We start from the raw sequence: 71,932 nt of genomic DNA on the forward strand, positions 1-71,932 counted from the left end.
CAATGGTGGGTTTCTTCATCATCTCATTCACATCAAACTTGAGCCTTTCAGACCCAAGTTGAAGCTCTATTATCCCACCTCTCACATCAATGATGGCTCCTGCAGTTGCTAAGAATGGCCTGCCCAAGATGAGAGGATCTACTGGTTCCTCATCCATTTCCAGCACAACAAAATCTGTTGGAACTTCAAAACCACCTATCTTGACAGGTAGATCTTCCAACATACCTACAGGCAATCTAACTGATCTATCTGCAAGGATAAGAGAAATCCTTGAGGGTTTGAAAACTCTAAAGCCCAACTTCTTAGCTATGGAGAATGGCATCAAGCTGACTGATGCTCCTAAATCACAAAGACATCCAGAGAATAGAAGAGGTCCAATGGCACAAGGGAGTGTGAAGCTCCCTGGATCAGTTAACTTCCTTGGAATGGACTTCTTCTGAATGATAGCACTGCATTCATGACTTAGTACTACCATGCCTTGAAGCTCTTTTGTCTTGTTCAGAATTGCATCCTTCAAGAACTTCCCCATCTTTGGCATCATTAGGAATGCATCAATGAGAGGCATTGCGAGTGGTGTCTCTTTGAGTGCCTTCTCAAATACAGCTCTTGCCTTGTTCACTAGTTGCTTCTTAAATCTCCCTGGAAATGGGAGCTTGGGTTGGTATGGAGGTGGTGGCACATACTTCTTCTCTGGTTCTGGTTCCTTTGCTACCTCTTTACCTTTTTCTGTCCTTGGTTTCTCAGCAACTTGATCATCCTTTAAGGCTGCCTCCCCCTCAGGTTGATCATTGTCCTCAATGATCACTTTGTTGTTCTCAATACCAGGTAATTCCTTGCCACTCCTCAGTGTAATTGCTTTGGCATATTCCTTGGGGTTGGGTTCTGGTTTTCCAGGTAGGTGACCTTGGTTCCTTGAGCTTGATGCCTGGTTTTGCTTCAGTTCCTTGATTTCCTGCTGCATAGTCTGTTGACCCTGAAGTAGTTGTTGCAGAATACCAACCATATCTGTACCCATCTGTGGCTGCTGTTGGACCATTGGTGGCTGAAACTGTTGTTGAACCGGCGCCTGCTGTTGGAACTGTGGTGGACCAAACCCTGGTGGTGCCTTTGGCTGCTGTGAAGTGTAACCAGTGCCCTGAAATGGTTGCTGTTGCTGACCAAAACTCTGATTCTGACCAAATTGATTCTTGGGTTGGAATGACCCTTGAAAGTTGTTCTTGGGAACAAAGTTCTTTGGAGCTTGAGAATTGGGATAGACCTGGTCTTGTGGGTTAGCTACATTGGTGTTCCTGTAAGAGAGGTTTGGATTGGCATTACCATACTGATATCTTTGGAACCTCTGATTCCCAATGTAGTTGAGCTCCTCTTGGGTAAGACCTTCTTCACTTATGTTCTCAAAAATTTGAGAAGGTTCCTCATACTCTCCAACAAAATGCATTGGCTTCTGAGTGGTGAATTTCAGCTTGTCCAATTCACTCCTCAACTCCTTAACTTCTCTGGTGAGCCTCTGTTATGAGCTTGAACCTTCAGACCTATTTGATCTGTCATAGTCTTCACCATAAGTGTCATTGCTCAATGCTAAGTTCTCTACTAGCTCTAAAGCAGCATGTATCTCTTTACCCAGAAAGTTCCCATTGGAAGCAGTATCCAGCTGGTTTCTAATCTTGGGAAGAGCTCCCCTATACAGTGTGCTGAGAAGAGAAGCCTCACTAAACCCATGGTGTGGGCATTGGTTTGTGTAGCTCCTGAATCTCTCATATGCTTCACCAAAACTTTCATTGCTGTGCTGAGTGAAGCTAGAGATTTGGTTCCTCAGTTTTGCAGTTCTTGAGGTGGAGAAGAACTTAGATAAGAAGGCTTGCTTGCATTGCTCCCAGGTTTGAATGGAGCCTCTTGGAAGATTCTTCTCCCATTGATGAGCTTTATCACCAAGACTGAATGGAAATAGTCTTAGCTTGAAGCTGTCTTCTGAAACTCCATTTATCTTGGTCAGATCACACACCTTATCAAACTGGTCCAAGTGTTCCAAGGGATCTTCCATTGCTAACCCATGGAATCTTGAGTTCTGGACCATATTCAGCAATGATGCTTTCACTTCAAAGTTGTTGTTTTGCACAGGTGGTGCCTGAATACCAGCTCCATACTGATGAGCATTGGCCCTGTCATTCTCTCCAACATAGACTTGGGGTTGCTCATATCTTCTTTGCTGTGGTTGGAAAGGGTGGGGTTGGTGGTGCACCTGGTGTCCTTGCTGAACATTGGCCTGATGCCTTTGTTGATGAGCTTGAGCTTGTCCTTGGTGGACATAAGCTTGTTGATGGTGCACCTGTTCCTGATGAACATTACCCTGATGAAGCCCTTGACCAACTCCATTACCAGCTCTATTACCCTGAGCCTGTTGCTCTTGAACTGGTTGTTCTATATCTACGACGTGAGCTCCTTGTTCTGCCATCTCAGTCTGATCAATTTGTCTACCACGTCTGTCTCTTCTCCTCCTTGGTACCAAAAGGTTGATGTTGTCGTTTAGAGGAAAAGGAGGACCACAGCTTCTTGATCTAGACCTGGTGTTCATACACCTGAAATCACAAACAGAACTTGAAAGGAATCAGTAAAAACAAGAAAGTAAGCACTTGATCTCAAGAACAGATCAGAGCTTAATGCTAATCAAGCCACAATTTGGCAACGGCGCCAATTGATAGACAAGACTTTTTAGGGTCTCAGGGCTATCAATCCCCTTGTCAATGTAGCACAAAGAGGTTTATCAATCCAGATGTGGTGTTAGACACTAAGCTATATGATCAAGTTCTTAATTCAAGCAAACAAGAGTGGGTCTTGATTAATCTAGAGACAACTATAAACATAAACAGGATTAAAGACTAATGACAATGACAAATGGTGTGAATAAGATATGATGGAGGTATGAGATTCTAGACATGATAGATGGTTAGGGTGCTTTGGTGTTAAACTAGGAATGCTAATGACAATGATGAGACATGATTCAAGTGATTAAGAACTCTAATCTATGTTAATCCTCTCATGAAGGTATTAACCCCTATACTAATCCATTTTCAAACCAAATTCCCATTTGTGAAATATGAATCAATATGCATTAATAAACAGTTCTCAATGATCATTCAAGCATTTAACAAATCATTCCCATGATGAAAAATTACTTAAACCTCTAACACAACTCTTTCAGGAATTTCATCAAACACTTTTGGTGCATGAAATTCCCAGAATCTAGATCTCAAGTGATTATCAAGGATCTAGCATAGAGAATAGTTGTTTAGAGAAATGAACTAATGAATCTAGCCCTAAACACTCCTAATCTAACACTTTAGCACCCTAACCTACACATCTAGAACCTCATTAAGGTAACTACTCACTAATCATGATCAACACACTAGATCCTTTGCAAGATGTGTTGTTAATCATGATTAGAAGTTGATTTTGATGAATAGAAATGATGAACAAGATGGAAAGAAACTGCAAATCGATTTAAAAACTCTAAAACAAAGTGTATTAAGTGGTTTTTCACAAAGGGGGGAAAAAAAAACTAAAAGTAGATTAAGTCCCTTCACAAATTAGGTCTAAAAACCTTATAAAGGAAGCTTGGGCGAACCGGGTCAACCCGGAACAAACCGGGTACTGACCCGGCCTTGATGGGCAAAGAAGGGTTTGCCACGGTCTGGTGTGTCCTTGGTGTGACCGTGGCATTCCTGACCGTGTCAAAGACTTCATTGTGTTCTTGGTTCATTTTGATGCCACGGTCTGATTAAGCTTCATCTGGGACTCGTGGCAAGTTAACCGTGTCAAACGCCGAAGATATGTAAAGGTTGCCACGGTCAAACCCCCAGACCGTGGCATTCAGACCGTGCCAAAACCCGCATGTATGTGAAGTCCTTCCCAGCCAAGTATATGCTTGCCACGGCCAAGTCTCAGGCCATGGCATTGAGATCGTGTCAAAAGTCGAAACTGTGTAGAAGTTATCTCCAGCCACTTGTTCATTTGCCACGGTCAAGTCCCAGACCGTGGCATTAAGCTCGTGCTAATCGCCGAAGGTTGCAAGATGTTGCCACGGCCAAGCCTCACACCGTGGCATTTATATCGTGTCATTGGCCGAGGGTGCACAAAAGTTGCCACGGCCAAGTGTGGACCGTGGCATTGAAATCGCGGCATGTTTAACTTAGTCATCCTGGGCTGTCTGGACCATCTCGCATTCCGGAGAGTGTAACTTCCTGGAGACCTGTCCGAATTGAGTAATTCCGGTTTCAGAAGACGGAGGACTCATTTATCTCCAACTTTGATGAAGGAAGTTTCAGTGCTTGGGAAGTGTAAGGTTTCCTGGAGGGCACATCTTTGAAGCGCATTTACACGACCAGAGGGAGGCGCCTAGACATGTGTCCATTCCGGAGACCGTATCTTTCTGCTCAAAGCTCCGAATTGACTGATCTTGGATGTTCTGGAAAGAAGACTCAAATGTCTCTGATTCTCATGAAGGCCCCGGAAACTGAATCGGCCTGGAAGTGCACCGTCCTTCGCATCCTTCAAGACTGATCTGCTCGGTCCGGAATACCTGCGAGACAGGGGTTCCTTCCGACTAGCTTATCTCTCTGCTCACGCGTCCGAATTCCACGATTCTACTTGCTATGAGACCATGCTCCAATGCTCTCCAACTTCTATGAAGGACCCGCCGTCTGAATCGGACCGGAAGGCTCCCCGGACAGGCGATTTCTGAGACTCGTTCAAACCCGGAGATTTTGGCCGATACACTTCGTTCGCGGTACATGGAAATGGCCGGTAAAGCTTCCCGCGGTACATGAAAATGGCCGGTGAAACCTTCCTGGCCAGCGAGAATGGCCGAAAATCTCCCAAGACCTAATTTTTCCACTTTTTCACTCTTTGCTCACCATTCCACCTCCTGGATTCATCTTTTCAGCTCCATATTCACCTGATAGACACTCAAAACATGCAAAGACTCATTGGGACCTAATGCATCTCCTAAGTTCTAAAACAAACCCTAAGGACCTAAAATGCATGAAATAAAACATGATTTGGAATGATTTATGCAACCTAAATGATGCAAATTATGAACATATCAGAACCCCACGTCTTTCTTGATTACTTCGGTTAAGGGCGCGGCTATGGTGCTGAAATCACGAACAAAACGCCTGTAGAATCCTGCTAAACCATGGAAACTTCGGACTTCTCCAATATTCTTGGGGGTTGGCCACTCCTTGATAGCTTTTATCTTCTCTTCATCTACTTTAACTCCTCCTGCACTTACTACAAAGCCTAAGAAAACAATTTCGTTAGTGCAGAATGAACATTTAGATAAATTAGCAAAGAGAGATTGAGAGCGAAGAACATCAAGAACCGATCTGATGTGGTCTAGATGCTCTTCCAAACCTTTACTGTAGATAAGGATGTCGTCGAAATAAACAACTACGAACACGCCAATGAATGGTCTCAGGGCATGGTTCATTAGTCTCATGAAGGTGCTGGGAGCATTGGTGAGACCAAACGGCATAACTAGCCACTCGTAGAGTCCTTGCTTTGTCTTGAACGCCGTCTTCCATTCATCCCCTTCCTTCATTCTGATCTGATGATACCCACTCTTCAAGTCTATCTTAGAGAAGATTGTCGATCCACAGAGCTCATCCAGCATATCGTCTAGTCTTGGAATCGGATGCCTATACTTCACAGTGATGTTGTTGATAGCTCGGCAGTCTACACACATCCTCCAGGAACCATCTTTCTTTGGCACCAACAGAACTGGAACCGCACATGGACTCAAGCTTTCTCGGATATGTCCCTTGCTCATCAGCTCTTCCACTTGCTTCTGCAGCTCCTTAGTCTCTACAGGATTGGTTCGGTATGCCGGCCTGTTAGGTAAGGCTGACCCTGGTACCAAGTCAATCTGATGCTCTATCCCGCGAATTGGAGGTAGCCCTGGTGGAATTTCTACTGGAAAAACGTCCTTGTATTCCTGCAAAATCTCAAACATAGCACTAGGAAGCTCCTGTGAAGGGTTAGTACTAACAAGGGATTCCTTGTACACAAACATAAAAGTAGTCATTTCAGGATCAAAGAGTTTAGAAAATTCACTGTGGTTTATGTAGAGGCTGTTGGCGACTTTCTCCTTCTCCTTGAGCTTCATCTGGATCTGATCCTGGTAAATCTCGGTAGGCGTGAGAGGTAGGAGGGTAATTTTGCGACCTTTGAATTCGAATGAGTGCTTGTTGGTATAACCGTCGTGTATCACCCTACGATCTGATTGCCACGGTCTGCCTAGCAACACATGACTCGAACCCATGGGAATAACATCACATAGAATCTCATCTTCATACTTCCCAATAGATAGAGAAACCATCACTTGCTGAGATACGGTCAAGGCTCCACTGTCATTCAACCACTGAAGCTTATACGGCCTTGGATGAGGAATAGTCTTGAGCTGGAGCTTCTTAACCATCTCTTCGCTTGCAGCAGTAAAACTTCCTCCATCTATGATCAGGCTACAAACTTTTCCTTGAATGAAGCATCTCGTATGAAACAGGTTCTCTCGCTGACAAGTCTCTTCAGGTTGACTCTGAACACTCAAAGTCCTTCTGGCAACCAGCATCTCGCCCACGGCAGCAGCTTCTTCCTCTTCCTCTATTTCATATTCGGCCTCTGAATCCTCTTGAGGAACTATCTCTCCTCCCTCTTGTAACAAGAAAACCTTCTTGTTTGGGCAATCTCGAGAGTAATGTCCCATTCCTTGACATTTGAAACACCTCACATTGCTGATAGAAGTACCACTTCTTGGTTTGAACTCAGCTTTAGCTTCTTCTTTAAGTCCAGTGGAGGGTGGTTTGATGTCTCTGGAGTAAGCTGGCTTGCTGATCTCCTTAGGCTTCGGCACACTAGGCGTAAATGTGGACTTGAAATTTCGCCTCTTGACTTGAGATTCCACCAATTCAGCCTTATGCACCATCTCTTGTATACCTGTGAAATCCTGAAGTTCCACCTTGTCTTGAATTTCTCGGTTAAGTCCTCCAAGAAATCTCGACATTACCATCTCTTCGCCTTCTCGTAAATCTGCACGAATGAGCAAAGTTTCCAATTCCTGATAATACTCTCGAACAGACTTCGTACCTTGGACGAGGCGCCTAAGTTTGTTGAGTATCTCGCGCTGATGATGGGCTGGAACGAACCGCTTCCTCATCTGTATAACAAGCTGATCCCAAGTAGTAATCGGAAGTTCCCACAGGCGATTTCTGGTGACTCCCAACTGCTCCCACCATAGAAGCGCATACCCATGAAATTCTGAAACTGCAATCTTCACCTTGTTGAGCTCATAAGTTCCTTGGACCAGAAAATTAGACTCCATCTTCCTTTCCCAATCTAGATAAGCTTCGGGATCATTGGTTCCATGGAAAGGAGGATACTGGATTTTGATATGACGCAGCTGCTGACGTAGAGGATCATAATCTCGACCATGTCCTCGGCCTCGATCTCGTCTCACAGTTTCTCTGCTATGATCAGAAGCTTCGTCCTCCTCACAGTATTCTGGATCGGATTCCAGGGTAACTCGATGCCCAGCAATATATTCCTCTCGGCGGTGCTGACGATCTACCCTTGGGCCATCTCGTTCTGCACCAGTAGGATTCCTCCTCGGATTAAACGTAGTCTCTCTGCCCCCAATCTGGCTTCGACTGGACTTAGCTTTAGTCCTGGCTTCGGAAGGTGTTGGGTGGCGTGGAAGTTTCCGGGAAGATCCTATGTGCCCTTTACCCTTTGCTAAGCGCATTGCTTCCGAAGGAGTTGGAGTTTGAGACGACTCTTCTCCACTTGCACTGAGATCTTTGAGCAGATCATTCATCTTCGTCTCGAACTTGTCATTGAGTTGTTCGATTTGTTGTGTGAGCTGAGTTGCTATGGCGTGATTCGCTTCTTTAATTTGTTGAGACATTGCTCGGTTCAGAGCTTCCATCGTCTCAGCCGAAAGCTCCATGGTACCTGAAAAATTTTAAAAAAAACTCGCAGTAACTTGTTCTAGAAGAAATCACAAAAACAGCAAAACTAAACTCATCATAAAAAAAAATTAAACGATCCCCACGAAATCTAAAAACAAACTTAACGAAACTAATGAAATTTAACGAAATTTTTTTTTTTTTTTTTTTTTAAATTTAACTAACGAAAATACAAGACTCTCTTATCAAATCTAAACGAAACAGCCGAAAAATACAAAGATTTTAGGCCTAAACGCAAATGACAACTCGAAGACTCCTAACGAATGCGAAACACAAAGACTATCAAAACCCTAGACACGATACGAAACAATGAAACTAAAACTACCAAATTTCGGACACCACACGACAATGGATAAGCAGCAAAGACCAGATCGATGCAACCTAACGACGATATAGAAGTGATGCAGCGAAACAAACTAAAACGAACACGATCTAACAAATATCAAAACAAAACGAATGATACGATTCGATAACTCTTAACAAACCTAACGAAAACGATAACGAAACAAACCCTAGACACGAAACAATAAGAATCGACCTAATCAAGAATTCAAACGATGAAAGCAGAGATCGACACCAGCTAATCTAGGTTTAGAATCGAAAATTTCAAAGCACAGAGATTAGGGTTAGAGTTCGCTCAGCCTTTGGTTCAGAGTTGGCTCTGATACCACGTGATACGATCCTAGGTGATCAACTCTGAAGCAAGAGGCAATAGATGTGGCGATGTGGTGGATGGGATGCAGCGATGATGCGATGGAGTGGTGATGGTGGCTGGTTGCGTGACTCGATGGGATGGTGAAGGTGGTTGCAGCGGCCGGATCAATGATTTGTGATGGTGCGAAGATCGATTGATAGTGTGGTGGTAGTGTGATAATCGAATTGATGATGATGAAGGATAGAAGAATCTCTTGTAAACAGATTAGTTTTAAGAGATTCGAATTTCAGAGTTTTTAGTTCTCAGAAATCAAAGAGAGAAGAACACGTTAAAAGTTTGATCAAAATTCTTCACTGAATATGACATAGGCGATTTTCTCTCTTAAATAGACTTAGAGAGAAATCGCAGCCCTAAGAAACAAACTACATGAAGTCTGAAATAAAAACAACAAGAAGTTTGATTTAAAAAAATAAAACAGCGTGGCGTCCCTAAATTCCTAAGTGGTGCGCCAAAATACTAAGTGCACAAGTCATTGTGACTTTGCACATTATTACCCATTAGTAACAACTTCTAAGTAACTCGACGTATCAATGATTTCTGCCTCGTTAAAAACCTTGGAGAAGAACCTCCTTGCCTTCCAAAATCTTCACCAAGGAAAAGAGTACAGAATCATCACCTAAGTTACCTAGTCATTGTTACTGGGTTCTTCATTCTTCAAGATAGAGATGTTGAAGATGTGAGCTCCAGCCTCCTGGTGATCGCTGTCCTCTGTGGCAATGAGTGCGTGAGCCTCCTTAGCCATCTCTCTAGCTCTGGAACCAGTGATCCTGCCAGCTACCTCTGGTTCCTCCTCCTCTGAGCTCGTCACGATCATATCATTGATAGACAAGACTTTTTAAGGTCTCAGGGCTATCAATCCCCTTGTCAAAGTAGCACAAAGAGGTTAATCAATCCAAGAATGTGGTGATAGACACTAAGATATATGATCAAGTTCTTAATTCAAGCAAACAAGAGTGGGTTTTGGTTAACTAATGACAACTAACAAACTTAAACAGGTTTAAAGACTAATGACAATGACTAATCAAGAACTAAGCAATGACAAATGATGTGAATATGATATGATGGAGGCATGAGATTCTAGACATGATAGTTGGTTTGGGTGCTTTGGTGCTAAACTAGAAATGCTAATGACAATGATGAGACATGATTCAAATGATTAAGAACTCAAATCTAGGTTAATCCTCTCATGAAGGTATTAACCCCTATACTAATCCATTTTCAAACCAAATTCCCATTTGTGAAACATGAATCAATATGCATTAACAAACAGCTCTTAATGATCATTCAAGCAAATAACAATACATCATCATGCAGAAAAATGCTTAAACCTCTAATACAGCTCTTTCAGGAATTTCATCAAACACTTTTGGTGCATGAAATTCCCAGAATCTAGATCTCAAGTGATTATCAAGGATCTAGCATAGAGAACAGCTGTTTAGAGAGATGAATCAATGAATCTAGCCCTAAGCACTCCTAATCTAACACTTTAGCACCCTACCTACACATCTAGAACCTCATTAGGGTGACTACTCACTAATCACTAATCTCTCTTAAACCTTTGCAAGTTGAGAAGATTAGCATGATTAATGATGAGAAATGGAGATGGAGATGATAGATTCAAAAGAAAACAGCTTTAAACACCCAGATCTCTTTAAACTCTCTTCATTCAACACTCAAATATAGATATTTCTCTTCTTAATGGAGTCTTTCACAAAAGAGGCAAGAGACAAATGAAATAAAACTTAATCCTCTCCCAAAAAACCCTAAAAAGTATTTATACTTCCTTAAAAACGAACCGGGTCAGCCCGGAACAAACCGGGTCCTGACCCGGCTTTAATGGATAAAGTGGGAATTACTGCGGGTCGGTCCAGTATATCCCAGGTCGCACACCTAAGTCGCAGTAGATGAAGACTTGTCTTGTGAAGCCTGAATCGCCTTGTCTTAGCCGCACGCCTAAGTAGGAGTGTTTTGCGAGTGTTGCTGCGGCTTGGTCTCCTTCCTCTCCAACTCGCAGGGCTAAGGCGGTTTCTGGGGAATGTACAAACTGTGCGGGTTGGTCTCTATTGCACCTAGGTCGCAGGCTCAAGTCGGAGTGATTTGCGAGTGATCGTGCGGCATAGTTCCAGGCGCGGCTAACTCGCATGCCTAAGTCGCACGATTGTGGACTTAGCATTTCTCTTGCTCTTGAGCTTCAGACCTCTTCCAGTGATAGTTCACCCGCACATATCAACTCGCAGCATCAGCATTCAGGCGTTCATCTTCAGGCCTGCGGGTTAACCAAGTCGCAAGACCATCTCGCAGCATCCAGAGCAGCTTAGACCACTTCGCATTCCGGAGAGTGTAACTCCTATGAGACTTGTCCGAATTGAATGATTTTGGTTGCAGAAGACAGAGGACTCATTTATCTCCAACTTTGGTGAAGGAAGCTTCGGTGCTTGGGAAGTGTAAGGCTTCCTGGAGGGCACATCTTTGCAGTGCATGTACACGACCAGAGAGAGGCGTCTAGAGATGTGTCCATTCCGGAGACCATATCTTTGTGCTCATAGATTCGAATTGAATGCTCTTGGACGTTCTGGAAAGAAGACTCAAATGTCTCTGATTCTCATGAAGGACCCGGAAACTGAATCGGCCTGGAAGTGCACCGTCCTTCGCATCCTTCAGAACTGATCTGCTCGGTCCGGAATACCTGCGAGATAGGGGCTCCTTCCGACGAGCTTAACTCTCTGCTCACGCGTCCGAATTCCACGATTCCACTTGCTATGAGACCGTGATCCAATGCTCTCCAACTTCTATGAAGCACCCGCCATCTGAATCGGATCGGAAAGTTCCCCGGACAGGCGATTTCTGAGACATGTTTGCACCCGGAGATTTTGGCCGATACACTTCACTCGCGGTACGTGTTTTGGTCGACAAAGTCCACCCGCGTACGTGAAAATGGTCGACAAAACCTTCCTGGCCAGCGAGAATGGCCGATAACCTCCATAGACCCAAGTTTTCCACTTTTTCAAGCTTTGCTCACCATTCCACCTCCTGGATTCGTCTTTTCAGCTCCATATTCACCTGATAGACACTCAAAACATGCAAAGACTCATTGGGACCTAATGCATCTCCTAAGTTCTAAAACAAACCCTAAGGACCTAAAATGCATGAAATAAAACATGATTTGGAATGATTTATGCAACCTAAATGGTGCAAATTATGAACGTATCAACTCCCCCACACTTGTCCTTTGCTTGTCCTCAAGCAAAAAGAGCAAATGAGAGAAAGAGGTTGTATGCAATGGGAGTTCACATTTTCTTTTTGAGAGAAGTGATCACAATGAGAACTCAAGTTCATGCTCAATTATGCAATGCAAAGTCATACTCAGATATATATCAACTCAGCAAGGAATCTCCACAAGTTCTTCTCTCTCTCAACTCTTTCACATTCATTAAGCTTTTATCAGGTGGATCTCATGATGCAAGGTTTAAACAAGCTGGCTTGGCTAGGGAGAGGCTATGAGATTAAAACGATCTCATCAGTGTTCAAGTGGGTTAAATGCAGCAAAGGGATCTCTCTATGAATGATCAAACTTTGGCAGAATGCTAAAGGTAAAAAGCAACCTATGCATACAAGGGCAAAGACTCACCACACCCCACCCTCTACTCAAAGCTTCCTCACTTGCTCAAAAATCCTCACTTTTCACTCTCATTTTCCTCTCACTAGGGGATTCACTTTTCACTTTTCCTCACAAGTCTTGGAACTCAAACTTTACACAGCTCTTTTTCTTTTACAACTTCTAGCCTCTTCTTTCTTTCTTAACAAAACATTTGAGCCTTTGGCTTCTTTTCTTCCTTTTTTACTTAGAGCTCACTCTCTCAAAACACCAAGACTGATTCACTCTCTCTTTTCCAAAAGGTCTAAACCAGAGCTCACTCTCTCAAAACACTTTCACTCTCTCTTTTCCACTCATCTCACCTTTTTCCACTCACCAAAAGGTCTTTTCCCCCACACTTATTCCTTGCCAAAACTCTCAGTTCCTTGATGTTGGAACACAGCACTCAATGAGACCTGCCCTTGTCGCTCTAAACCTAACACTTTCTGCTAAGTTTGATCCAAGGTGGCCTTTCAATTCACACACAAACATTGGCTTAAAAGAAGGATGGGTTCAAGGTATGGGAACTGATCCATGATGTGGATTCAGCTACTTGAGCTAAGGAAAAGAGTGGTGAAAACTGTGGTTCTAGCTCAAGTATGTATATTGGTATCCACAAGCTTTTTCAAACAATGCATCACAAGATATTTTCAAGTCAGGTTCAAGGTTCCCACTTAATTAGAGTTGAGTTCAATTCAAACTTGCTTCTCAGATTCAAATCATTTCAGACTTTGCAAGCACAGAAAAAGATTCACAAGCATATTCAATTCAAGTTCTCAAAGTGATGTACTCTCTAGAAAACCTATCATTACTCCTTGCAAGATGCAACCTACATGCAAATGCAATCTAGACTCAATCCTAAAAATGAGAATGCAACTATATGATCAATTTTTGTGTAAAATTTTCAGATTTTTCCATTTTTTTGGTTTTTGTATGCACTTAGATGAATATGCAACTAGAATGTGACTCAAGACTCAAAGTGTAAAATAAGAAAATAGAAAACATGATTAGTAAAGGATAAAACTCCTCCCCCACACTTAGATAACACAGTCCCTTGTGTTATAAAAGTATGAGAAAGAAGTGAAACCAAAGCAAACAGGCAAAATGCAAAAGAAAAAGAAAATCTACATGCTATTTACAAGGTTTTGAGTGGTACCTAGTGGCTGTTGAAATCGGACCCCAATGAGTAGGAGGGGTTCGATGTGTGGCCTGACGGTGTTTCCCAAGAATGGTGGCTGGCCTCATCAGTCCCGTCGTCAAGATCTACCCAAGTGGTTCCATATGTGACCAAGGCTGTGCAGTTCATGGAACTCTCCCCAACTTCCTCTCTGTTCCTTGGTGAAACCGGTGCTGGAGCCCCACCTTTGCAAGGGTTTTCAAGCTTCTTGATCCTCTTCTTCATCTCCTTGATGCAGTTGGCCATCTTGTGGATGGTTTTGTCTTGGTACTTGCACCATTGTTGGAGAATACCAATCTTCTGTTGAGCTCTGAACCCTGAAGTGCCTGGTTCCTCCCAGTTGTAATCATCAAAGTGATATCTGTTTCCACCAAAACGTTTTTGAGGTGGAGGCAGATCAGCATCTTGAGCACCAGCTGCACTTGTGGGAGCATCTTCAGCGGTTGCTTTCTTTCCCTTGGAGGCTTCTTCTCTGCAAGCTTGCCTGTATGTGAGGATTGGTGGATCAGTTTGGACATTGTACAGCTCTTCCTTCAGCAAGAAGAAGTGAATGTTCCTTTTAACTTGGACTGTGGTGATGGAGGGATTGGGTAGGAGAACTTGGGCTGGCTCACTGATGAGTGTCTTGAAGTTGTAGACTACCTTGGTACCCACTCTTCCTTGGAGAAAGCCAATCCTACACAAATGTGCTTCATTAATCAGATCAAACTTTGCCTTGTTCTCCTTGAATCTGTACCCCATTGCTTTCAAGATCTTTGTTACCACCCATCCATGGGTCAGCTTTGCACCTTGCTTTGTAGAACCCCACATGCACTTTTTGTAGAACATCAAAGACCTTGCTAATTGAGATGCAAGGCAAAGTGGGTATTCATACCCTTCATAGGGTTCCCCATCTTCATGTCTTGGCATCAGCGGTCTCAGCCCTACACCAAGAAGCATCAGATCTCCCTTGTGAACTCTTCCAACATCAATCTTGAAGTAAAAGCTGTGAGAGAGAATCTTGTGTACATATCTCAGAACTGGGTTCCTTATCCAAGAGGCCTTTGCTGTTCCAGCTGTGTACTTCCCAGAAGCAATTGATCTCCATAGAAGTTGGATCTCATCTTTTCTGAGATTGACCTGGTTAGAGAGAAGTTCATTTCTAGGTGCTGAAAACCCAAAAATCTTATTCAATTCTCTGAATGACACTGAATACTCCTTCCCTTTCACAGTATACTCCACATGTCCAAGTCCATCTCCTTGAATGATTCTTGAATCCCTTGGGTAGTAAATGAAAGCTTCAAAGGAGGCCAAGAACTCTTGGGACTCTTGCTCATAAGCGATTTCTCTCATCTCCAAAAGTGACTCAACACCCATGTTCCCAAGCAAAGTCTTGACATCTTCATAGAGGCCAATCTTCTTCAGAAAGTCCAAATCAGGGAATCTCCCTTGCTGGATCTCTATCTGCTGAAACTTAGCCAGATAATCAAGTGTTTCTGGTTCAGTTTTCTTGAACTTCTTTGATCCCTCTTCAATGGTGCCTTGGGAACCACCAGCTGAGCTGCTGGAGTCACTTTCAGTCTGTTCACTCTCAGATACCACAGCCAACTGTTTCCCCTTTTTCTTGGAACCAGAAGCAACCACCAAAGCTCTTCCTTCAGGCCTTGTCCTTTTTGGCGCTGGATCACACTTTCCTTGCTTTGTGGTATTCTTTGCACCTTGACCTTTGTCTCTTGGCTTTGAAGTTCCTGAGACCAAACCTTTGCCTTTTGATGCAGGGCCCTTCTTCTTGGCCAAAGAGTTGGTTCTTTCAGTCATCTGCCAAGAGATTCTCAAAAAATATTGTTAGTACAAGGATAAGCCTCACAAAAGTCTTCAACTCCTGTTTTAAAAAAAATCGATTTCTTTCATGAATTACTTGCAACAATTTTCAAAATTCAAGAACAGGTAATTACCAACAAAGTGCTCTGTTTTCCAAGACTATCTAGCACCCTAGCATTTATAAAAATAATCCCAAGGTCTAAAACAACCTATCAAAATCGATTCCACACCTTAAAGTTCAAAAATCACCATTGAAGAATATGGAAAGAGATGAATTTTAACAGGATGATATACCTTGGGATTAAGATGCAACGAGTTCGAAATGCAATCAGGATGATGTTAACAACTCAAAAACGAGCTCAGAGCACTTTGAATCAACAATTTTGGTGGAGAAATGAGAGAGATATGGTGAATACAATGGAGAGAAATGAGAGAGAGAGTTGCAAACTCGGGTTTGTTGTGAGGATGAGAGAGTGTGCGGTAGGGTCAAGCCTTTGGACTGGTGGTCAATAGATCTATTTTGACCAGTCAAGGCTTTGACCCGTCCTTTTCTCATTGACCGGCCTCCTTTCTCTCTTTTGTGCGTCCGGGAACCGTCGGGATCGAGCCGTGTGACCGTCTCGGTGTGGAGCCGGAAATATTTTTGTGCTACCTGGTCATCCTATGTCTAACCCGCACAACCATCCCGCAGCCTTTGTTACTTAGGCATTCTGGCCGTTCCTCCTTTTGCTGCGGCTTGGAACTCATATCCCCAGCTAGCATGCCCATCTAGGAGTAAATCCCGAGTATATGTGCGGGTTGGCCTTCTTTACTCCCAGGTAGCACGCTTATCTCGCAGGTTTTGGGACTTAAACTCTTTGGCCTCCCTTCTTTTTGTGCGGCCTGGAACTCATATTCCCAGCTAGCACGCCTGAGCCGCAGGTTTTGTCACTTAAACTCCTTGGCCGTTCTCTTCATTCTGCGACCTGGCCTCCGTGTTTCTAGGTCGCACACTTAACCCGGAGTAAATTGCGAATGGGTGTGCGGCCTAGCTTCCTTTCTTTTAACCCGCAGCACCAGCTAGCACAGTTTTGGACTTAGGCGTTTTGGACCCCTCCTGTTTAGTGCGGCCTGGCCTTCGTGTTTCTAGGTCGCACGACCATCTCGGAGTGAATTGCGAATGATCGTGCGACTTAGCCTCCTTGGGTTTCAGGCCGCAGCACCAGGTCGCACAGTTTAGCACTTAGAACTCTCGGCCTTCTTCTTTCTGGTGCGGCTCAGCTTCCTTGCTTCTAGGTCGCACACTCAAGCCGGAGTAAATTCCGAATAGACGTGCGGCCTAGCTCCCTCTCTTCTGACCCGCACACCTAGGTAGCACTGAGGCGTTCTTCAAGTTTTTCAGGCTTTAAACAGTCCTCTCAGCTCTCTCACATGCTCCATTCCATTCATCACTGAGCTATGTCCTCCAAAGATCACCTAGTACCTGAGACCAACTCACAAAACCCATCAAAAAGTTCTAAAACATAAAAGAAAAGAGAAGAAATCAAAAGAACTATGTACAAAGATAAGCTTGGGGTGTCTCCCAAGAGCACTTTGTTTAAAGTCTCTAAGTTTGACTTTGAGACCTGTTTTACAGGCTGGTGGATCAAAAAGAGGGACTGTTGTAGCCTCCTCTTTCCCTTGTGAAACTAAGTAATGCTTGATTCTCTGTCCATTCACCACAAATTCCTGGCCATTCTTTCCTTCCAAGACAATGGCACCATAAGGCCTCACTTCAAGAACTTTGAAAGGTCCAGACCACCTAGACTTAAGCTTTCCTGGAAACAACTTAAGTCTGGAGTTGAAAAGCAAGACCAAATCACCATACTTGAATTCTCTCTTCAGAATCTTTTGATCATGCAGGACCTTGGTCTTCTCCTTATAGATCTTTGAGCTTTCAAAAGCTTCAAGCCTGATCTCCTCAAGTTCATGAAGTTGCATGATCCTTTTCTCTTGAGCTGTCTTGATATCAAAGTTTAGAAACTTCACAGCCCACATAGCTTTGTACTCCAACTCAACAGGAAGGTGGCAGCTCTTCCCATATAGCAAACTGAATGGTGATGTTCCAATTGGAGTTTTAAAGGCAGTCCTGTAAGCCCATAATGCATCATCTAGCCTTTTGCTCCAATCTTTTCTGCTTGAGCTAACAGTCCTCTCAAGAATGGCCTTGATCTGTCTATTGGATACTTCAACCTGGCCACTAGTTTGAGGATGATATGGAGTAGCTATCTTGTGTTTAACTCCATGCTTTCTCAATAAACCTTCCAGAGTCTTGTTCAAAAAATGGGATCCTCCATCAGAGATGACAACTCTTGGAACTCCAAACCTAGGGAAGATGATGCTCTTGAACAGCTTCACTACAACCTTGGAATCATTGGTAGGGGAAGCAATGGCCTCAACCCATTTGGACACATAGTCCACAGCAACAAGTATGTACTGATTTCCATAGGATGAAATGAAAGGTCCCATAAAGTCAATTCCCCAGCAATCAAAGATCTCAACTTCTAAAATGGGGTTTTGAGGCATCTCACTTCTCTTAGATATGTTACCATGCCTCTGACAGGCATCACATGCTGAAACTACCAACTGGGCATCCTTGAAAATTGTAGGCCACCAAAACCCACTTTTAAGAACCTTTGCCACAGTTTTGAATGCCCCCATGTGGCCTCCAAAAGCAGAACCATGACATTCTTGCAACACAGGTTGCATCTCCTCTTCAGCAAGGCACCTTCTATATAGCTGATCCTTGTTCAGAACATAGAGGTAGGGCTCATCCCAATAGTATCTCTGGACATCTCTGAAGAACTTTTTCCTCTTGTAAGCATCCAATTCAGGAGGCTCCACCCCACATGCAAGATAGTTCACTATGTCTGCAAACCAAGGCATCCTCCTTTCTTGAATGCTCTCTACTTCCTCAAACTCCAAGTAGGAATGGAGCACCATCAGAGACTCTTCAGGCAAAGCATCATCTATGGGAACTTTTTCTTCAATCCTCAGCCTTGAGAGATGGTCTGCAGCCCCATTCTCAATGCCCTTTTTATCAAGCACCTCCATATCAAACTCTTGGAGCAATAAAACCCATCTCAACAGCCTTGGCTTGGCATCTTTCTTGGTCATCAAGTACCTGAGGGCTGCATGATCAGTATACACAATGACCTTTGATCCCACTAGGTAGCTCCTGAACTTATCAAAGGCAAAAACTATTGCCAGCATTTCCTTTTCAGTTGTAGCATACTTTTCTTGGGCAGAGTCAAGTGTTCTACTGGCATAGTAGATCACATGCAGCTTCTTGTCCTTCTTCTGTCCAAGTACTGCTCCAACAGCAAAGTCAGAAGCAAAGTCAAAAGGAAGAGACCAATCTGGTGCCTGAACTATTGGTGCACTAACCAATGCCTCCTTGATCAACTTAAAGGCTTCTTCACATTCAACATCAAAGATGAAATCCACTTCCTTACACAACAGTCTTGTTAAGGGCCTGGCAATCCTTGAGAAGTCCCTTATGAATCTTCTATAAAACCCTGCATGACCCAGGAAGCTCCTTATCCCTTTAACTGAAGTGGGGGTTTGTAGATTCACCATCACTTCCACCTTTGCCTTATCAACCTCAATACCCTTTTCAGAGATCTTGTGCCCTAGGACTATCCCTTCTTGCACCATGAAATGACACTTCTCCCAGTTCAGCACCAAGTTGTGCTGCTCACATCTCTCCAACACCTGTGTCAAATTAGAGAGACAATCCGAGAAGGAGGAGCCATAGACACTAAAGTCATCCATGAACACCTCAACTTTCTCTTCAATAATGTCAGAGAAAATGTGCATCATACATCTTTGAAAAGTGGCTGGTGCATTACATAAACCGAAGGGCATTCTCCTATAAGCATAAGTGCCATAAGGGCAGGTGAATGTCGTTTTCTCTTGATCCCGGGGGTCTATGGGAATTTGGATGAACCCCGAATACCCATCGAGAAAACAAAAATAAGGATGATTAGCTAACCTTTCAAGCATTTGATCAATGAATGGTAAAGGGAAATGATCTTTTCTAGAAGCAGAATTCAATTTCCTATAGTCAATGCACATGCGATGGCCAGTTATGGTTCTTTGAGCTATGAGTTCATCCTTATCGTTTTTCACCACTGTGATCCCACCTTTCTTGGGCACAACATGAACAGGAGACACCCATCTTGAGTCAGAGATTGGGTAAATTATCCCTGCCCCAAGAAGCTTTAGTATCTCCTTCTTAACCACTTCTCTAAGGTTGGGGTTAAGTCTACGTTGGTGCTCAATAGAGGACATGGCTTGGTCCTCCAGGTGGATCCTGTGGGTGCATATATCAGGAGAGATTCCTCTAATGTCTGCCAAGGAATACCCTATGGCTCTCCTGAATTTCCTTATTTCCCTAAGTAATGCACGTTCCTCATGCTCCAGCAAGTTATCATTTATGATCACGGGAAAAGTAGAGTTCAGGCCTAAGAACGCATACCTGAGCCCTGTTGGTAGAGGCTTGAGCTCAACAGAGGGTGCATCAGCCTCATTCCAGTCCTGGTCCAAGCTGCTTTGGCTGGTGACTGATTCCTTGATAGCAAAGACTTCAGAGCCTCTTTGTTCCAGCTCCAAAAACCTTGTTTCAGGACCCAGCTCTCTTGCATTGTCCAGATACAGCTTATACCCTTCACTTGCTTCAGCCAAGAGCTCATTCTCTCCTTGTTCTTGAGTTAGAGCAGCTTGAAGAGGATCCTCAGTGTTCAGTTCCTCAAGCAACTCATCAGCCAACTGGTCCATTGTCTCCACATAGAAACATTGACCTTCAATGGTGGGTTTCTTCATCATCTCATTCACATCAAACTTGAGCCTTTCAGACCCAAGTTGAAGCTCTATTATCCCACCTCTCACATCAATAATAGCTCCTGCAGTGGCTAAGAATGGCCTGCCCAAGATGAGAAGATCTACTGGTTCCTCATCCATTTCCAGCACAACAAAATCTGTTGGAACCTCAAAACCACCTATCTTGAGAAGTAGATCTTCCAACATACCAACAGGCAATCTAACTGATTTATCTGCAAGGATAAGAGAAATCTTTGAAGGTTTGAAAACTCTAAAGCCCAGCTTCTTTGCTATGGAGAATGGCATCAAGCTGACTGATGCTCCTAGATCACAAAGACATCCAGAGAATAGAAGAGGTCCAATGGCACAAGGGAGTGTGAAGCTCCCTGGATCAGTTAACTTCCTTGGAATGGACTTCTTCTGAATGATAGCACTGCATTCATGACTTAGTACTACCATGCCTTGAAGTTCTTTTGTCTTGTTCAGAATTGCATCCTTCAAGAACTTCCCCATCTTTGGCATCATAAGAATGCATCAATGAGAGGCATTGTGAGTGGTGTCTCTTTGAAGTGCCTTCTCAAATACAGGCTCTTGCCTTGTTCACTAGTTGCTTCTTAAATCTCCCTGGAAATGGGAGCTTGGGTTGGTATGGAGGTGGTGGCATATACTTCTTCTCTGGTTCTGGTTCCTTTGCTACCTCTTTACCCTTTTCTGTCCTTGGTTTCTCAGCAACTTGATCATCCTTTAAGGCTGCCTCCCCCTCAGGTTGATCATTGTCCTCAATGATCACTTTGTTTTTCTCAATACCAGGTAACTCCTTGCCACTCCTCAGTGTAATGGCTTTGGCATATTCCTTGGGGTTGGGTTCTGGTTTTCCAGGTAGGTGACCTTGGTTCCTTGAGCTTGATGCCTGGTTTTGCTTCAGTTCCTTGATTTCCTGCTGCATAGTCTGTTGACCCTGAAGTAGTTGTTGCAGAATACCAACCATATCTGTACCCATCTGTGGCTGCTGTTGAACCATTGGCGGCTGAAACTGTTGTTGAACCGGCGCCTGCTGTTGGAACTGTGGTGGACCAAACCCTGGTGGTGCCTTTGGCTGCTGTGAAGTGTAACCAGTGCCCTGAAATGGTTGCTGTTGCTGACCAAAACTCTGATTCTGACCAAATTGATTCTTCGGTTGGAATGATCCTTGAAAGTTGTTCTTGGGAACAAAGTTCTTTAGAGCTTGAGAATTAGGATAGACCTGGTCTTGTGGGTTAGCTACATTGGTGTTCCGGTAAGAGAGGCTTGGATTGGCATTCCCATACTGATATCTTTGGAACCTCTGATTCCCAATGTAGTTGAGCTCCTCTTGGGTAAGACCTTCTTCACTTATGTTCTCAAAGATTTGAGAAGGTTCCTCATACTCTCCAACAAAATGTATTGGCTTCTGAGTGGTGAATTTCAGCTTGTCTAATTCACTCCTCAACTCCTTAACTTCTCTGGTGAGCCTCTGTTCTGAGCTTGAACCTTCAGACCTATTTGATCTGTCATAGTCTTCACCATAAGTATCATTGCTCAATGCTAAGTTCTCCACTAGCTCTAAAGCAGCATGTATCTCTTTACCTAGAAAGTTCCCATTGGAAGCAGTATCCAGCTGGTTTCTAATCTTGGGAAGAGCTCCCCTATAAAGTGTGCTGAGAAGAGAAGCTTCACTAAACCCATGGTGTGGGCATTGGTTTGTGTAGCTCCTGAATCTCTCATATGCTTCACCAAAACTTTCATTGCTGTGCTGAGTGAAGCTAGAGATTTGGTTCCTCAGTTTTGCAGTTCTTGAGGTGGAGAAGAACTTAGATAAGAAGGCTTGCTTGCATTGCTCCCAGGTTTGAATGGAGCCTCTTGGAAGATTCTTCTCCCATTGATGAGCTTTATCACCAAGACTGAATGGGAATAGTCTTAGCTTAAAGCTGTCTTCTGAAACTCCATTTATCTTGGTCAGATCACACACCTTATCAAACTGGTCCAAGTGTTCCAAGGGGTCTTCCATTGCTAACCCATGGAACTTTGAGTTCTGGACCATATTCAGCAAAGATGCCTTCACTTCAAAGTTGTTGTTTTGCACAGGAGGTGCCTGAATACCAGCTCCATACTGATGAGCATTGGCCCTGTCATTCTCTCCAACATAGACTTGGGGTTGCTCATATCTTCGTTGTGGTGGGTGGAAAGGGTGGGGTAGGTGGTGCACTTGGTGTCTTTGCTGAACATTGGCCTGATGCCTCTGTTGATGAGCTTGAGCTTGTCCCTGGTGGACATAAGCTTGTTGGTGGTGCGCCTGTTCCTGCTGAACATTACCCTGGTGAAGCCCTTGACCAACTCCAATACCAGCTCCATAACCTTGAGCCTGTTGCTCCTGAACTGGTTGTTCTATATCTACCACGTGATCTCCTTGTTCTGCCATCTCGGTCTGATCAATTTGTCTACCACGTCTGTCTCTTCTCCTCCTTGGTACCAAAAGGTTGATGTTGTCGTTTAGAGGAAAAGGAGGACCACAGCTTCTTGATCTAGACCTGGTGTTCATACACCTGAAATCACAAACAGAACTTGAAAGGAATCAGTAAAAACAAGAAAGTAAGCACTTGATCTCAAGAACAGATCAGAGCTTAATGCTAATCAAACCACAATTTGGCAACGGCGCCAATTGATAGACAAGACTTTTTAAGGTCTCAGGGCTATCAATCCCCTTGTCAAAGTAGCACAAAGAGGTTAATCAATCCAAGAATGTGGTGATAGACACTAAGCTATATGATCAAGTTCTTAATTCAAGCAAACAAGAGTGGGTTTTGGTTAACTAATGACAACTAACAAACTTAAACAGGTTTAAAGACTAATGACAATGACTAATCAAGAACTAAGCAATGACAAATGATGTGAATATGATATGATGGAGGCATGAGATTCTAGACATGATAGTTGGTTAGGGTGCTTTGGTGCTAAACTAGAAATGCTAATGACAATGATGAGACATGATTCAAATGATTAAGAACTCAAATCTAGGTTAATCCTCTCATGAAGGTATTAACCCCTATACTAATCCATTTTCAAACCAAATTCCCATTTGTGAAACATGAATCAATATGCATTAACAAACAGCTCTTAATGATCATTCAAGCAAATAACAATACATCATCATGCAGAAAAATGCTTAAACCTCTAATACAGCTCTTTCAGGAATTTCATCAAACACTTTTGGTGCATGAAATTCCCAGAATCTAGATCTCAAGTGATTATCAAGGATCTAGCATAGAGAACAGCTGTTTAGAGAGATGAATCAATGAATCTAGCCCTAAGCACTCCTAATCTAACACTTTAGCACCCTAACCTACACATCTAGAACCTCATTAGGGTGACTACTCACTAATCATACTAATCTCTCTTAAACCTTTGCAAGTTGAGAAGATTAGCATGATTAATGATGAGAAATGGAGATGGAGATGATAGATTCAAAAGAAAACAGCTTTAAACACCCAGATCTCTTTAAACTCTCTTCATTCAACACTCAAATATAGATATTTCTCTTCTTAATGGAGTCTTTCACAAAAGAGGCAAGAGACAAAAGGAATAAAACTTAATCCTCTCCCAAAAAACCCTAAAAAGTATTTATACTTCCTTAAAAACGAACCGGGTCAGCCCGGAACAAACCGGGTCCTGACCCGGCTTTAATGGATAAAGTGGGAATTACTGCGGGTCGGTCCAGTATGTCCCAGGTCGCACACCTAAGTCGCAGTAGATGAAGACTTGTCTTGTGAAGCCTGAATCGCCTTGTCTTAGCCGCACGCCTAAGTAGGAGTGTTTTGCGAGTGTTGCTGCGGCTTGGTCTCCTTCCTCTCCAACTCGCAGGGCTAAGGCGGTTTCTGGGGAATGTACAAACTGTGCGGGTTGGTCTCTATTGCACCTAGGTCGCAGGCTCAAGTCGGAGTGATTTGCGAGTGATCGTGCGGCATAGTTCCAGGCGCGGCTAACTCGCATGCCTAAGTCGCACGATTGTGGACTTAGCATTTCTCTTGCTCTTGAGCTTCAGACCTCTTCCAGTGATAGTTCACCCGCACATATCAACTCGCAGCATCAGCATTCAGGCGTTCATCTTCAGGCCTGCGGGTTAACCAAGTCGCAAGACCATCTCGCAGCATCCAGAGCAGCTTAGACCACTTCGCATTCCGGAGAGTGTAACTCCTATGAGACTTGTCCGAATTGAATGATTTCGGTTTCAGAAGACAGAGGACTCATTTATCTCCAACTTTGGTGAAGGAAGCTTCGGTGCTTGGGAAGTGTAAGGCTTCCTGGAGGGCACATCTTTGCAGTGCATGTACACGACCAGAGAGAGGCGTCTAGAGATGTGTCCATTCCGGAGACCATATCTTTGTGCTCATAGATCCGAATTGAACGCTCTTGGACGTTCTGGAAAGAAGACTCAAATGTCTCTGATTCTCATGAAGGACCCGGAAACTAATCGGCCTGGAAGTGCACCGTCCTTCGCATCCTTCAGAACTGATCTGCTCGGTCCGGAATACCTGCGAGATAGGGGCTCCTTCCGACGAGCTTAACTCTCTGCTCACGCGTCCGAATTCCACGATTCCACTTGCTATGAGACCGTGATCCAATGCTCTCCAACTTCTATGAAGCACCCGCCATCTGAATCGGATCGGAAAGTTCCCCGGACAGGCGATTTCTGAGACATGTTTGCACCCGGAGATTTTGGCCGATACACTTCACTCGCGGTAAGTGTTTTGGTCGACAAAGTCCACCCGTGGTACGTGAAAATGGTCGACAAAACCTTCCTGGCCAGCGAGAATGGCCGATAACCTCCATAGACCCAAGTTTTCCACTTTTTCAAGCTTTGCTCACCATTCCACCTCCTGGATTCGTCTTTTCAGCTCCATATTCACCTGATAGACACTCAAAACATGCAAAGACTCATTGGGACCTAATGCATCTCCTAAGTTCTAAAACAAACCCTAAGGACCTAAAATGCATGAAATAAAACATGATTTGGAATGATTTATGCAACCTAAATGGTGCAAATTATGAACGTATCAATCATCCTCTCCCTCTTGAAAAGGATTTGCCCTCAAATCTGAATCTGCAACAAAAGGAAGCAAGTCAGAAATATTGAACGTATCAGAAACATCATACTTACCTTGAAGATCAATCTGATAGGCGTTGTTGTTGATTCTTTTGATGACTGCGAATGGTCCATCAACTCTGGGCATTAGTTTGTTCTTTCGCTCAGCTGGAAATCGCTCCTTCCTCAGATGGATCCACACCAGATCTCCTTCTTCGAAAATCAGCTTCTTTCGTCATTTGTTGGCATGCTTCTCATACGGCTTTGTTTTCTTCTCGATGTTCTCCTTAGCCTTAGCATGTATTCTTCGGACCTGTTCAGCTTTCTCCTTGCCATTCAAGCTGCATTTTCCACTTAAAGGCAAAGGGATCAAGTCTAGAGGTGATTGTGGATTAAACCCATATACAATTTCAAAAGGAGAAAAGAGAGTAGCAGAATGCTTAGCGTGATTGTAAGCAAACTCGACATGAGGCAGGCACTCTTCCCATGTCTTGAGGTTACTTTTCACCAAAGTCCTTAGAAGTGTAGACAACGTTCTATTCACCACCTCGGTCTGTCCATCGGTCTGAGGATGACACGTAGTTGAGAATGAGAGCTTTGTTCCCAGCTTAGCCCAAAGCATTCCCCAAAAGTGTCCTAAGAACTTCGTGTCTCGATCTGAAACGATAACCTGTGGCATTCCATGCAGTCGTACTACTTCCCTGAAAAACAAGTTAGCTACATTCACAGCATCATCTGTCTTGTGGCTAGCGATGAAGTGAGCCATCTTGCTAAACCTGTCAACAACTACAAAAATAGAATCTCTACCATTTCTGGTGCGAGGTAAGCCAACTACAAAATCCATAGAGATATTAGTCCAAGGTTGAGAAGGAATAGGCAAAGGAGTATACAAACCGTGAGGTTGAACTTTACTCTTAGCCATCTTACATACGACACATCTAGAGCAGATTTTCTCAACGTCCTTCTTCATGTTCGGCCAGTAGAAGTGCTCTTGTAGCCCAAGAAGTGTCTTTGTGACACCGAAATGTCCAGCTAATCCACCTCCATGAGCTTCTCGTACCAGTAACTCTCGAATAGATCCTCGTGGTATGCACAATCGGTTACTGAAGAACAAGTATCCATCCTGTCTATAAAATTTCTCACAGGCAAACTTATGACATTTGGCATAGCTCTCAGAAAAGTCAGTATCAGATTCATAAAGATCTATAATGTGTTCAAATCCAATCAACTTTGATGTTAAAGTCAAAATAAGAGTGTACCTCCGGGATAATGCGTCTGCGACCACATTATCTTTACCTTTTTTGTACTTAACAATGTAGGGGAATGTCTCAATGAACTCCATCCATCGCCCATGTCTTTTGTTAAGCTTCTGCTGACCCTTGAGGTGCTTTAGAGACTCGTGATCGGTATGAATGACGAATTCCTTAGGCCATAAGTAATGCTGCCACGTCTGGAGAGCTCGAACCAATGCGTATAACTCCTTGTCATATGTGGGATAATTCAGCGTTGATCCTCCTAACTTCTTGCTGAAGTAAGCGACGGGCTTCTTATCCTGCATAAGAACTGCTCCAATACCTACACCAGAAGCATCGCATTCAATCTCAAAAGTCTTAGTAAAATCAGGAAGTACTAGTAAGGGCGAATTGATAAGCTTCTCTTTAAGGGCTGTAAAAGCCTGTTCTTGCGCCGCTCCCCACTTGAACCCCACGTCTTTCTTGATTACTTCGGTTAAGGGCGCGGCTATGGTGCTGAAATCACGAACAAAACGCCTGTAGAATCCTGCTAAACCATGGAAACTTCGGACTTCTCCAATATTCTTGGGGGTTGGCCACTCCTTGATAGCTTTTATCTTCTCTTCATCTACTTTAACTCCTCCTGCACTTACTACAAAGCCTAAGAAAACAATTTCGTTAGTGCAGAATGAACATTTAGATAAATTAGCAAAGAGAGATTGAGAGCGAAGAACATCAAGAACCGATCTGATGTGGTCTAGATGCTCTTCCAAACCTTTACTGTAGATGAGGATGTCGTCGAAATAAACAACTACGAACACGCCAATGAATGGTCTCAGGGCATGGTTCATTAGTCTCATGAAGGTGCTGGGAGCATTGGTGAGACCAAACGGCATAACTAGCCACTCGTAGAGTCCTTGCTTTGTCTTGAACGCCGTCTTCCATTCATCCCCTTCCTTCATTCTGATCTGATGATACCCACTCTTCAAGTCTATCTTAGAGAAGATTGTCGATCCACAGAGCTCATCCAGCATATCGTCTAGTCTTGGAATCGGATGCCTATACTTCACAGTGATGTTGTTGATAGCTCGGCAGTCTACACACATCCTCCAGGAACCATCTTTCTTTGGCACCAACAGAACTGGAACCGCACATGGACTCAAGCTTTCTCGGATATGTCCCTTGCTCATCAGCTCTTCCACTTGCTTCTGCAACTCCTTAGTCTCTACAGGATTGGTTCGGTATGCTGGCCTGTTAGGTAAGGCTGACCCTGGTACCAAGTCAATCTGATGCTCTATCCCGCGAATTGGAGGTAGCCCTGGTGGAATTTCTACTGGAAAAACGTCCTTGTATTCCTGCAAAATCTCAAACATAGCACTAGGAAGCTCCTGTGAAGGGTTAGTACTAACAAGGGATTCCTTGTACACAAACATAAAAGTAGTCATTTCAGGATCAAAGAGTTTAGAAAATTCACTGTGGTTTATGTAGAGGCTGTTGGCGACTTTCTCCTTCTCCTTGAGCTTCATCTGGATCTGATCCTGGTAAATCTCGGTAGGCGTGAGAGGTAGGAGGGTAATTTTGCGACCTTTGAATTCGAATGAGTGCTTGTTGGTATAACCGTCGTGTATCACCCTACGATCTGATTGCCACGGTCTGCCTAGCAACACATGACTCGAACCCATGGGAATAACATCACATAGAATCTCATCTTCATACTTCCCAATAGATAGAGAAACCATCACTTGCTGAGATACGGTCAAGGCTCCACTGTCATTCAACCACTGAAGCTTATACGGCCTTGGATGAGGAATAGTCTTGAGCTGGAGCTTCTTAACCATCTCTTCGCTTGCAGCATTAGTACAACTTCCTCCATCTATGATCAGGCTACAAACTTTTCCTTGAATGAAGCATCTCGTATGAAACAGGTTCTCTCGCTGACAAGTCTCTTCAGGTTGACTCTAAACACTCAAAGTCCTTCTGGCAACCAGCATCTCGCCCACGGCAGAAGCTTCTTCCTCTTCCTCTATTTCATATTCGGCCTCTGAATCCTCTTGAGGAACTATCTCTCCTCCCTCTTGTAACAAGAAAACCTTCTTGTTTGGGCAATCTCGAGAGTAATGTCCCATTCCTTGACATTTGAAACACCTCACATTGCTGATAGAAGTACCACTTCTTGGTTTGAACTCAGCTTTAGCTTCTTCTTTAAGTCCAGTGGAGGGTGGTTTGATGTCTCTGGAGTAAGCTGGCTTGCTGATCTCCTTAGGCTTCGGCACACTAGGCGTAAATGTGGACTTGAAATTTCGCCTCTTGACTTGAGATTCCACCAATTCAGCCTTATGCACCATCTCTTGTATATCTGTGAAATCCTGAAGTTCCACCTTGTCTTGAATTTCTCGGTTAAGTCCTCCAAGAAATCTCGACATTACCATCTCTTCGCCTTCTCGTAAATCTGCACGAATGAGCAAAGTTTCCAATTCCTGATAATACTCTCGAACAGACTTCGTACCTTGGACGAGGCGCCTAAGTTTGTTGAGTATCTCGCGCTGATGATGGGCTGGAACGAACCGCTTCCTCATCTGTATAACAAGCTGATCCCAAGTAGTAATCAGAAGTTCCCTCAGGCGATTTCTGGTGACTCCCAACTGCTCCCACCATAGAAGCGCATACCCATGAAATTCTGAAACTGCAATCTTCACCTTGTTGAGCTCATAAGTTCCTTGGACCAGAAAATTAGACTCCATCTTCCTTTCGCAATCTAGATAAGCTTCGGGATCATTGGTTCCATGGAAAGGAGGATACTGGATTTTGATATGACGCAGCTGCTGACGTAGAGGATCATAATCTCGACCATGTCCTCGGCCTCGATCTCGTCTCACAGTTTCTCTGCTATGATCAGAAGCTTCGTCCTCCTCACAGTATTCTGGATCGGATTCCAGGGTAACTCGATGCCCAGCAATATATTCCTCTCGGCGGTGCTGACGATCTACCCTTGGGCCATCTCGTTCTGCACCAGTAGGATTCCTCCTCGGATTAAACGTAGTCTCTCTGCCCCCAATCTGGCTTCGACTGGACTTAGCTTTAGTCCTGGCTTCGGAAGGTGTTGGGTGGCGTGGAAGTTTCCGGGAAGATCCTATGTGCCCTTTACCCTTTGCTAAGCGCATTGCTTCCGAAGGAGTTGGAGTTTGAGACGACTCTTCTCCACTTGCACTGAGATCTTTGAGCAGATCATTCATCTTCGTCTCGAACTTGTCATTGAGTTGTTCGATTTGTTGTGTGAGCTGAGTTGCTATGGCGTGATTCGCTTCTTTAATTTGTTGAGACATTGCTCGGTTCAGAGCTTCCATCGTCTCAGCCGAAAGCTCCATGGTACCTGAAAAATTTAAAAAAAAACTCGCAGTAACTTGTTCTAGAAGAAATCACAAAAACAGCAAAACTAAACTCATCATAAAAAAAAATTAAACGATCCCCACGAAATCTAAAAACAAACTTAACGAAACTAATGAAATTTAACGAAATTTTTTTTTTTTTTTTTTTTAAATTTAACTAACGAAAATACAAGACTCTCTTATCAAATCTAAACGAAACAGCCGAAAAATACAAAGATTTTAGGCCTAAACGCAAACGACAACTCGAAGACTCCTAACGAATGCGAAACACAAAGACTATCAAAACCCTAGACACGATACGAAACAATGAAACTAAAACTACCAAATTTCAGACACCACACAACAATGGATAAGCAGCAAAGACCAGATCGATGCAACCTAACGACGATATAGAAGTGATGCAGCGAAACAAACTAAAACGAACACGACCTAACAAATATCAAAACAAAACGAATGATACGATTCGATAACTCTTAACAAACCTAACGAAAACGATAACGAAACAAACCCTAGACACGAAACAATAAGAATCGACCTAATCAAGAATTCAAACGATGAAAGCAGAGATCGACACCAGCTAATCTAGGTTTAGAATCGAAAATTTCAAAGCACAGAGATTAGGGTTAGAGTTCGCTCAGCCTTTGGTTCAGAGTTGGCTCTGATACCACGTGATACGATCCTAGGTGATCAACTCTGAAGCAAGAGGCAATAGATGTGGCGATGTGGTGGATGGGATGCAGCGATGATGCGATGGAGTGGTGATGGTGGCTGGTTGCGTGACTCGATGGGATGGTGAAGGTGGTTGCAGCGGTCGGATCAATGATTTGTGATGGTGCGAAGATCGATTGATAGTGTGGTGGTAGTGTGATAATCGAATTGATGATGATGAAGGATAGAAGAATCTCTTGTAAACATATTAGTTTTAAGAGATTCGAATTTCAGAGTTTTTGTTCTCAGAAATCAAAGAGAGAAGAACACGTTAAAAGTTTGATCAAAATTCTTCACTGAATATGACATAGGCGATTTTCTCTCTTAAATAGACTTAGAGAGAAATCGCAGCCCTAAGAAACAAACTACATGAAGTCTGAAATAAAAACAACAAGAAGTTTGATTTAAAAAAATAAAACAGCGAGGCGTCCCTAAATTCCTAAGTGGTGCGCCAAAATACTAAGTGCACAAGTCATTGTGACTTTGCACATTATTACCCATTAGTAACAACTTCTAAGTAACTCGACGTAGCAATGATTTCTGCCTCGTTAAAAACCTTGGAGAAGAACCTCCTTGCCTTCCAAAATCTTCACCAAGGAAAAGAGTACAGAATCATCACCTAAGTTACCTAGTCATTGTTACTGGGTTCTTCATTCTTCAAGATAGAGATGTTGAAGATGTGAGCTCCAGCCTCCTGGTGATCGCTGTCCTCTGTGGCAATGAGTGCGTGAGCCTCCTTAGCCATCTCTCTAGCTCTGGAACGAGTGATCCTGCCAGCTACCTCTGGTTCCTCCTCCTCTGAGCTCGTCACGATCATATCAAGTTCCAAGGTGACTTCCAAGGTCAACAAGCTTTTCAGCAGCCAACAGCTCAGCCACAAGGGAACAACTTCAATAACCAACTCAGCTTCCAACAACAAAGGCCACCACCTCCTGGTTTTCCCCACCACCTGTTCAACAAAGTCCTGATTTCAATGTTGTTCTCCAACAGCTCTTACTAGGACAACAAAAGATGGTATCTGACCTGGAGACATTGGGCGCTGAACTAAAGGCTATTAAAAAGAACAAGGGCATCTGCACTTCTGAACCACAAGTCTCTCTTCTTGGTAAAGCTGTTCAAAACCCAAAGGATTATTGCAATGCCATCTACTCCAATGATGACCACTCAGCTGCTGTGCAAGAGATTGAAGATCTCCTTTATGGTCAAGTTTCTAGTGAGACTGCACAAACTCATGAGGATGAAGACACCATTATAGATGATTTCATGGGCTTCTTACATGAACTCAATGAGGACATTGAGAGCAAAAGTGTGGGGGCAGCCGGTTCAGTTTTTTCTGTTCAGAAAAGGAATGATTCAGAGTCTCTTGAAACAAAGGAGCTTCCAACTGATCAAGCAATGCCAACAGATAGTGCCTCCACTTCTGAATCAACTCAGATGAAGCCCACCTCCCTCCCAAAGCTAGGGAAGTTCACCATCTCTTGCACTCTTGGCAACTTTAAAGTGGAGAATGCTTTGTGTGACTCAGAGTCAAGTGTTAGCATAATGTCTAAGGACATGATGGAGAAGCTAAAGGTCAAGTCTATAACGTCCTACCCTTCTTCTATCACCTTTGGAGATTCCTACTCCAAGAAACCATATGGGTTTCTGGAAAACTATCTACTACAGGTTGGTGAATGCATAATTCCCACTGATTTTGTCATCATGAAGATGAAGAAGACCAAAGAGCTCCCCCTATTGCTTGGAACTTCATTTCTAAACACCACTGGTGCTATGATTGACTTTGATACTCAAAGAGTGGTTCTTTCAAAAGTGGATAAGGATGTCTTTTACCCTGTTACACCTCCTTTAGCTGAGTTCTGTGGATCAGTTGTCCAAGAGATAGAACCGCCTATGGTATTTGAGATGAAATATGTGGGCAGTGCTGGAATTCTGGGTGGATCCCAATCTCTCTCAGATGTGGAAATAGAAAAAGAACCTCACACCAACTCTGTTTACAAGGATGAGACTGAACAGCCATTGATCAGAGAAGAAGACATCTTGCTCTCATGGTCTCCTACATTTAATGATCTAAGGATGATTAACACCAAAAGTGATGGCTCAGCATCAGAAGACAAGAGTATTAAACCTGATCTTTCTTCTCAAGACTTTGATCTCACTCCTTGGGTTGATGATGATGGTTCTCTGAAGTATAAGCTGGATTGCAATGGGAAACCAGGTCTGTTTGCTGAAGTGAGGGCTTGTCTCACAAAGTCCATCTTTGATAAAGACCCAGATGGTATTCAAGAGCTGGTGGACAAAGGTCTCAAGATGGGATCTCAAGGACAAGGGTCTAATGGTTCCCAAAGGCAGCAAACCAACTCAGCTTTCTTGCTCAGGACCATTGAAGTGCTGAAAAGCATCAGTGCTCAACCTCACCCCAGCTAAAAAACAGGTTTTTCAAAGTCAAACTTAGTGACTTAAAACAAAGTGCTCTTGGGAGACACCCCAAGCTTATCCTTTGTAAATATTCTTTTTAATGCTTTCTTTTGGTGTTTTTAGGATGTTTTGATGTGTCTTGTGAAGTGTGTTCAGGTTACAGATGACCTGGTGTTCTTTGGCCTCAAGGAATGGTGGACAAGATGCAAGGAAATGCAAAATGTGGCTAAGTTCACAGTTTGCCACGCCCATGAATCACTGCTTGACCCAGGCGTGGCATGAGGCTTTTTCTTGGATGCCAACCTTCGGTGATTGCCATGGGGAGATTGCCACGCCCAGAATTGAACCGTGGCAAGTTGAATTTTGAATAGACCACCATTCGGCTTTTGCCACGGGAGGAATGCCACGGGTAGATTCAAGGCGTGGCAACATGTTTTAAGGCAGCAGAACCTTCGGCTTTTGCCATGGTCTCTTTGCCACGGTCACATCCAAGCCGTGGCAATGTGTTAGAGGAAGAACAAAAGAATGCCACGGGCTGTCCAGAGGAGCTTCCAGACCGTGGCAACAGGGGGTGGCAAGAGGAACAATGCACAAAAACGAGCTCCAGCCCTCACTACAAGCACGTTCAGATCAGTGCAAGGAGCAGCATCAAAACTAGAACACCTCCAGTGATGTTTAGCCTCCTGAGATTCACAATTCCACTACTCCCTTCCATCAAAAACAAATCTGGTAACACTCCAAACTCCTTGTACATATGCATCTAGTTCTTTATTTCTCATTTTGCATCTTTCTTGCTTTTGCCTTTCAGTCCTCTCTTATGCTTTTATAACACAAGGGACTGTGTTATCTAAGTGTGGGGGAGAGGTTTTGTGTTTACTAATCATGTTTATTCTGCTCTTATTTTCCTTTTCACTTTGAGTCTCATTTTGCATTCATCTAAGTCCATATAAAAAAAAACAAAAACAAAAAAAAAATGGAAAAATCTGAAAAATTTTCACAAAAAAATGCTCATGTAGTTGCATTCACATTTTAGGTTGAGTCTAGTTTGCATTTTCATATAAGTTGCATCATATGCAAATGGGAGTAATGATAGATTTTTTCTTGAAGAGAGCATCATTTTAAAAGCTTGGTCCCTTAAGGCATTGCAAAACTGGTATGAAATCAAGTGTGAACCATGCTTTGAACTGGTGTCTCAATACTTCTGTGCTAGCTGAATCTAGTTGTGAATAGCAAGTAGTCATTGTGAATTCATGGGTACCACATACATATTTGAGCTTTCTTATCCCTTGTTATCACTCTTGCCAGCTCAAATAGCTGATCTCTCATCTTGAGACAGTTCCCTGCCTTTAGCCAAACCTTTCTTTGAAGCCTAAACACCCTTCTTGTGTGCATGATTTGTGAGGCCTTGTTTCTAGTAGACTTGGTAAAAAGTGTTGGGTTTAGAGCGACAAAGATAGTGCTGCATGTAGATACTAGTCCAACATCAAGGGCTAGTCTAGGTTTAGGTGAAAGTGAGAGCATTGATTTTGAGTGTGTGAGCTGAAAAGAAAAAAAATCTGAGTGATGAAAGTGGAAAGAACCGGATTGGTTAGGGGAATGAATGCTTAAATGAAAGAAAGTGAGTGTGTGCTGAAATGTAGAGCTCATGTGTTAAAATGAAAAGAGTCTCATAAAGAAAAGAGGAAAGATTCAAAAAGAGGCTGAATTAAAGAAGAGCTTGTGTGTTAAAGAAAAGAAACTCACTAAGTGGTTGTTAAAGAAAGCATTCCCCTAAGAGATGAAATGGAAAAATTGATGAGAGCTGATTGAGTGTCAAGGATAAAATGCCATTTGGGGTGAGTAGACTAGAGAAAGAATCTTGAGAGGTTTAAAGTTGAGTGTGAAAAGCATTTTGAGTGTGGGGTAGATGCAGTTCTATCTTTGTATGCATCCATTGCTTTTTACCCTTAGCATTTTACTAAAGTCTACTAATTTTTTTGTGATCCCCTTGCATCGAATACCAGTTACTTGATTGAGATCATTTTAATCTCAAAACCCAGTCCCAAGCCAAATGAATTCACTTGATTTGCATGAACATGATCCACTTGAAACTTTAAATGAATGTCAAAAGGTTGAGGTTAGGAATGCTTGTGATGGTTTGTGCTTGAGTTTGGTTCATCTGGTGACAAGTATGGCTAATTTTTATGAGTAAACCAGTTTGCATTCAATCTAGAATTGGTAACTTGAACAATGAGCTTTGAATTCTTTTAATGATGATCTCTTTTTAAAGAAATATGAACTCCCATGCATTCAACCTCTCTCTCTCTCATTTGTTCTTGTTTGCTTGAGGACAAGCAAAGGACAAGTGTGGGGGAGTTGATATACTCATATTTTTTCATGTTTAGGATTGCATTTTTGTCCAAATATTGAGTCTCATGCATACATTTAGGTAGTTTTATATATATTTGTCTTTGCTTTTGTCTTTAGTTAGGAATTCCATTAGGTCCTAGAGTGTCCTCCATTTTTGGAGTGTTCTCAGGTCATTTGGAGACTTTTGGGAGCAACTTGGAGCTGGGATCATGGAGGAACCCTCACCTGTGTACATCAACTCGGACAGATGGTTTGGTGCAGACAAAACCCTCACTTTGATCGCATGGGACGAAGGACTTGCAATGCGACTCAACCTCCGGTGTCTTCATCAAGAATCAAGAGGAATGAGTCTAGTTTCCGTAAAACTTGGAATCAGACGATTTAGAGCAGTGAACTGGGAGATATTGCCATCATAAGGAACACATGTCTCGCGGCCCGATCAGGTCTTACGCGATGCGCCTCAAAGAACCGGTGGAACGGAGCCCTTTCCGACGTAATCGGAACCCGAACCCTTCATCAAAGTTGGAGATGATAGAGTCACGGTCCCAGAACAGGTCGAATCATTGGATTTGGAGTCGTGAGATGACAGTTAAGGAAAGCGAGAGACATACATATCAGCCAGACGTCTAAGAGTGTATAAGGTGCTAAGTGTCATGATTTAACACGGTGATAATGCCACGGCCTGAGCTTGGCCGTGGCATAATATGACAACTCTCGGGATTTGACATGGTCTTGAAGCACGGCCTTGGACCTGACCACGATCTTTGACACGCCCATAATGTCATGGTCGGGATTTGACGTGGTCTTGAAGCACGGCCTGATGTTTGGCCGTGGCAATCACCGAATCATCAACACCTTGCCACGCCCAACGTGACACGGTCCAGATCAAGAACGTGGCAATCCAAGAAGTTCATCACCCAAACCCAGAAAAGAAGAGACACGGCCACTAGACATGATGTAAATCAAGCCATGGCAACCTTGATCATGAAGAATCTGTCCAAGAACTTTGACACTATCAGTTTGCCACGGTCTGGCCAAGCATCATCTGACCGTGGCAAACCACACCACTATCCATCAAAGCCGGGTCAGGATCCGGTTTGTTCCGGGCTGACCCAATACATAACACTTAGTATATATAGCTTTTTGGAAAAAAACCCTAAACATATCATCTTCTACTTAGTTTTCTCTCTAGTTTTCTTTCCTTTTGAGTGTAAAAACGTTTTTGATTAAGAGATATCTTGCTGATTTAATCATCTTAAGGCTGTTTCTTTTCATTGCATCATCTCATCTTTGCTTCTAATCATGATTAACATCACCTCTTGCAAAAGAAATGGTGAGTTCTTCATGATTAGTGAGTAGTCATCTTTTAAGCTTCTAGGTGTGTAGATTAGGGTGCTTTGATGCTTGATTTATGATGTTTAGGTTCTAGATTCTCATTTCCTTTCCTTAGTTAGCTGCTCTTAAAGCTAGATCCTTGAGAATCACTCGGGTCTAGATCATAGGCATTTCATGCACCAAAAGTGTTTGATGAAATGCCTGAAAGAGCTAACTTAAGGGTTTATGCCTTTTTCATCATGGATATGATTTGTTAAATGCATGAATGACATATTAGAACTGTTTCTTAATGCTCACTGATTCATATTTCACAAATGATGATTTGGTTTGAAAGTGGATTAGTGTAGAGATTAATGCCTTCATGAGAGGATTAGTCTAGATTTGAGTTCTAAGTTAATTAATTTTGAGATCATGTGATTGCTTGCTATGTCTTTCTGTGTAAGATTCAGTCTTCTTGGTTGAGAGATTGTTTGGTCACTTATTAGGCTTGATGCATTATGCTTGTTGATTGCTTGATTATATCTAATGGTTGTTAGACTTGATTAAGTGATTAGCAAAGGGATTATTGTCATGGGAAAGAATTAATCTGCTTTTGAAGTCTAGACTAAAGAGTAACTTGCATTGCATTATTGTTCTTAGCATCATGAACTGATATCTACAGCACCCTAATCAATGATCACATCTAGAGGTTTAGCTTTATCATCTTTATTATCACCATCATCTTGTTGAGCTTGCGTTAATTACTTCCTTATCATTGCTTGTTTGTTTCTTGTTTATGATTTCATTTGTTACTTGTTATCAAAAACCTGTCTTTGATCACTTGACTTAAGAACTTATCACATAAACTAGTGCCTAACTACCACACATATGGATTGACACCCCTTATACTACTTTGACAAGGGGATTGATAACCCATCTAAGACCTGAAAAATCTTAGTTATCATTAATTGACCTTAGTAGGGTAAAAACTTACTATCAATATTAGGTAACAACCAAATTCCATCTGCATTATATTTGAAAAAATTGTAACTGATATTTTTGCAAAAAATAGGACTTTTTTTCCTTGAATTTTTTTTAAATGGTTAATCTACAATGAATTGTTTTCGAAAGTATAAAAATCAGAAAATATTCGATTGAAATATTGAATGCATAGTTTTAGTTAAATATTTTTCAATTATAAACAAAACGTTTTCGTGTCATGCGCTTCGTGAAGTATCTATAAAATATTTGACTATACATTATTCAATTTATTTATAATATAAATAATTTTATTGATTTATATGTATTTTAATAGTATTATGATCAGTAATAATATGATTTTGTATTAGTATTGCAATCACAAATATATAATATGATTATAAGATTTTACTATTTATTTTCATGTTGTTTTTTTAATATGAATGTAATTGTGTAGTTAATAGGTTAATTGAAAACTTGATTATTAAATAAAATTTAAGTGATTTATTTTATTTTGTTTTTCAAAATTCAAATTATCGCATATGTATAAAAATATAAATTTATTATATATGTTTGATGCGGTGATTAATTCAGAAAGAAGTAAACAAAGAGAATAAAAGAAATATAATAATTTAAAAATACTTTATATTATATAATTGAATAAGAATTGAATATACAGTAAAACCTATATAAATTAATAAATATCGGGATTTTGATAGTTTATTAATTGATAATAGTTTAAGTATAAATTAATAAATTATTAATTTATAGAGGAGAAAATTTATTTTTGTTCATATTCTTCTTCAATTTATTTCAAATGATGATATATTTAGAAAACTTAACAATACTTGTAAAATTGCATACAAAAACTTAAAATTATGATTATTAATTTTAATAATTGCATCGTTTTGGGCTATAAATGTTTTAGGTGCTTACACTGTCAACAAAAAAAACTAAAAAATCGCATCCACAATCACAATAGAATAGCTGTTAACTGTAGACATGATTATCCATGTAAAAAAAATACATAATTAATAGTACAAAAATTATAAGAAATTATAACTACTGTCGTTAATGTTGATGATGAAAATGAAAATATTAACACAATACATTTGAAAACATTTACGTATAAAAAAACAATCATCTAAAAATTTTCATAAATTTTGGACGCAAATAGAAAAATCATTAAAACTGTTGATGTAAGTTAATAAAGAGATGAATTTCAATGAAATTTTAACTTTAAGTAATAATAAACAATATATTAACCATATTTTACTATATACTATCTTAGATATATATATATCAATCTAAATAATTATTAATTTATGTTTTTGTTGGAACCATATATTTACATATGAGTTTAAAAAACAGTAGAAGTTTAACTGTAAAAAATAATTAATATAATATAATTAAATCTCAATTCTTTTTATTCTATTTGATTGGCTAATAAAAATATATTGAAATTATTTATTAATTTTTTGTTTGTCTAATTAAAGAAAGAAATATATATATATATATATATATATTTTGAATATTTACTTTGAATGGTTAGTTTAATAAGATATATTTGATTCTCTAACCAAATTAATATCAGTGGCATTGATTGTAACTATTCTATTAATAAAGTACTAGGAATCAAACCACACATGTGTGGAGTTATGTTTTTTTATAGAGTGATTTACACTCAAAGGCACTTTTTCCACTTCTTGTTACAAAAAAGGCACTTCTGACTATTAGGGGACTTTTTTCTTTTTTTTAAATTTCACATCAAAATAATACAAAAATGCCCCTCGTGTTCACGATAATGGTGGATACAAGTTCGTGGATACTGGTTTAAACCCAGATTTTAAAAACAATAATTTTTTTTTCCCCTTCTATTTTGTTTTGTATTTTTCTGTATTGTGAAATATATAAAATAATTTTGTTTGTTAAAATAAATTCTAAGTTTATTTTGTCATTGTTTTAAGACCCATTATGCTATACTTCATTTATCAAACAAGAAAATTTTCAAATAACCTTTATAAAAAATTAAAAAAAAAAAACAAATCTGGACACGATTGCGTGGATATGTTTTCATTGAAAATATATGATGTGGATGATGCATGATGGACATATAACATGGACACGATTGCGTGGATATGTTTTCATTCATATATTTGACATGAATATGCATTTTACATTGTCTATAATATATCCACATTATCATGTCCATGTTCTTGACAATGTAAAATGTATATCCACGTCGAATATATGAATGAAATCATATCCACGCAATCATGTCCATGTTATATGTCCATCATGCATCATGTGAATAGATTATAGACGTTGTAAAATATATATCCATGTCGAATATATCAATGAAAACATATCCACGCAATCATGTCCATATTGTAGACAATGTAAAATGTATATCCACGTCGAATATATCAATTAAAACTAATCCACGCTATCATGTCCATGTTTTATGTCCATCATGTATCATCCATATCTTATTTTGTAAATGGATATCTAACTACACTTGTGTTTTTTTGAATTTTTTATAAATGCTTTTTGAAAAATTTCTTGTTTGATAAAATAAACTATAGTATAATGGATCTTAAAATAATGAGAAAATAAAATTATGATTCATTCTAAAAAAAAAATTATTTTCAATCTTTCACAATATTGAAAAATACAAAACAAAACAGATGGGGGAAAATTTAATATTTTTAAAAATTTGGGTTTAATCGGGTATCCACTCGTTTGCATCCACCGTTATCGTGAACACAGAAGGCAAATTTGGTTTACTTTTAGGGTGTTCGTTTTATTAAGGGGCAAAAAAATCCAAAAAAATTTGAAAACAAAGAAAAGTCACCTAATAGCAAGAAGTACCTTTTGCTGTAATATGAGTTGTAAAAAGTGTCTTTGGGTGTAAATATCTCTTTTTTATATTCTTTTAATTAATTTCAATTTTTTAGTTAAATTAAAATTGGTGAGAAAAATCATTTAACAAGAAATATAAATAAACAATTGGTGGTAATTAGATAACAATACATATATAACTATCACACAATTGATGTTTATTTGTATATATCATTGAATAGAACATTGAGCTAGTTTTGTTTTGCGGTTTAATTATTAGTAGTTTTTAAATGTTAAAGTGATATGATATTAATATATACTTATATACATACTAATATGGATTAGAATCTAAATACATATATACATAAAATAAGAATTTATTTGTGAATATTTTATTAGAGATCAAGTAATAATTTTTAGTTAATGAATATTATAATATGTGTTAATAATGATTTTATATAGGATTTTAAAGTCGACAAACCGTCTACTTAATCGATTTCGCAATTTACTAAAATATTTTTTCGGCCAGCCCATAAAAATATAATTTAAATTTTGAAAACATATTTCAGTTTTTTTATAAAAATATTTCAATTGGTTTTCGAAAATAATACTAATTAATTATAAAAATAAAATAAAAAATATTGCAGAAATTGAACTAGATTTTTTTCAGATATATGGATTGATTGATTATTATTTATAATAATATATTTTAATAAATAAAGAAACTAAATACACTTTTGATTTATATCCATATATATTCAAAAAAAATCTTTGAGTTCTATATTTAAGAAATAAATGTTTATTTATGTAAATATCTACTTAAATAATAATATAGAGATTTTTTCAAAAAACCGTTAAAAAGCTTTGTGGAAGTGATACATAAGCATAAGCATGACAAACTTTGTTAATAACACACGAAACAAATGTTATTTTTAAAGTATCCTTTTCAAATAATAATCTATATACTAATTTGTGTAGTGATTTGCTTATGTGTCACACTCACATCGAGTTTCACAGCCTTTCGTTTACGTGTAAGCTCTAAAATGAGTTTCAACTGTAAAAAGACTTAAAATAAACCTATATAAAATTATTATGATTTAATGTTTAATTTCATAGTCAATCAAACCGTTTTTAAAATTATATATAACCAAAATTTTAAAAACTTTTAACAAAAATATTTTTTTTTGTTTATATGGAATTTTATATCTTTTAGTTTTACCATTTCTTATGTTTCCGAAATTTAGAAAAAATCTAACAAAAATATTAGAAAAAACCAAAAATGGAAATTATTTAAAAAGAATAGAATGTCGTTTTAAAACAAAAAAATTGAAATTTAAAAAAAAAACTCTAGCAAAAAAGTTTTTTTAAAAAAGAAAATGTATATTTAACTAATGGAATGACGGTATTCGTGATGTTTAAAACACATAAAACAGTGATCAAAATCAAATAAATTCATACGGTATTTCAAAAATTATGTTTAAAATATATAAAATAGTGATCAAAAGATCTCAAAACTATTTAAACTAGATTATTTAGATACTACTATGTGTTTATTTACTCTCTTTTATTTTATACTGTTTTCACGATTAGCTCTTCGAACATTAAAATGCAAAGAACTTTAACAAATATATATATTCAAAAATAAAAAATAAAATGAATAATATCTACAATTAGATTTTAAAATAATTAAATTAAAATTATATTAATTCGCGCAAAGGCGGAAAAATTAATAAATATAAAATAATATAAGAATATAAGAATACTTACCTTCCCCAATTGGCTTTTTGCCATTTGAGAATTTGATTCACGAAGTTAGGCCAAATCGATTTCCCCTCCGTCAAGAAGTGAAATTGACATTTGTTTCACGGAATATAATGACTTCCTCAAAATCTCATTACAAGGAGAAGATTGCTGCTCGTCGGAAGTCAGTAATCGTCTCTTTTCCTGTCCTTTTTTCATCAATCTAGGGTTTCGAATCCGTATCTTCAGAATATCTTACTTCTTTAAATTGTTTTCACAGGGAGGAGAAATCAGAGGAGTCCGATAATCTAAAGTACAGAGACCGTGCAAAGGAACGAAGGGAGAATCAAAATCCAGATTATGATCTATCGGAGCTTGGTTCTTTCCACGCCGTTGCTCCTCCCGGAGCTGTCAAAATCAAATAAGTTCATACGGTATTTCAAAAATTATGTTTAAAATATATAAAATAGTGATAAAAAATCTCAAAATTATTTAAACTAGATTATTTAGATACTACTATGTGTTTATTTACTCTCTTTTATTTTATACTGTTTTCACGATTAGCTCTTCGAACATTAAAATGCAAAGAACTTTAACAAATATATATATTCAAAAATAAAAAATAAAATGAATAATATCTACAATTAGATTTTAAAATAATTAAATTAAAATTATATTAATTCGTGCAAAGGCGGAAAAATTAATTAATATAAAATAATATAAGAATATAAGAATACTTACCTTCCCCAATTGGCTTTTTGCCATTTGAGAATTTGATTCACGAAGTTAGGCCAAATCGATTTCCCCTCCGTCAAGAAGTGAAATTGACATTTGTTTCACGGAATATAATGACTTCCTCAAAATCTCATTACAAGGAGAAGATTGCTGCTCGTCGGAAGTCAGTAATCGTCTCTTTTCCTGTCCTTTTTTCATCAATCTAGGGTTTCGAATCCGTATCTTCAGAATATCTTACTTCTTTAAATTGTTTTCACAGGGAGGAGAAATCAGAGGAGTCCGATAATCTAAAGTACAGAGACCGTGCAAAGGAACGAAGGGAGAATCAAAATCCAGATTATGATCCATCGGAGCTTGGTTCTTTCCACGCCGTTGCTCCTCCCGGAGCTGTCGATATCCGGTAAACACTCGTTTTATCGATTGCTCTACTATATATATCTTTTGTCATTGTTCGCTAACTTTCTTTTGGGATACCTTTCGTGTAGTGATGCGGATGCACTAAAGCTCTCTATAGAGAACAGCAAGTATCTTGGAGGTTCGCGTTAGGGTGTTAAAATTGTTCAAACCGTTTGTGATGGATCCTTATTGGTTTTTCTCTAGATGCTTATAATGGGGATAAATATTGCTAGGTGATGTTGAACATACCCATTTGGTTAAGGGGTTGGATTATGCTTTGCTGAACAAAGTAAGGAGAGAAATTGATAAGAAACCTGATGCTGAAGATAATGGTGGGACGACCAGGTAGGTTTTGATATATATTTAGTTTATTGACTCATTTCGGGATGTTTGATTCGAGTTCAAATCTTCCTCCTCGCTAACAGTGTGCCCAAGGAAGATCAACGAGTTACTTTCCGTACCACAGCTGCAAAGGTATGCAACTTTTTGGCGGAATTTTGCAGATGAGGGGCAAGTTTTGTGATGTGGATAACTGATTAATGCCTTTTCTTTGATCTATTTCAGTCAGTTTACCTGTGGATTGTCAAACCACAAACTATTACCAAGTCTAATGAGATCTTCCTTCCTGGTAGAATGACATTTGTCTATGATATGGTAATGATTTTCACCTCTCTTTTTTGGAGTCAGATTCAGTCCTGTTACATGTTCTTATATCTTTGTTTGTCTTAAGACTTATACATATGTGTATTCTGCTTGCACAATTTTACTTCGAGTATGAGACTATGAGTACGTTAAATTTTTTGTCTCTCAGTCGGTTAATCATAGTATTTGTCTAATAAGGTAGCTTCTACTGCTTTGTATTACCCTGTAAAAGATATTATTAGCATAAGAAATCATATAACCGAATTGGTTGAGAAGTATAGTTTATCTTTGTTTTCTGGTTTCAAAAAGAGATCATACAACTTGTGAATGATGACAGTTGAATATGCAATTGGTGTTCGGTAGTATTATGAATGAAGTTTCCTTGAGATGTTTCAGACTAATTTAAGCAAGCTAACTTACTGTATGATTTTAGTCTGCTCTTTGAAGGCCTCTCCTATCTATCATAATAAATTTATTCTCGCTATGGAATTTTATTTGTTGCTTTTTAGGACGGTGGATATACCCATGACATACCAACCACTTTGTATAGGAGTAAAGCTGACTGTCCATTACCAGAGGTATGTATACTTGGAACTCCTTATTGCAATAATCTTCTTGATCCTGGAGATTTCTTAGGACTGTATCCAGGGATTGTTACATATGAAATGGTTATTGTGATTCAAATGAAATTAGCCCACTGCAGCCTCTTCTTTAACAGTGTTGATGCAATTAATACAGATTATAATGCCAGGAGTTTTGGTTGAAGCATATATTTTTCCTGAAGTAATTTCAAGAATCTTTTGAAGATATATTCATCTTTCTTTTTTGCTACTCTTGAACCAAAATTCGTATAGAACTTTAAAATTATACCGAAATCACTCAAGCAGTTGTTGCTAGAATCGTATCATTAACAGGCATTAATGCTCTCTCCGACAGGAACTTGTGACAGTCAATGTTGACGGTTCTGTGCTAGATCGAATTGCTAAAATCATGTCATACCTTCGCCTTGGATCATCGGGAAAAGTTCTCAAGAAGAAGAAGAAAGAAAAAGATGGTAAAGGTATATTGATTCACTCAGTCTTAGCAGTCCTGATTCACTCATAAACTTCTTAAATAGGTCTCCTGTTTATCTTCTTTTCCTCAAATATGCTAATTGAGGACGTAAAGAGATCCCTAGCCTTCAACCACAATCTTAGTAGTATCTAATGGGTTAGTACTTTCTTTGTTATCAATTTTGAAGAAAGTTATTTGTATTGTAGATACTTTTGCTGTGGTGTCTCTGGACAAGTGAACATATGCAGGCGTGGTTCTGTGACCACTTTTTATAATAATTTGTATTATGCTGATGTGGTGCCTGTGATTTAAGTTAAGAGATAGGCTTGTTTCTGATTCTTTAGCGATATCATCATTTGCTGATATCTCTCCTATCTTACCGTTCATGCATTTCGTAGTTTCTTTTTCCCCCAACAATCACATTCACTGCAACTTTTTAATTGCAGGAAAGATGTCAACCATTGCTAATGGATATGAGGAAGAAAGTAATCAATCTAAGATTGAGAAGGAACCTTCTGAGAACACAAGTGAAAGGGAATGGGAAGTTTTGCCTCCTCCACCGTTACCCTCTGGGACCAACCATATGGATTTGAGTAAGAAAGAAGAAGTACCAGCTGTTGCTAGGACAGACGCTGATGACATATTTGTTGGTGATGGCGTCGACTACACTGTTCCTGGTAAAGATGTGACGCAGAGTCCTATATCTGAGGACATGGAAGAATCTCCCAGGGATAAGGAGAAAGTCTCATATTTTGCTGAGCCTGCTTATGGTCCAGTGCAGCCATCTGCTGGTCAAGAATGGCAAGATATGGTCAGTTCGCTCTATCTAATCCTTGGTTGAAATTTATTCATGCATTAATTTTATGTCATGTTATGTAATTGTTAGATGTAATTTGCTCCCATGTTTAGATATTTGGTTCTGTTGTGTATTTTCCAGAGTGGATACTGTGAAGTTCATACTCAAGGACTGGCTGCTGAGTATCAGGAAGAGTGGCAGGGTTACCAATATGCAGATCAAATTGGGTATCAAGAGCCGTACCTTCAGCCTGGAATGGAGGGTTACGATGTCCAACCAGAAACTGGTGTTTTACAAGATCCTCAACTCATGTCTCAGGAAGAGAAAGATAGGGGTTTGGGATCAGTGTTCAAGCGTGACGATCAAAGGCTTCAACAGTTGAGGGAGAGAGACGCACGAGAGAAAGATCCAACTTTTGTATCCGAGAGTTATTCAGAGTGTTACCCGGGTTACCAAGAGTACAACCATGAGATTGTCGGTAGCGATGAAGAAGCTGATTTGTCTAAGATGGACATGGGTGGAAAGGTATGTACGCCCTGAAATTATTTTATTTTTTATTCAATTGCGTATGAGCAAAATTTACAGTTTCTGGGTCATACATGAAACAGGCAAAGGGGGGTTTACATCGATGGGATTTTGAGACGGAAGAGGAATGGGAAAAATATAATGAGCAGAAGGAAGCAATGCCAAAAGCAGCGTTCCAATTTGGGGTAAAGATGCAAGACGGTAGAAAGACAAGAAAGCAGAACCGTGACCAGAAGCTCAACAATGATCTACACAAGATCAACAAGATTCTTACGAGAAAGAAGATGGAGAAGGAGGGTGGGGATGTTGGTTCTTTAGATGGTGGCGATGCACAGACTCCCAAGAGATCCAAGCATTGATTATTTTTAATATTTTGTTTTGCTGCTCTATTCTCTACTCAGTCTTTCATGAGCAATTCTATATTACCAACACTGTTTAGGTTTCATTTCGATTGTTAGTTTGTACCATGAGTATAGAAACATTTTCCATCCAAATGTTATACTTCTAAACTTTTTTTCCCTCTAAAGATATTTTATTTAAATTGGAAAAGTTACACAGCCTGCAGGCGACAAAATTTCTCCGGAAACAAAGCTGGCGACACGGCCAATAAAGGGGGCAATGACCACCCAAACAATCGGAATACAATACTAATGACCACCCAAACAATCGGAATAGAAGACTAATGACCACCCAAACAAATAAAAGATAACTGGCTAATGAGCAAGACGTTAAAGATTAAAAAATAGTTTAATTGATGATGTTGGAGGTGAAAACCGCACCTCGGTTTTCTCCGGTACAAACCGAGATCGGCATAACATAAGCTCGGTTTACGAAGGGATGTACCGAGAAAGATGGCCGAGTGAAAACACTGGGCCGAATGCAGCCCATTAGGCCGAGGTCGGTGAGAAGTCTCTCGAAGGAATGGAAGGCTTCTCTGAGCTCGGTCGAAATAGGAAGGTTTCCTAACGGAAAAAGGAAACCCTAGAGAAAAAAGAAAAGGAACCGAGAGAAAAAAAAAGTACTCTCGGTCCCATATCGTCTGAGGCGTGCTTAAAGACCGACTTAGAGGATATATATAAAGGGAGATGAATCGACACCAGAGAACACAAGATATTCCCAAGAAGACTTAAAGACTGAGAACTCAATACGCTAGCTTCTTAGTCGTCTTAAGTCTTAGTTCGTTATTATCTATCTGAATAACCGAACTCAGTTGTATTTTGCTTGATTCAATCTAATAAAAACCGAGTTTCCGATCTAAAAGTACTGTTTTGTCCCTTGTCGATATTTACATATCAACAATTGGCGCGCCAGGAAGGGGGTACTTAAACAGATTTCTCAAGCTTTAGATCGGACTTCGGAAAGATTGAATCAGCGATGGCAGACCAAGCCAACATTCACGAAGAAGGAAACCCTCTCGGTGGAGAGAACGCTAACGCCCCAACAGAACAAGGAGGAGGAACTCATGGAGGAAACGCAGGAACTATAGCCGGCCAAACCCCCGCAGCCGTAGGAGGTTATGGAACCGAACTACTGCTCCAAGTGTTCAATGCCCAGTTTGAGGCCATCAACAAAAGAAGCGAGGAGCGCTTCAGTCAGATGGCGGCACAAATCGCCGAGCTCAGTCAAGCACGAACTCCTCTTCGAGTTCGGAACATCATTGACGATCTTAATACCGACGGAGATCCAGCTGGAACTATGAGGTCTACTGCAGTCGGGTCAGCGAATGCACCAGCATCGGATTTAAGCCGAGACGCCGAGTTCGAAGCAATGAAGGCGCAGCTTCGCGATATCACTTCGAAGATACATCAAGCAACAAGCGCGGCTCCGGAAATCGAGCGCGTTATTCAGGAAACGCAGAAAACACCCTTCACACCGCGCATAGCAGGGACGCCGGTCAAGCACATGGAGAAACTGAAGATAAAAGTCTACGAGGGCAATTCCGACCCTCGACACTTCTTGACATCGTTCGGCATCTGCATGAACCGATACCAGTTCAAATCAGCCGAAGAGAGAGACGCAGTTCAGTGCCAACTATTTGTGGAAAGCTTGGGAGGAGTAGCTCTCGACTGGTTCTCGCGACTCGAAGCCAATTCAATCGATAACTACAAGGAGTTAACGACGGCTTTTGTCAAACACTTTTCCATGTTCATTGGACAAATCACCAAGAACTCCGAGCTCTGGCAAATAGCCCAAGTACCAAGCGAGAGCCTTCGCGATTTCATCCAGCGCTTCAAGACGATCGTCGCTAATTGTACGATTAGCGATGAAGCCGCTCTCCTATGTCTTCAGAAAGGAGCTCGGATAAAGACTAGCTTCCGGAGCGCGATCACTCATAACCCTCCACAGACATTAGAAGACGCGTTGCACCGAGCTAATACCTACATCGCCGAAGAGGAAGAAGAAGCCGCTTACGAGCAGAGTTATTCAACGAAGCAACCCGAACGTCCAAAAACCGCAACCAATGAGCCGCAATCGGGATACGGTCGAGGGTATGAGAATCGCAAGAAGTTCTATGCTAATGCAATCCAACAACCGAACAAACAATGGAACAATAAGAGGGTCCGTGGTGAAGAAGATCAAGACGAATCATTGTTCTGCGAGTTCCATAACCGTAGAGGCCACAGCACCGAAGAATGCAGACATCTGCGAGAATACCTACTCGGCCTATATCGAAAGGAACCGATCTCGGTCGATGATCTCCGACGTTCGAACGCGTCTAAGAGCGGCGGGCAACTTTCGATTGACGATCTCCATCGTTCACATATGCCTCGACCAAACAATGAACAGCTTGAGAAAGCACTCGCCAAAGATCCACCAACTCCACCGGCTTTACCGACGTTACCACCGCCACCACCGAATCTGCCTGTTTTGCCCGAGCAACAGAAACGGAATCGTGATGACCGAGCACCAGAGAATCACGCTCCTAAGGCGCGGAAACGTGTCAACATGATAATGGGGGCAATCGAAGCTTGCAGTTATTCGGTCCGAGCCATCAAAGAGTACAGCAGACAGGCCGCCAGCGCGTCCAAAGCCCCGCTTGATCCGCCGAAGGGAACACCCTTGGTATTTACCGAGGCCGATACAATCGGGCTGCATAAACCACATAACGACGCCCTCGTTGTCGAGCTGCTCCTCGACGACGTCGAAGTTAGCCGCATTCTGGTCGATACGGGTAGCTCTTAACATTATCTTCAAGGAAGCACTTGACCAGCTCGAGTTGGTATCAGATAGGATTAAACCGTTTATCGAACCACTTACCGGATTCGATGGAGAACGTTGTATGACGGTCGGCATGGTCCACATTCCGATCTACCTCGGCAGAGTCGCAAGGATTATCCAGTTCCTTATCCTCGATAAACCGGCGATCTACAACGCTATTCTCGGAACACCTTGGCTACACGCAATGAAAGCAGTCACCTCGACGTACCATCAATGCCTAAAGTTCCCGACTCCTAACGGTGTTTACACTCTCCGAGGAAACCAAGCCGTTGCTCGATCGTGCTACATAAACGAGTGCACACTTCATTCGGCCAACCAAGCTTGTGTTATTAGCTCGTTAGGACCGACTGACAAGCTCATCGTCCAGAATATAAAACCTAAACAGGAGTCGATCGTTCAAGTTTGCATCGACGAACTAAGGCCAGAACGTCAAGTCGGAATCGGCGCCGAGCTCGACCCAGTCATCCGCGAGCCACTCATTCACTTTCTGAAACAGCATTCATCGACCTTCGCTTGGTCGGTAGAAGATATGCCCGGGATTGATCCACAGATCGCGTGTCACGAGCTCAACATTGATCCAACATATAAGCCAATCAAGCAGAAACGCCGAAAGCTCGAACCAGAGAAAGCACAAGCCGTGAACGATGAGGTCGAGCGTTTACTCAAAGCCGGATCCATCACCGAAGTCAAATACCCAGATTGGTTAGCAAACCCCGTGGTCGTAAAAAAGAAGAATGGTAAATAGAGGATCTGCGTCGACTTTACCGACCTCAATAAGGCGTGTCCGAAAGATAGCTTTCCGTTGCCTCATATCGACCGCCTCGTGGAAGCAACTGCCGGGAACGAACTACTCTCGTTTATGGACGCGTTCTCCGGGTATAATCAGATTCTTATGCATCCGCAAGATCGGGAGAAGACATCGTTCATCACGGATCGTGGCATCTACTGCTACAAGGTCATGCCCTTTGGCCTGAAGAATGCTGGAGCAACGTACCAACGACTGGTAAACCGGATGTTCGCGAGCCAGCTCGGGCGAACTATGGAAGTTTACATCGATGATATGCTCGTGAAGTCACTTGTCGCTTCCGATCACGTCGGCCATCTTCGCACATGTTTTGATATCTTGGATCAGTATGGTATGAAGCTAAATCCAACTAAGTGTACCTTCGGCGTGACATCTGGAGAGTTCCTCGGATACATTGTTACACGGCAAGGCATTGAAGCTAATCCAAAGCAGATCGCCGCTATTCTCGAGCTCTCGTCACCGACAACCAAATGTGAAGTTCAGCGACTTACCGGACGTATCGCAGCACTTAATCGATTCATATCCACATCGACGGATAAGTGCTTGCCTTTCTACCAACTTCTTCGCGGTAACAAGCATCTCGAATGGAATGAGAAGTGTGAGGAAGCCTTCGCCGAGCTAAAGAAATACTTGTCCACTCCTCCAGTTTTATCCAAACCAGAAACCGGCGAGACACTTTATCTTTACATCGCGATTTTGGAGTTCGCAGTCAGCAGTGTTCTCGTTCGAGAAGATCGCGGCGAACAGAAGCCAATTTTCTACACAAGCAAATCCCTCGATGGATCGGAGTATCGTTATCCGACTTTGGAGAAATTCGCCTTTGCCGTGGTCATTTCTGCACGGAAGTTACGCCCGTACTTCCAGTCTCACGCGATCGTGGTCCTAACCGATTACCCTCTTCGTACTTTCCTCCATAGCCCAAGTCAGTCTGGACGACTCGCTAAGTGGGCTATCGAACTCAGTGAATATGACATCGAATACCGAGGCAGAACAGCAACGAAGTCCCAAGTCCTAGCAGATTTCTTGGTCGAACTCCCACCGGAGCTCGTCGAAGATAATCCGGTTGTACAACCCTGGATTCTTCACGCCGATGGTTCATCATCCCATAAAGGATCCGGAGTCGGAATTCGTCTCAAATCACCCGAAGGAGAGGTTATCGAGCAGTCATTTCGACTCGGCTTCCCGGCATCTAACAACGAAGCCGAGTACGAAGCATTGGTTGCCGGATTATGACTCGCCAAAGGCATCGGCGCCGAGCACGTACACGCCTACTGCGACTCTCAACTCGTGGCTAACCAGTTTCACGGCGAATACGAGGCCAAAAGCGACCGCATGGACGCATATCTCAAAGTTCTTAAGGATATTGCTTCGGAGTTCTCTACCTTCGAGCTTACGAAGATACCTCGAGACGAGAATGCAACCACCGACGCCTTAGCCGCTCTCGCGACTAATTCCGATCCCGATCTTCGGCGAACTATCCCAATTGCAGCAATCGAGCGACCAAGTATCGAGCACGCCCCGAACTGCAACATCATTACGAGACGACGCGATTACAAAGCCCAACCCAACCTTGCTCCGCCCTCACCCGAAAGACGAAACCTAAAGAGGTCATTCCCGATCATAACGACGACACGGACGAGCTCCATGACAACGAATCCGAGCCCGAGGACGAATCCGAAGGCCAGAATGTCCCAATCGATATCGAAGCAGAAGGAGAGGATGAACCCGAAGATTGGACTTTAGAAATTGTGGGATACATTGGAGATGGAACAGTCCCCGCAGATAAATGGGCAGCTCGACGCCTAAAGGCTCGTGCAGCTCGATACGTGGTCAGTAAGGGTACTCTCCTCAGATGGGATGCGTCCGGAGTACTCTTGACATGCGTTCACGGCAACGACATCACGGAAGTAATGCAAAAGGTCCATGAAGGAGAAGGAGGAAATCATTCTGGAGCTCGGTCTTTGGCCTTTAAGATCAAGAAAGCTGGCTATTACTGGCCTACTATGCTCTCCGATTGCGAAAAGTATACGGCACGCTGCGAGAAGTGCCAACGTCATGGTCCAATGATCAATCTTCCTACCGAGCTCCTGATGACCTCGACCGCACCATATCCTTTCATGCGCTGGGCAATGGACATCATCGGTCCTTTTCGCCTATCTACAACTCAGAAGCAATATGTTCTGGTCGTCACGGATTACTTCACGAAATGGGTCGAAGCCGAAGCATACCCCGAGATTCATGGAATTGATGTCAAAAATTTTGTCTGGAAGTTCATCATCTACGAGATCGTTACAGACAACGGAACCCAGTTCACTTCGATCATTTTCCAAGATTTTTGTGCCAAGTGGAAAATCCGACTAAGTTTCTCTACCCCGCGGTACCCGCAAGGAAACGGACAAGCCGAAGCCACAAACAAGACCATCATTGACGGACTAAAGAAACGACTCGACACCGCTAAGGGAACTTGGGCAGACGAACTTGACGGCGTCTTGTGGTCTCACCGAACTACACCACGACGTTCGACCGGTCAGTCACCATTCTTCCTTGCATATGGCACAGAAGCTATGTGTCCAGCCGAACTCAACGTCCCAAGTATTCGCCGAACTATGCTTACCCAGCAACCCGACGCGAATGACAACATGATGATCGACGCACTCGACTTAGTCGAAGAACATCGCGAACGAGCATTGCTCCGGATACAGAACTACCAACAACTTGCAGCTCGCTAGTACAACAAAAAAGTTAAGGGCCGTCACTTTGAAGATGGCGAATCTCGTACTTCGCAAAGTCTATCAAAACACAGAAGAGAAGAACGCAGGAAAACTTGGCGCGAACTGGGAAGGACCGTATCAGGTTATGAAAGTCGTTAAACCCGGTGTTTATCAACTTATGAAGTTAGACAAAACTCCGATCCCGCAATCTTGGAACTCAATGCATCTTAAACGATACTACTACTAGTTCGTTGCGAGCTCAAAAAAAAAAAAAAAAAAGCATCCGAACTACTTAGTCGGAGAAAAAACACTTTTGTACTTAGAACTACGAATGACTTGATCCCTTCAAAGGGTACGTAGGCAGCTCGTTACCGAGTCCAGCTATAACATCAATAAAATTTTATTAAGTGAAATCTGTCTTAAAGTTCTAGTTCGGAAATCACAAGGGACCGAACTCCTTGTTGTTACATCGACTTCCTGGCCAGTTGTTCGATAGCATTCAACATGAATGCAAACTTAAAAGCCGAGATCCGTCTCGCAAGCACCCACATGGTGTCGTGGTTAAGCCACATATCAAAAGCCGGGCCCAGTCCCGCAGTTGAATTTCTAAGTCACCAAGAACAATAAGCCGAGCATATCTCGCATACTTAGGTTCGACTTAGAAAAACCTTGAACTCGTTTTGTGCGTTTACAGGAGTTCAAATTATTTCACTCTTCCAGTACGAAACGATTCACTTGGGTTCCCCAGGCCGAGCTTAAACGCTCGCACAATAAGCCGAACTCCTCAGATTCGCACCATAAGCCGAGTTCACAACACTCGCAAAACGTAAGCCGAATTATCGCAATTCGCTATCGAAAAATAAAAGTTATGATTCGAATAACATCTACGATATACCGATCTAGTACTTAAGCATTAATCACAAATCGTTACCGACGTAAGAGGGTCAAAAGTTAAGTTAGATACCGATCTACTACTTTATGAAGACAAGAAAAAAGACGAACGAGCATATAATTAAAAGCCTCCCGAGAGGCAAATAAGTTCAAAAGGAACCCACCGAGGGTTAAGATAAACATAAATATTACAAAAATAACCCATGAAAGGGCAGCTGAGTTCGATTTAAGAGAAATCCGCTTGTCATCCTCCTCAGCGAAAGGAGACATCCGCTTGTCATCTTCAGTAAGGACGCAAGCATCAATCGAACGGAATTCCTCCAGGGCCTTGGCGTGCTTCGCCTCGATGTCCGCTACCATATCGGGTGGAACCTCATACAAGCCCTTCTTTTTGAGCTGCTTGATAAAACGAGGACTCCGGTGAGCTGGTTGTAGATTAGGTACGGCTTACGAGCTCGGTCAGCATCATCCAAGCTCCGGATGACTTTCTCTAAGCGCTCGCAGGCCTTCGCGTGAACGCTCTTAGCTCGATTCTTCCAGTGCGATACCAAATCCCGCAGCCGCTCTCGATCCCTCTCGAACTCTTGAACAAGCATGTTCTGGGCCTCGGTGAGCTCCTTTCTCACCGCTTTTAGTTCAGCACTCTCTTGCTTCAGTAAATCAACTGAAGAATGGAGAGTGTCGTTGATTTGGAGCTCGGTGGCAAGGCGCTCTTCTGCTTTGGAGACCCTTTCCTCGAGCTCAGCAACCCTAACTTGCTCGTCATAGAGAGCTACCTCGTACGTGGCAACCAGAGTGTTGGTCTGGCTGGCGAGCTACCAAAAATAAAACATGGGTTAGAACTCATACTTACGAAAAATATCAAAATAAAGAAAAGGAATAGAGGAAGTACCACGGCAGTTGTGCGAGCAATCCCCTTGTACAAGTTGGGGAACCGGAGCTCGGAGATAGCCGGAAGACTCGGCACATCAGAGGAGATCTTGTGATAAAGATCGGCGCAAGCGTCGACGTTCTCCTCAAAAGGACCCTCTTCGTCGTAATCAAAGCACACCTTGGTCCTTTTGGCTGGCTCCGGTCCTGGAGAGCCTTCGGCTTGGTCTCTCATCTGCCTCTTCCGAGAGTGAGAAGCTTCAGCCTGGTCGTGAGGAATTGCGAGGTCCGACGTCGCGATTGTAGGAGGCTCGAGCTCGATAGCTGCGTCCTGTGCTCGAGAAGAGTCTTCAATCTTTTTAATCTTTTTAGAAGACTTCTTCTTCTTCGTCTTCTTCTGACCAGCTTGGTTAGGTGAGTTCGCAGCAGGCAGCACCTCCTCTGGCTGCTTATTAGTCCCTTCGGCAGCAGGGACAGGGGTCGGATCTGCCACGTCTAGCTCCTCTGTGTCAAAGAGAGTTGGGATCTCGTCTATTGAGAGCATCCTGGCGGTTCGGGTGTGTTGAGCTCGCGACTTCGGTGCTTTGCGTTTAGGAGCGGCTCGAGGCTTGCTAGCTCGAGCTTTTGGCTTCCGTGGTTTTGGTTCGCGAACAGAACCTGCAATGAGAATCTGTCAAAGGAGGATATCGGAGTAAATAAAGAAGTAGAACGAGTAAAGGCAGAATTTAATAAACGAACCTGCTTTCTTAGCTCGGCGCTGAAGAATTTCTTCCCAAACCTCAGGCCAACGACGCTTACCGGCTTCACTGAAGGCTTCTTCGAACTCAGAGGTAAGTCCGGAGTTAAGGATAATGCTCGGGAGATGACGACCTGCGAAAGATGGAACAAAAGAAAGTTAGTCAAATACAAAGTCAAAAATTAGTACAAGTATAAGCTCGTCTGGTTCACCGATCGGAATCTTCCACTCCGATTAAGTTGGGATGTCAGAGTTGCTGACGGTGAGATCGTTCATCTCCAGATAAAAGTAGAGAGATTCCCAGTCGTTGAATTTACTGGGCTTCGGTCCAGTAACGATGTTCTTCTTCGGCTTAGCGTTTGCAGCGAAGAACCACTCCTTAGATTTGTGGATGTTAACCGAGAAAAGGTCCTCAAAAAGCCGACTGGTTGGAGTCTTGCCGAGCTCATCACAAAGAGATACGAACCCTACGTAGTTCGTTATCGAAGCTGGCATCACCTGCGTAAGAGCAACACCACGACGATTGCAGTAGCCGAGCAGGCGAGAAAGAATTGGGAAGGAGAGCCCGCACTGCATAAAATACGTCAGATAGATGCAGATGAAGCCCTCGGGGACGTCCCATGGCCGATCTCCAGCTTCTGGGACGATAAATATAACTTTGTCTTCAAGTCCGTTTTCTTCAAGCACGGCACGAACGGCGCCAGGAGAAACAGAAGAAGAAGGTACGGTGTGGGGGCAAACGACTTTTCGTTTCGGAAGAGGTGGTGAAGCGTGAATTATCGCTTCGAGATCGTCTTCGGCACCTCTTGTTTCAGTGACGTTCTCCTCGTCATTGTTTTCCTCAATTTCTTCGACCCCTTCAATCTCTTCGATCTCCTCAATCCCGTGATCGACGTTATCGGTGTCCAACCCAGCGTGAGCATCCGTCTCACGAGCTTCTGGTTGTTCGGTCGCTTCGACTCGTGGTCGAGAACGGCTACTACTGGCACCAGCTGATTTTGAGTTTTTTCGGACTAACTGTGGAGGGCTATTCTCTTCTCGAGACGAGTTCGATAGATGAGGATTTGAAGAGGAAGAGCTCGGTTCTGAGGATTCGCGACGATCTTCCGGACGGATTTGGTTAGAAGAGGAGTTAGCTGAAGAGCTGGAAGACATTTTCGAGTTCGGAAAAGTAGATCTAAAGGGAATCTGGGAGAAATGAAGAACAGTATGAAGATTAACCCGAAAAGATTGAAGATTGATCGGAGAACTTGAAGATCGAATGGAAAACTTGAAGATAGCTCGGAAAAATCAAGGATTCACGGCGGCGAGAGTTGAAGGAACGAGAGAAAACTAAGAACAAAAACTAGAGAGAGAAATGAAATCTAGAGAGAAGGGAGAGCAGCGTACCTTATATATGCTTGAGGCGAGAATAATGAATGCGAGAAGAAGTTTACCCTTTATACACAGTGGGAATCGTGGGTTCCTCGATTTTCGCGAAGATCCCGTAATTCACGCGCCTCATTGAAGACAGGGTGCAAAACGTCCGGGAATGCGAATCGATTGCAGTTACCGATCTCAGTTTGTGACTTACTTTGAGAAAAACAAGTTCGACTGAAAGTCTCTTCCTTTCACCGAACTGAGGGGGGGGCTAACTGTTGGAGGTGAAAACCGCACCCCGGTTTTCTCCGGTACAAACCGAGATCGGCATAACATAAGCCCGTTTTACGAAGGGATGTACCGAGAAAGATGGGCCGAGTGAAAACACTGGGCCGAATGCAGCCCATTAGGCCGAGGTCGGTGAGAAGTCTCTCGAAGGAATGGAGGGCTTCCCTGAGCTCGGTCGAAATAGGAAGGTTTCCTAACGGAAAAAGGAAACCCTAGAGAAAAAAGGAAAGGAACCGAGAGAAAAGGAAAGTACTCTCGGTCCCATATCGTCTGAGGCGTGCTTAAAGACCGACTTAGAGGATATATATAAAGGGAGATGAATCGACACCAGAGAACACAAGATATTCCCAAGAAGACTTAAAGACTGAGAACTCAATACGCTAGCTTCTTAGTCGTCTTAAGTCTTAGTTCGTTATTATCTATCTGAATAACCGAACTCAGTTGTATTTTGCTTGATTCAATCTAATAAAAACCGAGTTTCTGATCTAAAAGTACTGTTTTGTCCCTTGTCGATATTTACATATCAACAGATGAGGACATGGCCCCTAAAGATACTTTTCCAACCATGAAGAACCCTCCAAAGACAAGATCGGGACTTAGGAAGCTTAGAGAAGAGTTCAAAAATGCCATGAACACCCTGATCAACCAAAGCAGCTTAGAAGACATCACCAAAGGCATTGCTCAACTCGGCCTCGAGCAACCGCTTCTCAACCAAGTAGCAATGAGTTTAACGGAGGACAAGATGCTATTCATACAAGACAAGGACCAGAGCGAGGAAGAACTAAAGCTTGAAGATCAAGATCATGGCGATACAAGCATCAAGTCTACACCAAATGAGGAATGGCCATTAATAAAGACTCAAGGAGCTCGCATGATCTAAGTGTCAAAACGACACCAAGGTGAGTGTTTGGTTTAATTATAATTTTAAACTAACGAGTTTCCCTCTCTTTGTTTTGCAGAATTTGTCTTAAGGTCCTTATTAGTTATATTTCCTTTTAATTTAGTCGAGAACTTTAGTAATGTTTCCATTTTGCTTTATTTACTTTTTCAAGAGTCTATAGCAAGTTTTCTTTCCTTTTCTTGAGTCTCTGTCGACCCTAGAAGGTCAAGGCCGAAGGACTGTTTATAAAGTCCCACGTGCGGCATTGTAAGACACAACTTTTTACCCTAAATAAATAAAGAGCGTATTTTCTTAGAGCAGCCACCTCTCTCTCCGAGTTCTTGAACATTTGTGTGGTTTCCCCTTGTGTTCTTGAGTTCACCGACTTATCACAGCCTCTCCATCAGCTGTGTGGCGTCACATCGATCCCTTGGTCCTTTGTTCTTCGTTCATTCGCTAATCTAAGTAAAGAGAGCCTCTCGGCCAGTTACTTAGGTTCCATCCCTCCGCACTTGATCATATTTTCATCTAAGTGAAGAGAGCCTCTCGGCCAATCACATGGATCCACCCCCACTACCCCCGATCTTATATCAGTTTGGTATCAGAGCCGAAAGGTTCTACATCAGGTGATATCTATCCACTTTCGAATTCCTTGTTGTTTAGTTTTCATTTCTACTATTGTTGCTTAGTCATAACTCGTCAAAAAAAAAAAAAAGAATCATCTCGTTTAAAGTTTGCTTTAGCTTGTTTCCAAATCATTCAAAAAAAAAAAAATCATTCTGCCTCTAGTTAAATCCCGCAATAGATCATCTAGTCGAGTCACAAGAAAACAAAAACCCTAAAAAGAAAGTTTAGTTTGGCTTAAGCAGTTTGCGTCTAGGTCAAGTTCTTTTAACTTTTTTTTACATCATTGCGTTTGAGTTCTTGTTGTTTTTGTTACATTTTCAGTAATGGAGGATCAACCCATAGCCCCGCGAGATACAATTTTGCAAGCTATCGCCGCAATGAGGCAAGATATGGCTACACAACTAGGCCGTGTGGAGGAGAGAGTTGGCCGATTAGAGGTGCCAAGGAGAGAAGCTGCACGGCCCATACCCGTTCAGCAACGACAGAATGTTCAACAAGACGATGAAGAGATGCCTGAATTAGAGGAAGAGGCGCCAAACCCTCGGAGACAAAGAGACCCTCCTGATTTACCACAGAATCAAAGGATGAGAGACCCTATTAACCGCGGCCGCATTAGAGAGGAAGAGATCTTCAACCGAGGCTGCAATCGAGAAGACGAAGGAAACAGGCCAAACCATAATGATATTAAGCTAACTGCACCTACTTTTGCTGGCAGGGTAAATCCTGAAGCTTACTTGGATTGGGAGCAAAGGATGGAACATATCTTCGATTATTACTCCTACAATGATCAGAAGAAGGTGTCCTTGGCCGTGGCTCAGCTAACTGATCATGCACTTTCCTGGTGGGATCGAGACGTGGCTGAAAGACGAAGGCACCGCTATGAACAGATCACTAGTTGGGACGCCATGAAATTCTACTTAAGAAAGAGGTATGTGCCACCACATTTTCATAGAGACTTACAAAAGAAATTTCGAAAGTTGGTGCAGGGAAACAAGTCCGTTGAGGAATATTTTGAGGAGTTTGAGCAAATCTGAAACCAGCTTGAGCTAGCTGATACCGAAGAGACCCTCATGGCTCAGTTTCTTGATGGACTACAAGACCGAATAGCCAGAAAGGTGGAGAGACAGCCATATCACGACATGAGTGACCTTTTACATCTGTCTATTCAAGCGGAGCAACACATCAAGCGTAAAACCACTGCCACCAATCGAGCAAGGAGCAACAACACTTGGGCACCACAGCCACCAAAAGTGTTTGACAAGGGAAAAGCCGTGGAGAATGACTTACGGTTCAAGAAAGCCGCGCAAGAGAATTCCAAAGACAACTCTAAGTTGTCTCGATCGGAAGCAGGTAAGTTTCCTAGCACTTCACGAGCTAGAGGCGTCATCTGTTTTAAGTGTCAGGGGCGAGGCCATATGGCGAGAGAGTGCCCAAACCAAAGGACCATGATCCTAACCTTAACCGTAGACTATGAGTCTCAAGATGAGCCCGATGAAGAGGAACCAGCTGATCAAGAAACCGAGATAGAGTACCCGGATACAGGAGAAATGCTAGTCATCAGAAGAGCTTTGAGTGCTCTAGTAGATCCAGAGACGGTCCAAAGAGAAAACATCTTTCACACACGATGTACCGTGAATGGCAAGGTATGTAGTCTCATTATAGATGGGGGCTCTTGCACTAACATTGCTAGTAAGTTCATGGTTGAGAAACTAGGTCTTGAGACGACCAAGCATCCAAAGCCATACCGACTTAGGTGGCTCAACGATGACACCAAGCTGAGAATCTCTCAGCAAGTCACTATACCTTTCAACGTGGGCAAGTACAATGACCGTGTGGTGTGTGATGTTGTCCCCATGCAAGTAGGTCACTTACTACTAGGGAGGCCCTGACAGTTTGACAAAGAGACGATGCACAATGGCAGGACAAACCACTACTCGTTCACTCACGATAAGAGAAAGTTCCAGCTAGCACCACTCACGCCTATGGAGGTTCATGAAATGCAAATGAAGTTTGCTAAAGACTCCAAGGTAAGTAAGACTAACTTGTTCATTACTCATACTACGGTCTCTAAAGCTTTACAACATAACACGCCTGTGCTACTAATGATCTTTAAAGAAGGGTTGCTTACAGGCTCTCATGAGTTAGAGCTTCCCCCCGAGATATCTTCTTTGTTAGACATGTTCAAAGACGTGTTCCCCGATGAGATACCAGCTGGATTACCACCTATAAGGGGAATAGAGCATCAACTCGACCTGGTGCCCGGGGCTGCATTGCCAAACCGTGGAGCTTATCGCATGAACCCCACCGAATCAAAGTAATTAGAGAAACAGATTCAAGATCTCATGTCTAAAGGTTACATTAGGGAGAGTCTTAGCCCGTGTGCTGTACCTGTTCTGCTAGTTCCCAAGAAAGATTGTACATGGAGAATGTGTGTAGATTGTAGGGCCATTAATAACATCACCATCAAGTATCGACATCCTATACCGAGACTAGATGACATGCTGGACGAGTTACATGGCTCAGCGGTCTTTTCTAAGGTGGATCTCTGAAGTGGTTACCATCAGGTGAGAATGAAGGAAGGCGACGAGTGGAAAACGGCCTTCAAGACCAAGCAAGGTCTATACGACCAAGCAAGGTCTATACGAATGGCTAGTTATGCCATTCGGCCTCACCAATGCCCCAAGTACATTCATGCGGCTCATGAACCATGTTTTAAGGGCATAAATCAGTAAGTTCGTAGTAGTATATTTTGACGATATACTTATTTACAGCAAGTGTTTTACTGACCACATACAGCACCTTGAGCAAGTACTAGAGACTCTCCGCAAAGAAGGTCTTTATGCAAATCTCAAGAGGTGCACATTTTGCACTAATGAGCTTGTGTTTTTAGGATTTGTGGTGAGTTCACAGGGTCTACGGGTGGATCAGGAGAAAGTGAGAGCAATACAAGAGTGGCCGACCCCAACAAGCATTGGGCATGTTCGGAGTTTCCATGGACTAGCAAGTTTTTACCGGCGTTTTGTTAAGGATTTTAGCACCTTGGCCGCTCCTCTCACAGCTGTTATTAAAAAGGATGTGGCGTTCACATGGGGACCCGCGCAAGAGGAAGCATTTCAAACTCTCAAAGATCGTTTAACCCATGCACCGGTTTTAATTTTACCTAATTTTGATAAAACCTTTGAGATTGAGTGTGATGCCTCAGGTTTAGGTATTGGAGCTGTGCTCACTCAAGGAGGCCGACCTGTGGCTTATTTCAGTGAGAATCTAAGTGGAGTTGCCCTCAACTATCCCACCTACAACAAGGAGTTGTATGCATTGGTGCGATCGCTAGAGACTTGGCAACATTACTTGTTGGCCAAAGAATTCATCATACACACCGATCATGAGACACTCAAGCATCTGAGAGGCCAAACAACGCTTAAGAGGAGGCACGCTAGATGGCTTGAGTTTGTAGAAGCTTTCCCCTATATAATCAAATACATGAAGGGAAAAGAGAACATAGTCGCTCATGCCCTGTCTACAAGACACTACAAGAAAACAGAGATTTAACGACCTCATATACAGTTGCTAATTAGTCGCTAACACTAAATTTACGACCGAGTTCCGACTAATAGCATCAGTCGCTAATATTGAGTCGCTAAATCAATTAGTCGCCTATCAGTCGCCAAATACCGACTGAATAACGACTAAATGTTGACGAAGTTAATCAGTCGCAAAGTAGTCGTTACCTTAGCGACTGATTGACGACTGTTGTTGCGACGTATTTGCGACTGAATGGTGACCATATGGTTCGATAATTGAATGATATTTGGTGCAATTTAATGACTGTTTTGCGACGTATTTATGACTGTATTCCGACTGATTTACGACTGCATTGCGACGGCTTCAATAAATGAAAACAAAATCTAGTTTTACGATTAGATTCTTCCAAATCTGATAATTTGAATCCATTCTACATTTTAAATAACAATTTAACAGCAAAAAAATATTCAAATGTAAAATGCAAAAAGTCATTATATTACATAATACCATTGTTTTAAAAAAAGACATAAAACCATTGTTCCAAAAGGTACTAAACAAAGATCAAATGGTTACATACTTAACCATTGAGATAAGTTCAAAAGAGTGAGCCGAGATACTTAAAAAAGAGACATAGAAAAACCTTAAGAGTGAGTTTGATCACTTGGAAGAGTTTGATTTGCAGCCAAAAAATCCATGAACTTTGGATCAGTTTCAGTCAAATACTTCTCCACCATAGATAACTTGTCCAGCTTGGCTTGTTGCTCTGCTTCACGCTTGGAGTTCTCAGCCGCTTGTTCTTCTATTTTGCGATGAGCTTCTTGTAGCTGCTCTTCCAATCCCTTGTATGTTGAAGAGCTTCCTGGGCTTTTCCTCTTTCCATTGACATGTGTCTCTGAAAGACTTCCAATTCCATAAGGAATACCTCGCTCATTTATGAAAGTCGACTGCAAAAACAAAATAAGGATCAAAGCATTAATGCATATATATTAACATCAAAGCATCAAACAAAATAACAACTTGAAAGCTATAGAAGCAAAGCATAATATAAAAGAACACATCAAAAATAAAAAACGAAGACTTTACCTGAAGAAAAATCTCATTCTCCTCTTCTATGGTTAGCCCCAACGATGGTGAAGTACCATCTGAAGTCTCTGAGTCTATCCCGCGAGTTGCCAACTTGGATTCCAGGTTCTTCCTATAAGCCTCAGCCACAGTCTTGGACTTTCGGTCTACAAATGTTCCATCTCGTTTTGTATGAACCTTGATGAAAACTTCACCAAGGCTCACCGGTCTTCCCAACTCTTCTTCCTGAAATGATAACAATATAAAGAAAGAGTTAGTTCCCATCTAACTAAAGATGATATATAACTTATGAGAAAGTTAAAAATTGATATACTTACCATTTCTTGTTGGATTTGGAGGCATGACTTCTGCCCTGAGAAGTGAACATGAGGACCAAGTCCACTACGCTCAGACATCCGAGCAGCTGATGTGGTGGAACTCTTCTCTTTGGCTTCTTCAGTGTCCCAATACTCTGTCATTTGTTTCCAAGTGGTATCTCCAATCCAGTTTGGTTGTTCTCGAGAAGCCCTAACCTTGCTGACCATGTCTTTCATCCGGAGGAGACATACTCTCTCAAACCTTTCTTGAACCACACCGGTTAATAAAGGATCCCAAGTGTGGGTTTTCTACCAAAAAAATAGAGGAGATGATGTTAGTGAGCAATTAAAAAGAAATGGCTCATATGTATCAACACAAAAAAGGAGAATATGGATAGAGAACCTTACCGCGAATTCAATAAAGAATCTTTCCTGTCTCTCCCGAGGCACACATGTCCAGCTATAAAATGGGCCATCGAACTTGTTACAGAAAATTTTTGTTATCTTCCGAGTCAGGGAAGATTGTCACGTCCAAACCTGCAAGCACACAATAAAGTAAAGAAACAGTTACAATCCTAAACCCAATACTAAGATAAGAAAATAAACAGTCCATAAACAAATCTAACAAATCTAAGCCAAGTACCATAACAACTCTAAACCCTAAATCATAACAATTCTAAGCCAAGTACCCTAACAACTCTAAACAATCATACAAATTCTAGCCAAAAAACCCTAAACTATGCAATTAGATTACTTGAAATCATACCATGTTGTGTTCGGCTTCTTTATGGGAGAGAGGACTGTGGTGTATGCTTCCCTGCCAGGCTGAGTGAGCAAGGCATTGAGAATTCGTTGCTGGTCTTCCGCGAGATTCACCGGGCATAGAGCTTCGTCTTCTTCTTCCGGAAATACACTTTGAGCGTCAGAAGCTTGCTCGTGTTGTTGTTGAGAGACAGATTGCTGTTGACCGCGTGGAGATGGTTGCTGTTGACCGCGTGGAGATGGTTGCTCGTGAGATCGAGACTCTGGTCCTCGATATGGATTCTGCGAGTTCGGGAACAACTGCGCCGGTGGTGGATAATCCCTCACGGATACTGATGGTTGCTGCATGGGGACAACCGGCGGCGATGGCGAGGGCGTGAAGTCGTAACGACCTTGCAGAGGCGACGACGATCTGGCTTGCGATGGTGCCACACCTCCTCTGCCTTGTCCTCTCTTCCTTCCACCACGACCACCCATCCTCTAATCGTTGAAGAAAAAGTTGCTAATTGGGGATTTGGGGATTTTTGGTGAGATTTCTGGGTTGGGAGAGAAAGGTGATTAGGGTTTCGTCGAAGGGATTTGGGGAATTTTTGTTAAGTGGTTAGGGTTCTCGAATTTTTGGTGAGATTTCTCGAGTGTTTAAATGGATTTGGGCTTTGTTTACATTTTTTTATATTTTGGGCCGAAATGTAGTCGCAAAGTAGTCGCCAATTCCCGACTACCGTAAATTAGTCGTTAAATACTGACCCAGTTACGACTGTTTTAATTAGTCGCTAATTAGCGATTAATTGCCGACTGAATTTTATGAGACGTAAATTGGAGGCAAATCAGTCGCCAATTAGTCGTAACAGTTAGCAACTGCCAAATCAGTCGCTAAATGTCGTCGCCAATTAACTGTTTTCTTGTAGTGAGATACATACTTATCATCACTATGGAGGCCAAAGTAATGGGGTTTGAGCACATCAAAGAGAACTATGAAGATGACCCTGACTTCGGTGACATCTTCAGAGAATGCCAAAAGGGAGTATTTGGTTTATTTTACTTACATGATGGCTTTCTGTTTAGAGATAAACGATTGTGTATACCACATGGTTCAATGAGAGAACTCTTAATAAAAGAGTCTCATGGAAGAGGCTTGATGGGACATTTTGGAGTGGACAAGACTCTAAGTGTTCTAGTCGAACATTTCTTCTGGCCACACCTCAAGAGAGATGTGGAGCGGTTTTGGTCGAAATGTATCACATGTCTTAAAACCAAGTCCAGGTCACATCCCTATGTACTCTATATGCCTTTACTGATTCCTAACAAGCCTTGGGTGGATATATCTATGGACTTTTTTTTAGGATTACCCAAGATAAGAAACAGGGATTCAATCTTTGTGGTGGTGGATCGGTTCTCAAAGATGGCACACTTCATTCCTTGTACCAAAACAAACGATGCCTCACAAACAGCTGACCTATTCTTCAAAGAAGTGGTACGCCTGCACGGTTTACCTCGCACCATTGTATCAGACCAAGACACCAAATTCCTGAGTCATTTCTGGAGAACTTTGTGGAGGAAGCTTGGCACCAAGTTGCTTTTCTCCACCATTTGTCACCCTCAGACCGATGCACAAACTGAGGTGGTGAACCGCACCTTGTCCACCCTTCTAAGGGCCACCGTCGGTAACAATTTAAAGAATTGGCTAGATTGCATTCCTTATGTTGAATTTGCGTATAACCATGCCACCCACTCGGGAACTAAGCTATCACCTTTTGAGATTGTGTATGGATTTAAGCCAGAGACGCTTCTTGATCTAAAGCCATTACCACCACTAGAATTCAACAACCAAGATGGGGAAAACAAGGCCGAGCTCATCAAGAAGATCCATCAAAAGACAAAGGATAACTTGGAGAAGAAGACAGCCCAATACAAGCAGCAAGCTGACAAGAACCGCAAGGAGCTAATTTTTGAACCAGGAGATTGGGTTTGGATCCATATGAGACCGGAGAGGTTCCCAAACCAGAGGAAATCGAAGCTTACACCTCGTGGCAATGGAACCTTTAAAGTCTTAGAACGCATCAACAACAATGCTTACAAACTAGACTTACCAGGTGAGTTACACATTTCACCGAGTTTCAATGTTGCTGATCTCTCTCCTTTTCATGCAGGTGAAACAGTTCTGAGGCCAGAAATTTCTCAAGAGGGAGGGAATGATGAGGACATGGCCCCTAAAGATACTTTTCCGACAATGAAGAACCCTCCAAGGACAAGATCAGGACTTAGGAAGCTTAGAGAAGAGTTCAACAATGCCATAGACACCCTGATCAACCAAAGCAGCTTAGAAGACATCACCAAAGGCATTGGCTCAACTCGGCCTCGAGCAACCGCTTCTCAACCAAGTAGCAATGAGTTTAACGGAGGACAAGATGCTATTCATACAAGACAAGGACCAGAGCGAGGAAGTACTAAAGCTTGAAGATCAAGATCATGGCGATACAAGCATCAAGTCTACACCAACTGAGGAATGGCCACTAATAAAGACTCAAGGAGCTCGCATGATCTTCTCCATTGAAGCTACAAACGACTATGTGTCAAAACGACACCAAGGTGAGTGTTTGGTTTAATTATAATTTTAAACTAACGAGTTTCCCTCTCTTTGTTTTGCAGAATTTGTCTTAAGGTCCTTATTAGTTATATTTCCTTTTAATTTAGTCGAGAACTTTAGTAATGTTTCCATTGTGCTTTATTTACTTGGATCCACCCCCACTACCCCCGATCTTATATCATTAATATATTATGTTATTAATATTTTGTTTTTATTTATTTTGATTAGATCTATCGTTGAAACGGAAATCTAAAATTGATATTCGTTCATAGATAATATGTGTGATTCATTTATTAATGCATCTTTTTCACCAAAATCAAATTTGAATTAATTGCTATTTAAAATATCCATCAATGTTTTTCGATGTTCAAATTATTGGTTGATTTTTTTTAATGAAAATCCAATCCATAATTATATCCTTAATTACTCTTTATACAATTACAAAAGAAATTTATGTGTTCCCCGTGACTCGTATACCATGTGAATCAAGTAGTGAATAAATATTTTTACAGTTATAAAATTTGTGTACATAAGCAAGCATGACCTTAAATCAAAAGAAAAATTATAGTTAGACTTTAAACCTGAATAATAGTTAAATTCATATGTATGTTTAAACATGTTTATTTCAAAAATTGGGACAAGATATCGCAGAAAAAAAGACACGGATAGATAATTCAGGTATTGAAAAAATTACTCAGTTATGAGGTACCTTTGAATACTAAAACGCACAATTGTTAATAAGAAAAAACCGGTTTTGGTCCTACAACCACACCTTCTCTAAGGTTTTTCGTTGGCTTTAATTTTTTTTCGTAAACACCCAAGCTTCGAGAACATGATTGGCCAATGGAGTTAGTATCAATCGCGTGCCGTTGCACAATCTACCCTTCAGATCAATGTTTTTAAGAAGCATAATTGGAGCACCAAGTTTTAAAACCAATATATGGTTAGAAAAACCAAAAATTTTGACCATATTCAAGAAGTTCTAGATGTATACTATGTCATCTGCATAACATGTATCAAAAGTCTTGATACTATCAGCTAGGCATGTATTGAGAGATATACTCATATCTTAACATATAGATACTTTCCTCTTTATATATATCTTATTAGATTCTCTAGATTCTCTTAGATTGTAAAAGCCTTGTATATATATGAACCCTAGAGGTCAAGAGTAATAACACAGAGAATTTTACATTGATCGATTTGTCATGGTATCAGAGCAATAACAACTCTTGATCTCTTTTTTCGATCCATTTTATTGCAAGCTCGTTCGTTTGTTCGACTTGTTTTCTTCTCCTTTTTCTTTCGCCTACGTTTTTTTTGGTCTCATCATGGCAACTGACGGGACGACATCGACTTCAACAACAACGATGATTCCTGCTGCTGCTTTTACTGAGAAAACTCGCCGCACCATCTCACCATATGACCTTTCCGCCGGTGATCACCCAGGGGCTGTCATCTCAAAGCCTCTGTTGAATGGTCAGAATTATGATGAGTGGGCTGCAAGTCTGCGTATGGCGTTGAGTTGCCGAAAGAAGTTCGGTTTTGTCGACGGTTCGATACCGCGACCTAATAAGGATGATCCTTATTTTGAAGACTGGGTGACTAATAACCACCTGATTGTAACTTGGATAAAGCTTACAATTGAGGATCGTTTGCGATCGAACATATCTCATCGTGAGGTCGCGAAAGATCTGTGGGATCTCATCAAGAAACGCTTCTCTGTCAAAAGTGGTGCTCGCTTCCAACAGCTCCGTACCTCTTTGGCAAACTGTCGTCAGATGGGATCCACCATAGACGACTACTTTGGCCGTCTAACTAAGATTTGGGATGCTATTCAGGAGTGCAATCCGACCAAGACGTGTGAGTGCTCCAAGTGTGAGTGCAACTTAGCTCAAGCAAGAGAAGCCGAGATTGACAAGATTCGAGTTCATGATTTTCTGTTTGGATTGGATGACGTTCACAGTACGGTTCGCCAACAGCTTTGTGCACAGATTCCAACCCCTGATCTCGATTCTGTTTACCAGACTCTGGTTCAGAATGAAACAGTGATTGCAAGTACTCGCAAGGAACCGGAAGTCATGGGTTTCGCTGCTCGTACGTCCTCGTCAACGCAACCTTCTTCGTCGCCTCAACCGTTTTCTCGACCAAAGGATTATTCCTCTGTCATCTGTGCTAGCTGTGGCCGCAAAGGACATGAAGCTGCACGGTGTTATCGCACCATCGGTTATCCTCCTTGGTGGGGCGACAGACCCAGAGGAAAACTAGACACCAAACCATCTCCATCTGCTGCTCCTGGTCCTCGTGTTAACACATCTCAAATCACCACAGCCCCGTCTTCTGTTCAAGCTAATGTCGCAGCACTAAGCGACGCGGATCGACAAGGACTTAGCGGATTCACGGATGACCAATGGGCAACTTTGATGCGAGTTTTCAAACCAGAGAAGCCAGAGCGTCTTAGTGGTAAGAACGATGAGGTTTCATGGGTATTAGACACAGGGGCTACCCATCATATGACGGGTCGCAAGGATCTCCTTGCGAATCTTCGCCCTATTTCTCCTGTGTCTGTTACTTTACCAGCTGTAGAGAACGTTTTTTCTTACCACCAGGGCACCATACGTCTCACTTCTCACTTATACTTATACAATGTGTATTTGGTGGATGGATTTCATACCAATTTGATTTCCTTTGGTCAACTGGTCTCATAACTTCTTAAGTGAATACCTATTGCCTTTTCAATAATGATTTTGGCATCTAAGACTCTTTAGGCTCTTGGTTTCCTTTCCTTTATTTATTTTTCTCTCATTTCTTTTTTTTTTGGAAAAGGGAAACCGTCTTTGACTTAGAGTTTTAGGGAGCACCAAAATTACCTTTAAGAATGAGCTTTCTGAAGTATCATAAGGCTTTCTGAGATTGTATGGTACACTTCCTTCCCGGTTTCAATTCAGTCATTCTCTTGAGTGACTGAAAACTATGTTGTTCCTTCCTCTCCGACATTTTTGCACATATCTGTCAGAGAATGCATGAGGTTTGAACATAAAGGTTTGGATTAAGGGTAAGGTACCAGCTAAAGTTGAACTGGCCATCTAGGACAACAAAGAGTGGTAACAATAAGGTAAAGATGTCCTAGATGTATAAAATCAAGACCTTCTCACCGTCTGATCCAGCTCAAATTTTGAGACATTCAAGAGGATCCAGCTTACATTCCAGAGTACTTTACTTCAGGAAAATCCAACTCTGCAATTAAAAGTTACATGAAGATCAAGTCGTTTTGTCAAACAGTCCAAACTTCAGCTGACCCGTGGCAAACCACCTTCTGGCCGCGCCCCACACTTCTCACCCACGGTGAACCATCACTTCACCAGTCCCGGAAGACCTTCACCCGCCATGCAAGATAACTCGGCCCCAAGGCCCAACATCAAGCCCATTTCCGTCATTTCTCTTCGCAGAAGCCCTAAAGAAGACTTAGAAGACCTTAGGACTTATAAATACATTTTTAACAGTCCTAATCAAATGTGTGTTCCTGTAATGAGTTTTTGAGCCACCAAACTTTGTTTCTTAAGGTTAGGCGAAGGAGAGAGGGGTTTCTACCTTGAACCTTTGACATATCTCCTTCTTTTCTTTTTATTTATCTATATCATACTATTTCAGTTCTATGCATATTTCATATCTTTTTATCTTTTCATGCATCATATTAGAGTAGTTTAGAAGTTGATTTTTAAGGACCCATCAAAGGGACATACATGTTCGATAGGGATTGCTATTTTTCCTCAACCATATTCTAGATCTCATCTCTTTTAAGTTGAACCTAATGCATGAGGTTAGAGTCATGAACTAATCTCTGAGCCTAGGATTGATCAGAGCCATGAGAGTGATGTATCAGTTTTCTGGAATTAGCTTTGGAAGAACATAGTCGCTGTATGAGAGGAAAGCTACCTATAGAGAAGATGTGAGCAAAAACAAATTCCATTATTAATGCATGATCTTACTCGCGACAAGAGACGAAAGCTACTTGTCGAGTTTAAGTGATTAGTTGGTTAAGGTGACGAGAGTTGGTTAGCCATATAAGTGCCTATTCTAGTTCCATGCAGATCCTAGAAATAGATTAAGATATTCTACCTGAGACTAGTCGGAAGATACTTAGATTTCAATTAGGGTAAACAGGGGAAGTCTGCGTCGTCCCCTATGAGTTCAGAACCCTAGTTTGAATCGAGCATCCCGTAGATTGTCCTTAGAAACTCAACCTTATTTCATTTTTAGTATTTAGTTGAATTAGTTTAGCATTAGGTCAAGTTTTTTTGTCTTTTCGATTCCCGTAAAAACCAAAACCAAACCAAAAACCCCTTGAGTTTATTATTTCGCTTACTTATCCCAGTTTGAAGTTTTGGCAAATTAGACATCCTCCTTGTGGAATGACACCCGAAGTACTGCAACACACGAATGCACACTTGCAGTATTCTAGGGTTTTATAAATTTAAAACTTATTCGTGACCCGCTAACTCTAGCCCGCATCACATATGTTTGGGAGAAGGGAGAGAAGTATAATTCGTTAGTGATGACAACAAGAGGAATATAAGGATTACAAGTAAACATTTGTGTGTGATGTGTTGCGGTGTTATTTTTATAGTTATGGGTCAAAGAAAAAAAGAAATGAAGGAAATTAGAATGAGAAAATTTGAGAATTATGTTTAACTAGTTTGACTTCTTCTTTATTTCATATAATCAAATATCAATGTCGATAAGGTGATATGATCTTTCCCAAATCAACGTAGTATTATAAATTTTGTAATAGAAAAATACATAATTGTTATATTGACGAAGTAATATATTATATAGAAAGTATTTATATTTTTAAATTCATATAAAAATAGATTGTTTATTATAATAAAAACCCTGCGCGTATGCACA

General features: G+C 41.6%; 3 protein-coding genes and 2 non-coding genes across 5 annotated transcripts; 4 read left to right on the top strand and 1 right to left on the bottom strand.

Moving 5' to 3' along the window:
- Nucleotides 1-1,712: 1,712 nt before the first annotated feature.
- On the top strand, nt 1,713-1,819 carry LOC112086274. Its single transcript, XR_002899396.1, has one exon. It is a non-coding gene; the product is annotated as a small nucleolar RNA R71 (small nucleolar RNA).
- A 20,058-nt stretch (nt 1,820-21,877) lies between these two features.
- LOC112086275 lies at nt 21,878-21,984 on the top strand. The gene has a single exon (XR_002899397.1). It is a non-coding gene; the product is annotated as a small nucleolar RNA R71 (small nucleolar RNA).
- Nucleotides 21,985-42,995: 21,011 nt separating this feature from the next.
- On the top strand, nt 42,996-46,929 carry LOC18015911 (suppressor of mec-8 and unc-52 protein homolog 2). The gene is made up of 11 exons (XM_006397959.2): nt 42,996-43,139; nt 43,236-43,376; nt 43,462-43,511; nt 43,606-43,717; nt 43,798-43,846; nt 43,937-44,026; nt 44,524-44,592; nt 44,951-45,074; nt 45,514-45,878; nt 46,005-46,388; nt 46,472-46,929. The coding sequence occupies exons 1-11, from the start codon at nt 43,090-43,092 to the stop codon at nt 46,745-46,747; spliced, it is 1,710 nt and encodes a 569-aa protein (XP_006398022.1). The 5' UTR covers nt 42,996-43,089; the 3' UTR covers nt 46,748-46,929.
- An 833-nt stretch (nt 46,930-47,762) lies between these two features.
- Nucleotides 47,763-53,141, top strand: LOC112086239. The gene is made up of 4 exons (XM_024155149.1): nt 47,763-49,535; nt 49,585-50,309; nt 50,403-51,617; nt 51,902-53,141. Exons 1-4 carry the CDS (start codon nt 47,763-47,765, stop codon nt 53,139-53,141), a joined length of 4,953 nt encoding a protein of 1,650 aa, XP_024010917.1.
- Nucleotides 53,142-54,367: 1,226 nt separating this feature from the next.
- Nucleotides 54,368-56,775, bottom strand: LOC112086240. Its single transcript, XM_024155150.1, has 4 exons — nt 55,882-56,775; nt 55,623-55,754; nt 54,907-55,554; nt 54,368-54,829 (listed from the first exon to the last, which is right to left on the bottom strand). Exons 1-4 carry the CDS (start codon nt 56,773-56,775, stop codon nt 54,368-54,370), a joined length of 2,136 nt encoding a protein of 711 aa, XP_024010918.1.
- Between the last annotated feature and the right edge of the window lie 15,157 nt (nt 56,776-71,932).

The sequence above is a fragment of the Eutrema salsugineum genome, unplaced genomic scaffold, assembly GCF_000478725.1.
Source record: "Eutrema salsugineum unplaced genomic scaffold, Eutsalg1_0 scaffold_21, whole genome shotgun sequence".
Lineage (NCBI taxonomy): Eukaryota > Viridiplantae > Streptophyta > Magnoliopsida > Brassicales > Brassicaceae > Eutrema > Eutrema salsugineum.

Bases quoted from the DNA above. Each gene is read 5' to 3' on its own strand.
- LOC18015911 (XM_006397959.2), top strand. From the start codon at position 43,090: ATGACTTCCTCAAAATCTCATTACAAGGAGAAGATTGCTGCTCGTCGG. The intron at 43,718-43,797 runs GTAGGTTTTGAT...CCTCGCTAACAG, and splicing joins GATAATGGTGGGACGACCAG to TGTGCCCAAGGAAGATCAAC. The intron at 44,593-44,950 runs GTATGTATACTT...TCTCTCCGACAG, and splicing joins CTGACTGTCCATTACCAGAG to GAACTTGTGACAGTCAATGT.
- LOC112086240 (XM_024155150.1), bottom strand. From the start codon at position 56,775: ATGTCTTCCAGCTCTTCAGCTAACTCCTCTTCTAACCAAATCCGTCCG. The intron at 55,755-55,881 runs GTCAGCAACTCT...CATCTTTCGCAG, and splicing joins TGGAGATGAACGATCTCACC to GTCGTCATCTCCCGAGCATT. The intron at 55,555-55,622 runs GTTCGTTTATTA...CTCCTTTGACAG, and splicing joins GCGCCGAGCTAAGAAAGCAG to ATTCTCATTGCAGGTTCTGT.
- LOC112086239 (XM_024155149.1), top strand. From the start codon at position 47,763: ATGGCAGACCAAGCCAACATTCACGAAGAAGGAAACCCTCTCGGTGGA. The intron at 50,310-50,402 runs GTTAGCAAACCC...TCCGAAAGATAG, and splicing joins GAAGTCAAATACCCAGATTG to CTTTCCGTTGCCTCATATCG. The intron at 51,618-51,901 runs GTACGAAGCATT...TCCCAATTGCAG, and splicing joins GCATCTAACAACGAAGCCGA to CAATCGAGCGACCAAGTATC.